The 70,352-nt window shown below is 46.6% G+C and overlaps 5 protein-coding genes and 2 pseudogenes across 12 annotated transcripts in view; 2 read left to right on the forward strand and 5 right to left on the reverse strand.

The window, feature by feature from the left end:
• The first annotated feature begins 4,606 nt into the window (after positions 1–4,606).
• LOC133895626 (pentatricopeptide repeat-containing protein At2g44880-like) lies at positions 4,607–7,816 on the forward strand. 3 transcript variants are annotated; one of them, XM_062336080.1, is made up of 4 exons: positions 4,607–6,752; positions 6,862–7,013; positions 7,181–7,227; positions 7,719–7,816. In XM_062336080.1, exon 1 carries the CDS (start codon positions 4,651–4,653, stop codon positions 6,358–6,360), a length of 1,710 nt encoding a protein of 569 aa, XP_062192064.1. In that variant the 5' UTR covers positions 4,607–4,650; the 3' UTR covers positions 6,361–6,752; positions 6,862–7,013; positions 7,181–7,227; positions 7,719–7,816. The 3 variants fall into 3 exon arrangements, with proteins under 3 accessions (XP_062192064.1, XP_062192063.1, XP_062192065.1); XM_062336079.1 differs by having other exon boundaries at positions 7,181–7,816; XM_062336081.1 differs by having other exon boundaries at positions 6,901–7,013; positions 7,181–7,816.
• Positions 7,817–8,253: 437 nt separating this feature from the next.
• LOC133895625 (heat shock protein 81-1-like) lies at positions 8,254–12,267 on the reverse strand. Its single transcript, XM_062336078.1, is given in 4 exon segments — positions 8,254–10,105; positions 10,728–10,913; positions 10,915–11,151; positions 11,980–12,267. Coding segments are annotated over 4 exon segments (2,100 nt in total). The 5' UTR covers positions 12,106–12,267; the 3' UTR covers positions 8,254–8,554.
• Positions 12,268–16,460: 4,193 nt separating this feature from the next.
• LOC133895550 (sodium/hydrogen exchanger 6-like) lies at positions 16,461–22,700 on the reverse strand. Of its 3 annotated transcripts, XM_062335959.1 has the most exons (22): positions 22,442–22,699; positions 22,196–22,247; positions 22,019–22,078; positions 21,910–21,934; positions 21,743–21,828; positions 21,544–21,655; positions 21,390–21,452; positions 20,598–20,617; positions 20,430–20,524; positions 20,230–20,258; positions 19,487–19,518; positions 19,349–19,396; positions 19,214–19,274; positions 19,027–19,124; positions 18,840–18,915; positions 18,680–18,699; positions 18,210–18,307; positions 18,015–18,124; positions 17,812–17,901; positions 17,258–17,367; positions 16,986–17,077; positions 16,461–16,887 (listed from the first exon to the last, which is right to left on the reverse strand). In XM_062335959.1, the coding sequence occupies exons 1-22, from the start codon at positions 22,578–22,580 to the stop codon at positions 16,832–16,834; spliced, it is 1,572 nt and encodes a 523-aa protein (XP_062191943.1). In that variant the 5' UTR covers positions 22,581–22,699; the 3' UTR covers positions 16,461–16,831. The 3 variants fall into 3 exon arrangements, with proteins under 3 accessions (XP_062191943.1, XP_062191942.1, XP_062191944.1); XM_062335958.1 differs by having other exon boundaries at positions 20,230–20,524; positions 22,442–22,700; XM_062335960.1 differs by lacking the exon at positions 20,230–20,258 and having other exon boundaries at positions 19,487–19,502.
• Positions 22,701–40,972: 18,272 nt separating this feature from the next.
• On the forward strand, positions 40,973–45,428 carry LOC133896182 (uncharacterized). 3 transcript variants are annotated; one of them, XM_062336730.1, is made up of 10 exons: positions 40,974–41,159; positions 41,758–42,004; positions 42,124–42,336; positions 43,016–43,096; positions 43,171–43,257; positions 43,354–43,449; positions 43,550–43,603; positions 43,695–44,720; positions 44,834–44,873; positions 44,961–45,428. In XM_062336730.1, exons 2-10 carry the CDS (start codon positions 41,765–41,767, stop codon positions 45,107–45,109), a joined length of 1,986 nt encoding a protein of 661 aa, XP_062192714.1. In that variant the 5' UTR covers positions 40,974–41,159; positions 41,758–41,764; the 3' UTR covers positions 45,110–45,428. The 3 variants fall into 3 exon arrangements, with proteins under 3 accessions (XP_062192715.1, XP_062192714.1, XP_062192716.1); XM_062336731.1 differs by lacking the exon at positions 43,016–43,096 and having other exon boundaries at positions 40,973–41,159; positions 43,153–43,257; XM_062336732.1 differs by lacking the exon at positions 44,834–44,873.
• A 1,246-nt stretch (positions 45,429–46,674) lies between these two features.
• On the reverse strand, positions 46,675–47,815 carry LOC133895178 (wall-associated receptor kinase 3-like; annotated as a pseudogene).
• Positions 47,816–51,727: 3,912 nt separating this feature from the next.
• On the reverse strand, positions 51,728–56,818 carry LOC133895749 (wall-associated receptor kinase 2-like; annotated as a pseudogene).
• Positions 56,819–69,740: 12,922 nt separating this feature from the next.
• Positions 69,741–70,352, reverse strand: part of LOC133895748 (wall-associated receptor kinase 5-like) — a 3,765-nt gene continuing 3,153 nt past the window's right edge. For both annotated transcript variants that reach the window (XM_062336250.1, XM_062336249.1), the window contains one exon: positions 69,741–70,352. This exon is cut by the window's right edge and continues 777 nt beyond it. In XM_062336250.1, coding sequence (XP_062192234.1) covers positions 69,931–70,352 — 422 coding nt within the window. In that variant the 3' untranslated portion in view covers positions 69,741–69,930.

The following is a 70,352-nucleotide window of genomic DNA, read 5'->3' on the forward strand; positions in this document are numbered from 1 at the left end:
CACATACCCGTCCACACACATACACTCATTTGACATCGTTAGAAGGGACAGAAGAAGGTATTTAAACCCAATAATTTTAAATTTTTCAGTCTAGTAATCATCACATTAGACGCTAATTATTAGAATTATTCCTTTAAATCACAGGTCCACGTTTATTAAATAAATTATTCTTACACATATAACTATAAAGAAACTTACTGTATTATAGTACAATACATGCTGATCTTTTTGACAGTTCATGCATGTTGGGTTGACTCTTCAGCTTACGAGTCATACCGAAACAAGAATCGTATGTTGTGAACAAATTTGTGTTTATCTGATCCATGGATCAGAGGCAGGAAACGCGTAAACTCTCCTCTCTCTGTTCAGAGGGCAACGTGTGAACTCTCCTGAATCTAAAAGAATAATCATATGCTGCACAATCCTGTTCTTTGAGGCATATCAAAGTTCCTCCATAGGCAGAAACAGAATATACAGTATCATTACAGTGAACATGGTTATGTTAGAGTATATATGTGATTTTAATGATTAATGATAATATAGTTAATGTGAATTAATATATTTATTAAGTATATATTTTAATAGATCTTGTGGATGCAATACATAAAGAAGTCATCGTAACCGGAATAAAGATTGGATTAAATTGGATAAAGTACTAGAAAAAATACACATCGGATGGTTTGACGATAGATGTGTTGTACAAGCTGGAGCTTTTCAGCTCATGTCACCTTTACACGTCGGAAGGTACGGTGCATGAAGATGGTGCACGCTAGAGCATTTTTAGAGGAAGGAGTCGAATATGTTACATACCAGATGGTTCGGCGCTCGGTGTTGTGTATGCTAGAGTATTTCTCCAGATGATTGTTGAAGACTGCGTCAGATGGTCCCGTGCTCAAAGTTGTATACGTCGGATGGTTGTGCCGGAGTGCTTTTCCAGAGAAGGTCTCAACAGCTAGTTTGGCGTGGTTGTACATACCAGATAGTTCGGTGATAGAGCTGATGAACACATCGGAACATTCGGTGTTCACAAATGAGTTGAGTGGGGATCCAACTGCTAGTTCGTGGATGATGTGCACGCTAGATAGTTTGGTGAGTACAATCTATTTATACTGGATCATCTGACGTTTAAAAAAAATTGAGTCATTGGAGCAACAACTAGTTTGAGTGTGCTGGAGTTCATAGAAGTTCATACATTTGAGAAGACATTCAAGTCACTAAAGTACTAAAAGTGATTATCTAAGGTAATTAAGTATAAGATTAGAGAGTGATTAATGCTAATAGGACTAGAGAGAGTTGTGTCTAGGTGTTGCTACCTAGAGAGGGGATTACAGAGTGATACTATATTATACCAAGTGGTACGCCAGCACCTTAGAGTCTTGACTCATCGCGTGAGCCTTTGTGGCTCATATTTGTTAACCCTCCGACTTGGTGTGGAACTGTGGCAAGACACTTGTACGAGGACACGGAGATACTTGTTTTGGTGGCTCAAGCTCTGAAGTGAAAACTGCGACAAGTGACCGAAAGAGAGACTTGTGGTGAGACCTTGACTTGATGGCTTGGTGACTCAACTTGAGGTCTAGATGGTTTAAGGGTCGTGACATGTTGTCGTATGGGAGCTATAACCTAGATGGCTATAGCGAAAATGACCTTATTAGGTCATGATTATGGTTTTGGTGATTAATGATAACATAGTCATTGAGACTAATATGTTTGTCAAAAATATATGTTAGTAGGTCTCATTGATGCAATACATCAAGAAGCCACCGCAGTCGGGACAAAGTTTGATTGAATTGAAGAAGTCTCAGGAGAATTGACCTCACCGAAAATTCAAATGCAAAGGAGTTTGCACTCACCAGAGCATTGTGCATAAAGACTGATAGCCTCGTCGGATAGTCTGATGCTCTGTGTATTGAACTCACCAGAGTATTCTGACAAGGGAGGAGAAGGTCCACGACCTCACCAGATAGTCTGGTGATCTGCACAGGGTAACACCGGAATATTTCTTGCAGAGAAGAATGCGAGTGCAGAAGATTAAAAATCAACCCACAGGAAGGTCTGATACTTGGTTTATGCACACCAGAGTATAGCACCGGAGAATTTCCTGCAGAGACGACTGCAAGTGCTGAAGAATGAAGATCAACTCAATGGATAGTCCGGTGATCACAGAGATAGTTACACCGGAGCATTTTCAGAAAAAAGAAGAGAAGGTTTAACTCACCGAATGGTTCGGTATGAATGTAAGGAATACCGAATGAATGCATCAGAATATTTTACATAGAGAGGTAATAAAGGCTCGGATGACTCAAGATAACTCATCGGAATGTCTGGTGATGGATTTAAAGGCACACCGGAGTGTCTGATGTTCATAGAGGCTATGAGTGGAAGTCTAACGACTATTTTCTGATATTGTATTCATCGGATGATCCAGTATTAGTACTATTGTTCTCACCGGATCATCCAGTGTTAACAACTTTTCTGAGCCATTGAAAAAATGACTAGTTGGCGAGTTTGAGACTATAAATACCCCTCCATACATTTGACAAGTGGCATACTGCTAAAGTCTAGAGGAAGCTCATATACACTTGAGAAGATATTCAATCCATCAAAGCACTTAAAGTGATCATCTAAGACAATTAAGTATAAGATTAGAGAGTGTTTAGTGCTTATAGGCCTAGAGTGAGTTGTAGATATGTGTTGCAGCTTGAAGAAGGGATTAAGGAGTGATCCTAGTTTGTGCCGAGTGGTACGTCGGCGCCGTGAAGTCTTGGTGACTCGCCGACATCTTGGGCCTTGATGGCTCAAGCTTGTTGATCCTTTGACTTGGTGTGGAGCGACGACAAGATACATCTATAGGGACACAGAGACCCTTGTCTTGGTGTTTCAAGCTCTAAAGTGATCATGATGGCAAATGATAGGAAAAGAGATTAGTGGTGAGACCTTACCTTGGTGGCTTGATGGCTCATCGTGTTTGAGACCTTGTCTTGGTGACTTGTTAGCTTAAGAGCCATGACAGAAAGAGATTTGGCGACTGGGAGCATATCTTTTATTAAGCTCTAACGTGGATTAAGGGTGATATTTATATCATCGATACCACGGAATAAAAATATCTTATACCGTATTTGTCTCTCTACTTTATTTATGTTTCCGCATTTACATACTTGCAATTTACCAGATTGTAATTCTTTTAAGCGGTAGAGTAGATACACTAGATAAACCTAAAGCATATTTAAATAAAAATTGATATAGGTTTATCTTACGAAGTTTTTGGAACCAATTTATTTTAGGTTTCTAAGTGCCTAATTTACCTCTCTCTCAGAATATCACTGTTCCTCACAGTGGTTGCTCCAATATAGACTAGGGTGACATTAACATCGAGACCACATGATAAAAATCTCTCGTAACAAGTTTACTTTCACTACCTTATTTACGTTTACACATTTACATACTTACCATCTATCTTTGATTGTTTATCTTTCTAAAGTAGTTTGCTAGAAATAGTTATAGGTTACAAATATTTTTAACGGTATCATAAACACACTAGATAAATCTATAGTTGTCTTGTTAAATTTTTTTGAGCTAAATAATTTTAAATATTATAATTCACACCTCCTAAAATATCACCGATCCTTTCACTCATCGACTATACAATCATGTTCTTCGGAACTGGCTGGACAGTGTGTGGCTGTCCTCTACGAACTGGTGCATGAACAGTGATATGATGAACAGTAATTTCGCAAATAATGCACACGTACACTACCATTCAAGCAGTGTTCTAACAAACAGTAACCAGTAAACAGTTATTTACTGCATATTACTGTTTACCTAGACACATAATTTTGTGTCACTGTTTATCAGTGTCTTTCATTCGTCAGAGGAGCCGATTCCTATAGAGAACCAGACCTCTGACTTATCATCCGCAAACAATTGAATAAATAGTGATCTACAATACAACACTGTAGTAATACTGTAATATAGTTACTGTTTATGAATAATTGTACTAATCTTACTTTACCAAGAGAACGTCGGCAGTTCCGTTCTCCTACTATAATAATACTGTAGTATGAGTAAACCATAGTTACTGTTCACATGTGATTTTGGCTCCTTTAGGTTATAAGATCTGTTCCGTCAAGTAGATATTGTGGATACCATTGTGGAGTCTTTTCATGTCATTTCTAAGCAATTCTTTTGAGTCTTTTGATGTCATTGTGGATGGGAAGAAAGTGAGAACTGCCGAATCAGGACGTGTTCATATTTTGTGAAAAGTGACGACAAGTGGCGATGAACTTTTCAGATCTTTTTGTTTGACTTGCTTGTGCAAGGACATCAGGATATGTTGTGGCAAGGATTCCACTAAGGTGTTGGCGTATGGCCTCTCTTTTATGTATTTATTTTGCCAACGTTGTATTGTGTATTCGTGTGGTACAAAAAAACAACAGTTTATATCGCAACTCAAAAAAACAACGTTGTATTGCCAACGTTGCATGCTTAACATCGGCCAAGAACCTTTCAACCACCAGTCAAAGAAGGTAAATAAGAGAACCAAGTCTTGTTTTGGGTGATCTCATCCATCCGATGCCGATCGAACGGTGCAAGCTTTCGAGAAGCTTCAAAATATTCGAACTACACTCCCCGTCCGCCGCCAAAAGGGTAATGGCACCGCCTCGCCTCCTCCCGCTCCTGCTCGGCCGCCTCCTCGTCGCCGGCGAGATCCGCCGGAGCCCCGCCCACCTCCGCCGCATCGTCCCCCTCCTCCCCTCCCACCCCCACCTCGCCGCCGCCCTCTCCAGCCTCTACTTCCCGCTCTTCCCCTCCTCTTCCACCTTCCTCCACAACCTGCTCATCCGCACCTCCGCCGCGTCCCACTCCCCGCGCCTCTCCTTCGCCGCATTCTCCTCCCTCCTCCGGGCCGGATGCCTCCCCGACCGATTCACCTTTCCTCCCCTCGTCAAGTCCGCCTCCAGGCTCCCTTCCTTCCCGCGCACGGGCGCGCAGGTGCACGCCCAGGCCGTCCGGCGCGGGTTCTTGGCCGATGTCTTTGTTGTCAATGCGCTCCTCGCGATGTACGCCGCGTTTCGCGACACGGCGTCGATGTGGGACGTGTTCGACTCGTGCGCCGGGGTCACCGACGTGGTCTCTTGGAACACGGTGATTGGTGGATACGCGAAGTGCGGGGAGATTGGGAATGCCAGGCGGGTGTTCGACGAAATGCCGCAGAGGAATGGAGTGTCCTGGAGCGCGATGGTAGGGGCGTATGCGGGGGTTGGGGAGCTGGATGTAGCGAGGGATATGTTTGATCAGATGCCATCCATTGGGAGGAACGTCGTCACATGGAACTCGATGGTGACAGGATTTGCACGCCATGGGCTACTGCCGTTGGCCAGGAAGATGTTTGATGAGATGCCGGTCAGAAATCTGGTGTCATGGAACGCAATGATCCGGGGATATGCAGTGAACGGCGAGATGGATGGTGCAAGGGAATTGTTTGATGTGATGCCGGAGAAGGATGTGGTTTCTTGGACATGCATGATCTCCGGGTACGCACAGGCTGGACGTTATGCAGAAACCCTTGACCTATTCAGGGCAATGCAGAGTGAGAGCGATATTCGGCCTAATGAGGTGACCATGGTGAGTGTGCTCTCAGCATGTGCACATTTAACAGCTCTGGAGGAAGGGAGGTGGGCTCACACCTTCATTGACAAGCACAAGATGGTGCTTGACAATGAGTTCAATCTTGGTGCTGCTCTCATAGACATGTATGCCAAGTGTGGGAGAACAGACATGGCTGTCAAAATTTTCCAGTCCTTGGACCAGAAGAATGTCTCTGCCTGGAATGCACTCATCACCGGGCTGGCAGTGAATGGTGATGCTTGGAAATGCGTTGACGTGTTTGAGCAGATGAAGAGGTCAGGAGAAAATCCGAATGACATCACATTCGTGAGCGTGCTGACAGCTTGTGCCCATGCTGGGCTGGTTGACGAGGGTCGGCAGTGCTTTCAGAGCATGGCATCTGCTTGTGGGGTGCAGCCGGAGATAAAGCACTACGGCTGCATGGTTGATTTGTTAGGTCGAGCAGGGCTTCTTGATGAGGCAGAGGAGCTGATTCGGAGCATGCCGATGGCCCCGGATGTCAAGGTTTTGGGTGCGCTACTAGGTGCTAGTCGAATGCACAAGAGATTTGATGTAGTTGAAAGAGTTCAGAGTGAAATCCTGAGTCTTAATACACAGCAGTCTGGCTGCCATGTTTTGATATCTGACATTTACGCTGTTGCTGGCAAATGGATTGATGCTCTAGAGGCAAGGCATTTTCTGCAGAAGCATAGCATCAGGAAATTGCCAGGATCATCCAGCTCAATGCAGTAGTTTCTGAGTCTTCCAGAGGTTTTAACATTTCAGATTGGGACATCGGGTTACATTCTTTCCCAGTAAGTATGGAGCTTACGGATATAAGCAATAAGCTGTTGGGATCAGAAATTCTCGTCAGCAAAACAGTCCCTGTTTAAGTACTGGCTGGAAACATCTTGTCCCAAAAAAAACAGAAGATTTGTCTTTTTCCATGTGCAGCCAGTTTTCACTTGGACATAAACATATTGATTCGAACAGATAGACCTAACTTTTATGGGTTTTTTTTTTCTCCCAATGATTGTATTATCCTGGACAATCTGTGGTCGTCATAGAAAATATTCATGACAAATTGATATTGTGCAAGCCCGCATCAGATTACACATATTGGTGCCCGCCTCATGGTCGTTTAGGTAATCTCATCTCAAGATAGCCATTCAAATTAATTCATAAGGCATTCTTTCTAGATTTCAGCCGATTTGATTTACGGACTACATATTACCATTTTTGCTTTCTTATCAGGAGCCTGGTGAATTTTGAGCAAATAAATATCTTTCTCAGGTTGCTGCTCTAAAAGATGATGCTATCGTTGGTTGGGAAAATCTTCAAACATTCAAAAGCTGCCAAAATGTTGAAGAAAATGTATAATGACATGCTTGCCTTCCTAATCTTAAGTATGGTCCCAACCAGATCTCCCTTTTTCCGAAGAAAAAAGAAACATTGAATTTCTTTTAAACATGGGACTTTGTTGACTTTGGATTGTGGGCCATGAATGAAGTATACATATTCTGAAAATAATTCGAAGCTCACTTATTCATAAATACTTTTGTTATCTCTGCAGGAAATTGCTGCTACCTTCCCGATGATCCACGGTGCAAGTTCCTAACCGTAAGTTGCCCAGCTATTTTTGACCTGTTGGAACTGGACAAGTCCTAAATTAATCCTGTGACTTTAGTACCAAGCTTTTCGAGCTGCATGCCACAGTATCAATTAGGCCCCGTTTGGAATTTAAGGATTTTTCCCGATTCTTGTGAGAATTGAGTTCTGTGAAATCCCTGCAAAAATTCACATTAACTTCTTGTGTTTGAAGCATGCCCTTACCCTTGGGCAGCATTATTCAACCTTATATAATCAGGAACCCTACAAGTAATCCCACTAACATAGTCAACTAGCTATTATCTGCTTCCTAAGTAGATCTGTGACCAATCTCCGAAACACACACACACACACAAAAAGTGCTAGCCGAATCCACTAACATGAAGGCAATACAATAGAAGAGCAATTCATATGGCACAGTACTCTGGTTACTGGTTTTCCTTGTGATGGTTATATGTATCATGTTACCTCAACAACTTTTATGCTTAGCTCTTGATTTTCAGGGTATCTGGATGTATTACGAAGACCAAAATATATTGTACTCAACCCGAGAGATGTTTCCAACGATTTGCTACATGATCAGATAAAAAAAAATTATACGGGTGAAATTTTCCAATTTACCCATTTATTTATTTTTCTTGCTAGGACCATTACTGTACATAGGCGATGCATACTGTAGAACCCATGTGTGCATCTCTACCCGAGTGGCAGCAACGTAAGAACTTCCGAGTAACCTCGTATATACATACATACATCTCTACCAGAGGAAGGAGCCAGAGAGCTAAACTGCTGTGACGCCCCGTAACAAAACGAGAGGTTGAGCGCCGCGGCGGCGCCGGTTCGTGACGCGGGGCTGTGTTTCATCCCCGGACGATCTGGGTCTGTAGTTCAAATTCTAAGGAAAAATGATTCTGGGTAAACTTTTTTAAGAGAGTGATTTTATAAAAAGAGTGGACCAGAAAAAAATTCAACTTTCAATATATAGTTTATTTTAAAAAATCACTATAGAAACTAAAAACTGTTGTTTGACACTCCTACTGAATGTAGATATAAAAGCTCTGATCATAGTGGAACAAAAGAAAGTTTCACAAAACATAAATCGACAGATGTAATCGGAGGGGAAAAAAGAAAAGGTAAATCGACAGAGCAACTGGAAGACAGCAAGATAAAGATTCATATCACCGACGATTAACGCACGCAGTTCAAGAATCCAAACATTGCTGGCTAGGCAACCACACAAAATAAACCGACCACGCAAGGCTCAAACGTGACGGTAACCAGATAAGCTAGCTCTAAGGTTGTTCTTCTCCAAGGACTCGGGGGTCACCACACGCGGCGCTTAGTCGACCTCCTCCATCTTGCTCTCGCCGGCGTCGTCCTCCAGCGGTGGCATGTCAGTGTCGGCCTCCACCGTCTCGTCCTCGTCGATGCTCAAGCCAAGCTTCAGCATGCGGTGGATCCGGGTGCCGAAGGTGTTGGGGTCGTCGAGGCTGAAGCCGGAGGTGAGGAGCGCGGTCTCGAACAGCAGCATGACGAGGTCCTTGACGGACTTGTCGTTCTTGTCGGCCTCGGCGCGCTTGCGCAGCTCATCCATGATGGCGTTCTCGGGGTTGATCTCCATGGTCTTCTTGCTGGACATGTACCCGGCCATGCTCGAGTCCCTGAGCGCCTGGGCCTTCATGATTCTCTCCATGTTGGCGGTCCACCCGTACTCGCCGGTGACGAGGCAGCACGGGGAGTCTACAACACGGTCGGAGACGACGACCTTCTCGACCTTGTCGCCCAGCACCTCCTTGATGATCTTGCAGAGGCCCTCGAACTTCTCCTTGAGCTCCTCCTTCCTCTTCTTCTCATCTTCACTCTCGTCAAGCTTCAGACCCTCCTTGGTGGCAGAGACGAGCTTCTTGCCCTCAAACTCCTTGAGCTGGCCAACAGCATACTCATCGATGGCATCCACCATGTAAAGGACTTCGTAGCCCTTCTTCTTCAGCTTCTCAAGGAACGGGGAGTTCTCCACAGCCTTCTTGCTCTCGCCAGTGATGTAGTAGATGTCGCTCTGGCCCTCCTTCATCCTGGTCACGTAGTCCTTGAGGCTGGTCAGCTCGTCACCGCTCTTGGTGGAGTGGTACCTCAGGAGCTCAGCAATCTTGTTCCTGTTCTGGGAGTCCTCGTGGATGCCAAGCTTGAGGTTCTTGGAGAAGGCCTCATAGAACTTATTGTAATCCTCCTTGTTCTCAGCGATCTCAAAGAAAAGCTCAACACACTTCTTCACAAGGTTCTTGCGGATGACCTTCAGGATCTTGTTCTGCTGGAGCATCTCACGGGAGATGTTTAGGGGAAGGTCCTCAGAGTCAACAATGCCCTTGACAAAGCTCAGCCACTCAGGGATCAGCTCCTCGCAGTTATCCATGATGAAGACACGGCGCACATAGAGCTTGATGTTGTTGAGCTTCTTCCTGGTGTCAAAGAGGTCGAAGGGGGCCCTCTTGGGGACAAAGAGGACAGCCTTGAATTCAAGCTGGCCCTCCACAGAGAAGTGCTTGACAGCAAGATGCTCCTCCCAGTCGTTTGTCAAGCTCTTGTAGAAAGCAGCATACTCCTCCTTGGTAATCTCCTCAGGCTTCCTCATCCAGATAGGCTTCTGCTTGTTGACCAATTGCCACTCGTGAGAAACCTCCTTGATCTTCTTCTTTTTCTTCTCTTTCTCTTCTTTTTCCTCATCAACATCCTCAACCTTGCCCTCCTCGGCATCCTTCTTCTCCTCCTCATCTTCATCATCTGAAATTTCCTTCTCAGTGGTCTTCTCAGTCCAGAGGGAGATGGGATAGCTGATAAACTCAGAGTGTTTCTTGATCAGATCCTTGAGGCGCCGCTCCTCCAGGTACTCCAGCTGCAGAAAAGAGCAACAAATTGGAAGGAAGTACAAAATTAACAGTTGCAATGCTATAAACGCCATAACATACATTAGAACACACTAGGGATGCTTTAAAACAACTTAAAAACAGCTGAAGGGGCGTGTTTTCTCAGTCCAACAATGGCTCAGTCTGATACTTGACAAATGCAGTATTTTCAGGCGCACACATATTTCTTAACATTAAAGTATGCACAATGCACTCATTTTTTAATTCAGTTGCATAATCTGGGCAACAACAAAAGATATCACCATTCCACAAAATAACGAATTCATCTCCCTCTGGACTGAGATGATCAACTCCAGATTCATCAGTAATAGGTTGACTTCCAAACTAAACATTTACAAGCAACAACTAAGGATAGATCCACAAATCTTCTCAGCATCTTCCCATTACCAGCGTATTCAACTACACACAGCCGACATACTGTAGCATGTCTTCAACAAAACCATTCAAACAAAGCAACAGCAGCACTAATCTAAAGAGCATTGCAAAAAGTTGGATCAACAAATGAAAGACCATGACAATAATTATACAATGTGCCTACATAAAACATAGAAGGCATGAAATAAACAGTAACTCAATGAATGACTGCAATACCTGATCCTCCTTGAGGTAGAGGGTCATCTTGGTACCCCTGCCAAGAGGCTCCCCAGACGTATCACGTGTGACAGTGAAGGATCCACCAGCCTGAGACTCCCACACGTACTGCTCATCATCGTTGTGCTTGGTGGTCACAACGACTCTCTCTGCAACAAGATAGGCAGAGTAGAACCCAACACCGAACTTGACCAATCATGGACACATCGGCACCAGCGGCCAGCGCCTCCATGAACTCCTTTGTCCCTGACCGTGCAATGGTACCAAGGTTGTTCACAAGATCTGACTTGGTCATACCAATGCCGCTGTCAATAATGGTCAGCGTGTTGCTGGCCTTGTCGGGGACAATATGGATGAACAGCTCTGGCTGAGCATCCAGCTTGCTCTTGTCCGTCAGGCTCTCGAATCTGATCTTGTCCAGGGCCTGTTAAAACCGACAAAAACATAAGTTCAGTAGGAGGATTCATACATCATTCAGTACGATATGAAGAACTAAAAAAGTATTTCAGTGAAACACGCACAACTACAACTATTTTCAGGTTATAATGTTGTAGAGTTGAGATCACCTACCGTTGATTCTAGATTAGCACAGCATTAAACACGGTTCTGTACATCAGAGCATAAACAATTTAAGACTATGGATGTTTTAGCTCATACTATCAAAGCCTTCTCTACCTACTTGGCACAAAACCAACGATAACTCTGTAACTATTTTGTAGAGTTGAGATCACCTACTGTTGATTCTAGATTAGCACAGCATTAAACACGGTTCTGTACATCAGAGCATAAACAATTTAATCCTATGGATGTTTTAGCTCATACTATCAAAGCCTTCTCTACCTACTTGGCACAAAACCAACGATAATTCTGTAACAAATGCTAATCATGCTTTCTAAGTTCTCGCCAATACATCAGAACTCTGTAACAAAAACTAATCATGCTTTCTAAGTTTTCGCTATAACATCAGATCCTTCAAATGAGTCGCAAAACATGCGGGTTTTTCAGATACCACACGCAACAGAGACCCAACAAAATTTGTGCCCCACGTTTGCTACTACAAATGATACACAAGTCGCGGATTTATGTTGGGAGATTGAAAGGCGCCGACACTAACTAGCGCAGAACCCTGCATAACCCATCGCCGGATTCAAAGTAACACGCAGACCACACCGATCTATGGGACGACGCGAGGTCTCAGCAGGCAGATCTAGAACGGCGAACAGAAGAACACGAACACGTCGGGAAAACTCACATCCGAAGAGTTGGAGATGAGCTCCCGGAGGAAGATCTCCTTGTTGGAGTAGAAGGTGTTGATGATGAGGGAGAGGAGCTGGTTGATCTCCGCCTGGAAGGCGAACGTCTCGGTCTCCGCGGCCATGGCTGGCGCCGGTCGGAAGCTTCCCGAAGGCCGGGGCGCGAGGAGGGCGGCGCGCAGGAGAGGAAGGGTGCGGGGGAAATGCCTTGCGAGCGTCGGACGACGGAGCGATGGGGCGTGGTGGGGATTTATCGGGAGGGGGACGGGGTTCTGGAATGTTCTACCAGGGACGGGAAGACGTCCAGGACGCTGGGGGAGACGGTTGAGTCGACTGACTCGCCGCTGGGGCCGAAGTCTTGTGGGGCAGGCCGTGCTGGGGTTGGAGATGGTATGGCCCACGAGTCAGTCGGTGTTGTGCTTTTGTTTTTTCAGATTTGGAAGGTTCTAGAGCCGAGGAGAGTTAGGACCGTGATTACGGGCTCCTTTCAGTGTTGGGGTTGGAGATGGGATGGAGAGTTAGGAGCATGATTTCATGCCTTTTATATATGAGACATACTATCTGTGTGGCGGCAGATTTAGTGTGACACTAAATTAAATTTATCGAATCTGAATCTATTAGATTTTAAGCTAATAAGTATTTGCCACATATATAAGCAAAAGTATTATCAACCAGCCAAATAAATTGGCTGCCAGATCAATTCACTAACGGGTCTGCTAAAAAACTTCAAAATCAATAATAAATCTGTTAAACACATTTTGGTTTTGAGTCTAAAAAAGCAGCTCTAACGTACAAAAACCAACAACAAATATTTAGTAATCTGCTGCATCTTGTAATTAGAACAACTATATGGCAAACTCCTTTTATTTTCATATGCTTAAATCTGAAAGTTTGTCTGCATCTAGTAGCAGATATTGTCCCAGTTATTAACTGCTTTTAGCTCCTTTCCAATCTCTAAATATTGTACCGGGTGAGAGTGGTATTGGATACTAATCTCGCATATCATGACATCTGTTACCTGCATAAAAATGGTCAGGATTAGGTGCTCTGATCAGGGGGACATCACCACATGCTGCAACCTTAAGAACAAAACAAATATCTCATAGATCCTAAATCAAAATCAGTACAACAGACAAAAAAGATGAAGCAAACAACATAAGAGAAAGAGAGATACTGAGAGAAAAACATATAGAGAAATAGAGAAACATATATATATATATATATATATATATATATATATGTATGCATACAAACATATATTCACATATATATACATACAAATATACATGTAGATAATGATTTTGAGAGTGAGAGAAAGAGAGAGATACACAGAGTAAGATTTTAAACATCAGAAAAATATAAAAAGAGAATGAGAGAAAGAGGGAGATACAGAGATAAATAAAGAAGAAGATAAAGAGAGACATCAAAGAGAAATACCTACATACATAGAGAAAGAGAGAGAGGGAGAGAGATATAGAGAGAAATATTTTAAACATCAGAAAATTAGACAGAGAGATACATAAATATACATATAAAAAAATAGTTACATATAGAACACCTACATACATAAATATATAGAGAGAGAAATAGATAGAAGCATAAAAAATAAAGAAAGACAATGATTCAAAACAGAGATATCTCAAAAAAAACATAAAGAAGGGGGAAAACGAGGAAGAGAGAAACAAATGCAGAAATCAACAATGAAATATTGAAAGATATATACATAGATACATACATACATATATATATATATATATATATATATATATATATATATAGACACACACACACACATTTCAGAAATAAAGATAAATACATTTTAGAAATCTATCAAAATAAATACATATACATAGACACACATAGATAGAGAAAGAGAACAAATAAACAAAGATTAAGAAAAGCAACTGACATATACAAATACAGAGAGATAGAGAGAAACAAAGAGAGACAGAGATAGAGAGAGGGATAAAGAGAAATACAAATTAAGAGAGATAGAAGAACAAAGAGAGAGAAAATAGTTACAGAGAGAGATAGCATGACAATGAGATAAAGAAAATAGATACATAGAGAGAGACAAACATGCATATGTACAACAACTATACATGTATAGAAAGATAAAAACTTATCCCATTATTCAGCTTAATTTACTAATACATGTATAGAAAGAGAAAAACTTATCCCATGCATATGTACAACAACTATATGCTTCAGGCAAAAGCATTCTACACCAAGGCGCACCCAGAGATCACTGATTAAATGTAGCATAATACTCCTTCACGTATTCGAAAATGAGAGGAAAATCTTAGTAACAGTAACATGAATTCTAGAAAGAAAAATCACAAATCAAGCACTGATGTCACTAATTAGCCAGTACTAAAAAATTGAGCTCACATATATATATTTTATTTTTTACCTTCTATGGGGACGAGAGAGATCTAAGACTGAAATCAATGGATCAAGAAAGCAAGAACCAACCCGCCTAACACCTATGAATGAAAGTATACTGCATGAAGCAAGACAAAAGCATTCAGATACATTCTAATATTTGAATATGCTACTCCTATATGCTTCAGACAAAAGCATTCTGCAGCAAAGACAAATTAACCAGAGATCCACTGATTACATGTAGCATAATACTCCTTCACGTATTCAAAAATAAGATAAAAATCCCAGTGACAGCAACATAAATTCTAGAAAGAAAAATCACAAATCAAGTACTGATGTCACTAATCAGCCACTAAAATCACAAATAAACAACTCTATGAACCCTAGAACCACCACCACAATAAAAGTCAATAACTATATCGCTAATATAACTCAATTGATCACTATATTACTCGTTCATGATAGAGGCATCCATCATTTATCGAGCAGTGCAAATTTGACACAAAAATCATGGGGATTAGAGGGGGAGCTCAGGTAGAGAGAGAGAGAGAGAGAGAGAGAGAGAGAGACTAGTGGAGGTCGAACCTCAGGCAGCCGAAGATGTGGTGGTGCTGAACACAGTTGGTCGGAGTAGGATAGCAGGGTGGCCAATATCCAAAATCCCAGCTACTAGAGCAGTCGCGAAAGGAGCGGGGGAGGGGGAGGGGAGGGCGACAGAGCGTGTCAGAGCCGAGGCGAGAACGTACGACGGCCACGGCTTCGAGGGTGGGGTGTTGAGGATGGCGGTGACGGCATGGGTTGCGGTATCAATGAGGGCGGCGGCGTGGAGCTCGCGAAGAACGGCGATGGTGGCATGGGATCTGATGTGGAGCTCACGAAGAATGGCGACGATGGCATGGGATGGGCGTGGCCGCGACGACAGTGTGGGATGGAAGGGGTGGTGCTCCTTCCACCGTTCCCCTGCCCGTTAAACTTGGAGAAGCACCACAGTGACCCCCTCCCTCGATTCCCCAGCCAAGCCCACCGTGGTGGGGGAGATGGTGGGGGAGATAGTGGGGGAGAGAGAGGCATGCGGTCTTCGGAAAAATCAAAGCGGATTGAGGGTGAACATCTGAATTCGATAACAACAGTACCCATTAGCATATCAATCAAAACCAATCAAAATCAGCACAGCTTTCAAAACATATCAAAAGGCCACAAATTAGACAGATTTAGCATCAAGAAATCTGTCATCAAATAAATAGCAAACTTCTTTATATATATGGTCATGTGAAGCTCTAAGCGAGAACTAGGTAGTTAGTGCCCTGTCCACCAAGGATTAAACATTAGGTTTACTTCTTATGTGTGTTACTAAGTTAAAATTTTCTTTCAGTTATATATGACATACCTGTCAATAGCAAGATATCTATTATAACTTTGTCAATTTTCAATCTCCATATCTTCGATCTTCAATAAACATTATATGAATACGTACATATAGTGGTATGAATGTTTACGTGTGTCTACAAGTTATACTAATATTTTAAAAAAATATGGAGCTCTAATCATATGGCTATCGTATGATGTCCAAATCTGCTGATTATTCTCCTCCTTACTTTCGTAGGAGTAGAGTAGTTCGCGTTAGTGACTCTGCAATTTGCAAAGAAGTTTCTAGAAGCACGAACTAGTACCAGTTTCCATAAACCTTTTCTTTTCTGAGAAGATGCCGTAGCAATTTTCGGTGACAAAGCTGTAACCAGGTTCCACTCAGATGTAGACACTCTGTCAGCGAAGAACGTGTTCAAACACGGCCTGTCACTCTGTCAGTTAGTAGTAGTAAAAACAAAACGCAGCCATCGGCAGTTTCAGAATACAGACAGGGTAAACTCATTCTACATCAAACTTCAATTCCATGTATTGCCCTACATGCAGCGAATGTGGATAGAGGGAAGAAAAGGAAAGAATGATGCTTTGCTTCACAGGGCGATGGACAGGAAAGAGGAATTAAAAAAACTCGACCGATCTAAGAGAAACTAGAGCATTACATTAAGAATAACACCTAAATTCGAGTTAAAGAGGACAACTAGGCTCAGCACCAGGAAAGAGGAAACAGGAATGCACAAGACGTCAAGCTTAAAAAACCTGAGAGCAGTAGCTCAAAACAACTGCTATTGGTAACAACTTATCATGCATGGTGATGCACACAAGATGTCAAGCTCAAAACTCTTGAGAGAAGCAGCTAAAAACAAGTGCTATTGGCAACAACTTATTCATGCGTCGTATATGTCTATTGTGTTTGTTTACGTATGGATCTATCCTAGTCTATTGCATATAAGGTCTTCCAATTTCCTCGCTATTTTGTTCGTCGGAGTATTGGTGGTGCTGCCTAAATGCCATTGGAGATTGGTCATCCATATCTTCGACCTAACAGGGTAACTGCTGGTAATTTCTTACGAACTGAAATGTTCAGTTCATCTATCCAGCCAGTCATACATGATTCTGCATGTCTTGCAGCTCCCTAGATATGTATGGTGCTTCATCCGCTTCGCATTGAGAGGCACAGATGGCAAAAGTCAATCCACAAGGAGCAATGACGTTATAGATAAGTTGAGAGATACCAAGAATAAAAAGATGAACTTACTGGGATCCTGATCCTCATCATCACTATCGCCATTTTGGGATGTAAAAAATGGAGTAATGTAGTTTCTGTCCAATGCGGTGAAGGAGGGAGTGCTGCAAGAAACATTAGAAAAAATAAGCGATCCAAAGCATAGAGGAAATTTTGGCTGATTGATGTAGTGAAAAATGTACTGTTGAAATGTTAACAATCAACTAGCATGTATCAGCAACTTTGGTAATCTTGCATCCAGGAACAAAAAAGAGAGATTATTCTGATAACAAATCTAACTATACTTTCTCTGGATCTCTCTGAGTTTCAGTTTGAATCTGCTTGCAGCAGTACTGCTTTCCTCGCCATGCTGTCCAATATTACCAACATTGTTTCCATCAAAATTGTCTTGCTCCTGCAGTCAACAATTATAGCCGTCACAACTCAAGAGATATTACCAGTCGTTCATGAGCTAAACTATGAGCCTCGAACATAGAGCAAAGCATGCACCCCAAAATGTTGAGGAGCACTTCTCATCAGCTTATATCACTTTTTAAGAATAAAATAATAAATAAATCTTTAAGTCAGAAAAGTGAGCCACTCATGAATACCCTATCGTACCATAAACATATAATTTAGCCACAAATAGGCTACATTGTCCAGTCCCAGACAGCAGTTTACAGACGACATTTTTTGGAAAATTATAGGGAAACCTAATTATGTTATCATCATTTAGAATTTATTGGAGCAAAGATGGTGCTGATAAAAGCTACATTTGAGCAGTAACACAACCGTGCACTCTGATAGGCAGAAATACAGTAGCATATATCCTACTTGTTACTAAGAGTAGATTACTTACCTCAAACTGATGATTCTGATCATTATTACTATCCCCCACAACGTGTAGAGCTTCAAGCATTGTGCTTGTTGAGCCTCCAATCAGAAGTACCTGGATTATTACCATGAGATTATTTGGAATGGTTTACAGTAGCAGCAGCAGTGCCAGCATATTTTCCTAGTTCCTAGTTCCTACACTGATTTTTTTGCAGTTTGATATCTTACTGATAGAACAACTATAGATATGGTAGCAGTCAAAATTGTCTGGCCATGGCCCTCAGGAAGATCATGAACTGACTGAAGAGCGAGTGCAAAAGCCATTGCCCCTCTAAGCCCTGAACATCCAAAAGCACCAACACTTACTAACAGAACAACAGAAATATTGACACATTTAGCGAGCATGATTGTCAGCCCGCGTACCACTATACCAAAGTGCCAGTTGGTATTGCTTGGATATTTTCTGGTGGGGTGGCCGTACCAAATTTAGCAAGTAAGCACATGAGAAAACATTTGCAGCCCTTCAAAACAAAAGGACATGAGAAAACTAGCAGAGTAACCCGAGTATAAACTATACATAACATAAGTAAAAAATGATCTCCTGATAGAGCCTACCTAGAAGCACTTAAGTTTGAGCATAAATCTATCTTATACTAAGCTCTGCAGACCAAGCTGCTTTTATACAAAGTCCACAGGGTGCTGTTAGATTTGTTTTTAAGAAAGTGGTGCTGTTGGAGGGGATCGTGGGATATCCTTAGGCCTGGTTTGAACTGCTAGGTAGATATTGCGTGTCCTCGCTTATGAGCCAAAAGTTAAAATCCATCCAGAGTCCAGACAGACTATAAGAGAGTCGCAGTCCATAGAAATTGAACGAAGGCTCATTGAAAACATACCTTGCAACTAATATGAAGATCTTCATTAATCAACCAAAAGAAAAGCTAAGGAAAAAACAATACCATATCTCAAAGCAAGGATTTATGTACATTACAAAGTATCTTTGTTTTTGAAACATGATGCACAGTGCAAAGCAGCGCCAGACAGAGTGAAGGATACAATTGAGAAAAATATGAACCCAATGTGTGACCAGCTTTGACGCTCCATTGCAATATCAAATCCCATGTAAATGAACCTATGGAACGCTTAAACAGGTTAGTATCAACGCTAATCAAAACAAAAATGCGCTTAAACAGGTTAGTATCAACGCTAATCAAAACAAAAATTCCTTTAAGTGTTAACTTACACAAAAGTTTCTGCTAATGATGAAAGCAGATGGAAAAAGGCAGTAGTGAATTGCTGTGAATCTTCTGACAAGTTTGAGAATGTGTATCTCTTCATCACCTGAAATGAAAGTTCCATTATCTTGCAAAAAACTTCAGATAAAATGGTGAAAAATGAATCCATTAATGCCTCATTTAAGTTGCACTCACAATTCCAGTAAAAAGTATTGAGACTATGCCAGATAGACCAAAGCCTTCCGCTAGCATGTACCTGCAAACAAATAGGCAACTGATCCTACAAGCCCCAAAGCAAAACAAGCAATGATTCAAGTAAGAAATTCTTACGAGAAGTATGGGAATAGAACAAACAAGCAGCTTTCCAGATTATGAAGGCTGAAAAATATAAAATCAGAAATTCAGTTGCTTATTATCTCCAGATAAACTTTTGTTTTTGGAGAAGTAAATGATTAGGATGTCACTTACTTCTCAATACCCAGTCCTGCATACTTGAAGAGGTTTAAAAGAATTAAGGACAAGCAAATTGTTCTCACTTGTCAGTATGGCACAAACAAAGCACGAACAAGGTTCAACAGAATGACAACTATATGCAAAAGGACCACTTTTATTCTATTCAGATATGACAGAGCAAATCTGGATTTGATGTCCCACTGATACATAAATAATTTTCTCAGATTCAAGACAAGGAGTCTATTAAGTTGTTTTCATGTTTATCAAGGATATATGGATATACAAAAGAAAAGCATACGCAAGAAGAAACCAACTACTGAATTACGACATAAAATTATGAGCAAAATTTAAAAACCTACAACTATTTTGACACGTTGCAAAAAACTACAACTTTTTCACCGTGAGCCTACTTGTCATCCTCTGGCAACAGGTGGGCCCACGGTTAATCCTCCTATTACACGCCTTAGAGGATGACAGGTGGACCCACGGTGAGAAAATTGTAGTTTTTGCAACATGTGTCAAAAAAGTTGGCACCAGAAGTTGTAGTTTTCTGCAACGTATGTCAAAATAGTTATAGGTTTTTGAAATTTACTTGATTGATTCTGTGACAATAATAACTTGGACCATGTGGGTTAATTATTTTTACAGGAATACAGGAGATATGCATCCTATTTAACTATGTAGCTGCATCAACAGCTTTCGGTGGGAGAAAGATATTTTAGCTCTACCAAAAGTGTGGAAGGTAAAGTAAAGGATATGAAAGCAGAAGTAAATCCGACAACAAGACCTGCAACAGTTAAAAAGTCAGGTACCGAGTGACATTTTGATAATTGCGCATAAAGTATTAAATACACATGCAAAAAATGAAGACCAGGAGAAACAGACCGCATTGAGACACCAAAACCGTGGGCAGGAAATCTGTTCAGCATACGAGTGCATATAAACTTTGTCATAATACCTGTTGATGTTGATCCAAAAAAGGTCTCAAGAAACCTCAAGATAACTACAAAGAAGTTCTGGGCAGAAGCATTGGCCCTCAAAGATGACATAGTCCTGAAAATGAAGGGAGTCAATACAAAGTCTGAAAAAAAAACAAAGCAAACAAGATCAGAAATTCCGTCCTGACCTGTACAAGGAGATTGCCATCTTTGTTACAACACAACAGATGGATATAAGCCAGGTATAAGTATCAGCAAAAGGAATATAAATAGGCAAAATATCAAGTGCAATCGTCTCTTGAGGTGCACGTAATCAACTTTTGGTTTGGCACCAAAATCAACATGAAAAGTCTGAAAAGAATTACTCCCTCCGATCCCAAATATAAGTCCATTTAGGTTTGTCCTAAATCAAACATTTTTAGCTTTGACCATCAATAGCTAAAAAATCATATAAAATTGGCAACATAAGGTTGATGTCATCATAAAAAATACTTTCATAATTTATAACTTTTCTATTTAAAATAATATATTTTTATAGATACTATCAGCTAAAGTACCATATTGGAGAGTGTTTCAATGTCCTAATGGACTTATATTTGGGATTAGAGGGAGTAATGATGTTGCCTATGGAGTGTTGCATCACACTTTATAATTTCACATTCAAACATAATAAGGTAGAAGAAACAATAAAGATATTTTTTGTGAATAGTGGCATTTCTCTTTCTCTACCTTTTCATTTTAACTTATCACTGGTCGGAGTTTTCACCTTTTTTGTTACACTCTTAATGTTGAATGAACTTGAGCTTTAAATTAAATGCGTAGGTAGAGTAAATTGGACATATATCTAGAATTTTTTCTGAAACTTTTCACGATGATTAAGTGACTATATAAAACATTATTGCATGATTGCACCCTAAAGAGTGAATGCACGTGGTACTTGCCCATATAAATAAAGAGCTAAGTTAAAGAAAAAAACATACAGCATCATTTAGCACTGATTCACCGAAAACCAATGCGTAGAGGTTCACATCTGTGCCAAGTTCCTGCAATTAAATGGAACATTAAGTAACTGCCGCATGTCAGTTTCAGAATACAAATAAACCTAATATGCTACTGTTCAAAATGATGAGAGACCTGAAATATGGCCAATACAGTTACAGGATCAGTTGCTGACACAAGGGCACCAAACATCATACACTCGACCAGCGGCAGTTTATACACAAGATATATTAACCCAGCAAGGTAGCTATAAAGACAAAGACGTCAATTAAAATTTACAAGTTGAAAGGGTTTTATACAATATACTTGTAGGAAAAGGAATTTTCATTCTTACACTAGAAGACCAGTGATAATGGAGGCAATGAAGGTTCCCATGATTGCAAAAGTAACAATAGCGCCAAAATTTGAAAAGAATGGCTTCTGCAAGTACAGACATGATACATTTAGCTACCACCAGACAGAATCCATCTAACATAGGGGCCTTGGAAATTCAACACTTACTGGTGCTAAGCTGAAACCAGACTGGGTACGATGCAGTCAAGCAAAACATTCAGCACAAGCTTTACAAGATAAATAGTGAGAAGTAAAATGAAGCCCAGGCTAAGGATATAATATAATCGGAGGCAGCAAGAAGAGAAAGAAGAGCTCCTCCCGAAAATTGAACCATCTCCTGAAATTACAAAGGAAAGGATAATATATTAGGATAATATATTATCATGATTGAAAAAGAAAGGGAACTTTCCAATGCTTAATGGAGCAATTTTCTGGGGTGAAGAGATAAAAAGACCTGGTACTTTTCTGAGTCTTGGATATGTTAGCAAGCCCTCCAACCATCAAACCTGCCATAAGTGGACGGTAGATGATCACAATAGAAGAGGTCTAATTCCTTCACCAAGTATAACTAAAGTCCAGCTCGTCTGAGATCCTGGACTTATTCTTGCTAAAAACATAAATCCTTGACCACCATTTCGAACGCGAAACGAACACGAGAGTAATCCAAAATCGTGGAGGAAAATGGGCCGGGGAACCGTACCGATTAGGAGGGAAGCGCTGGCCTCGGGAAGGTAGTAGAGCCTACGGCGGCGGAGGAGGTGACCGAGCACGAACGCCAGCACCAGCATCGATATCTGCAGCAGAATCCCCACCCCCGCCGCCTGCTGCTCGTCCTCCATCGCCGACCCGGCCGTCGCCACTCCCCTCTCCCCGCTGTCCGCTCGAGCTCCACGCGTCCCTTCGATTCGATGCTTCGTTTGATTCGTTCGCGCTTTCAATTTCCTCCCTGACTTTTCGGGGTTTTATGTGGGCGAGGAATCTGAACGATTCGTCCGTTCCGCAGGGGGGGAGCCTTCTACCGGGAACCTGAACTGACGACTAGGATGGGATCTCATGCTGATCTGACGGATTACATGGTGAATGAAAGGAGCATATTCTCCTGTGAACAGTAGTGATGTCCATATAGCAGATATAGGCAGTGCTCATCTATATTCGTATATGTCAGTTTTTTATCCATCCACGGTATACCGCAAACGTCCGCAGGCGAATGGCCGACATCACACCCATCACCCATGGGTATACTCATTTACCCGCAAAGCGGCGATACGAGACGGCTCCACAACGGAGGTTTGAGCCGGTAAGGCTTCGTAATTAGGCTCACATAGAGCTTACTTTGGTTGCCAAGCACGAGCGGTGTTGGTCTAAGTAAGTTTACAAACATCATTGATACCCTTTTAGTTGCCTCGGCCGGCTTAAGTGCTCGACCATGGCAGTCTCCACCTCCACGATGCCTCGATGGTGCTACTGATCGTTCTCATAGTTGTTAGATTCCAAACTCAAGTGAGATATACTTCATGTTCTACGAATTGAAATCCAGACACGAATCGATAGATAGTAGGATTTGGAATTAGGGAGGAAAAGTAGAGGATTAGAGCAGCAAAATATCGAAGTAAGGTACCCACCGCCTACGCTGATGAGCGTGGCTGAGAAGGGCCCCAACAGAGAGGAGGAGGTGAACCCGCGCATGGAGGTGTTCCTAAAGATCCTGGGCCACATCCCAGCGGGGGAGGTGGAGGCGAAGCTATCCTCCTGCAGCATCGGCCCCACGACGGAGGTCGCGGAGTAGGTGCTCAAGTCTCACGTCTACTACTCCCACCCTAAGTTCGTCGTCCGCTTCTTTCGTTGGGCGGCATGTTCCATGACCCACACTGCTTACACGTTGAACCTCCTCATCGACATCTGTCGGTGTATTCAGAACCAGGGGTCCCTAAGTCCCGAGACCCGGCCGGCCATCCGCCACATGTCACCACCCTGCAAGGTAGGAAGAAGCTAAGTCCCGGGAGAAGGTGTTCGGGGCCGCCGCCTCTGGTTCCCGAGCACCCTAGTTCCCCGATGATCCGCAAGTGCTCGGGAGAGAGTGCTCGGGGCTGCACGTGGCAGCCCCCGAGGACTCGGTTCCCCGAAGGTCCCACCGAAGTGCTCGGGAGATAGTGCTCGGGGCTGCACGTGGCAGCCCCCGAGGACTCGGTTCCCCGAAGGTCCCACCGAAGTGCTCGGGAGAGAGTGCTCGGGGCTGCACGTGGCAGCCCCCGAGGACTCGGTTCCCCGAAGGTCCCACCGAAGTGCTCGGGAGAGAGTGCTCGGGGCTGCACGTGGCTGCCCCCGAGGACTCGGTGCCCCGAAGGTTCGCGCAAGATCATTCGACGACCCGAAGGGTCCCGTCGTCAGGGTGTCATCCAGTCAAAGGCCCAATGCCGCATTTAATAGGCACGCGCGGCCTGACATCCTGACATCCTGACATTCTCAGCTGCCCACGCCCCAGTGTCAGACCCTGCCATGCACTGGCAGGGGGGGGCGTGGGTCCATTAAATGCACGGGTCCCGTCCCGTTTCATCCGGGTGCCTCGGGATAACGTTGCCAGGATCAAAGCGCTCCGTCGGCCACCCTGCCCTGTCAGAAGGACAAGACGGGGTGGGCGCACCGGGCACCTCTGAGGCTGCCCGGTGGGCCCCTTTTATGGCGCCCAGAGGTTTCCGCAGCGGCTGGTGGTCGAATGCGCGCCGCATTTCTCCACCGCCCCTGTCACTTCGCCAAGATGAAATGATTACGCCTTTCTCCGTGGCACCTTGGCATTCGCGTCCCCTCTTTCCCATTCAGGATATGTTGAGGTCGGCGCGCCTATAAAAGGAAAGGATGGAGAACACTAAAAGGAGGAGAACGACAGCCCCCGACCACAAGACGACCAAGAGACCAGACAACCAACAATCCCAGACGAACCGGACCAAAGATAGATCGACAGACACTCGAACCAGCTCAAGTTAAGCTAGAACATAAGAGCCTCAAGCTCTTTGTAAACAGTTCTCCCCTTAGAACCAGATACCTCCTTGAAGAATTCCCTTCAAGGATAAATATAGCGCTCATACAGGAGTAGGGTGTTACGCTTCCGTGCGGCCCGAACCTGTCTAAAACCCGGCGTACCCACTTTTTCTTGTATTAGGGTGATCGTCTCCCACCAGCCATCGTATTTATTTCCGTTCCCGCTTTTTTCCCCAACAAGCTTTTCCAGGATCATCCCCCCGGCCGAATCTCTAAAAAGGGGTCTTTCGGGATCCCTGCGACAGGAGTTCACTCTTCGACAGCTGGCGCGCCAGGTAGGGGGGAATATCCCTGGATTGTTTGTTTCACTTTTTTTTACAGGGAAAAGATGGCCGGTGGGCACCGTCTCCAGCGTTTCGGCTCCACTTCCAATGACGGAGCGCTGCCCGACGACCGAGAAAGCCCCGTCGCTGCTGCGTGCCCGCGGCAGCCGCCATCCACGCGCGCGGTCTTTCCCGCCCAAGGGGATCAAGGCGCTGGGCCCATCAGCGCCGCCGCCGCTGCCGACGTACTTTCCGACCCCCAGCAGGTGGTCGGGACCCCGGCCGCCAGGTCCGCCTCTGGATCACGCCGGGTGCCGCCTCGGCGCAGGCTCACTTTCAGCGAGGCCAGCCCAGGGAGCGTGCTGCTTGCAGCACATGCTCTCCTCAGGCACCCGCCCGTTCAGGCCACGCCAAATACTCCGGAAGGCCGGTGGATACAAGATGTCGTCGCTTTGGTTGGCACTGCTCGTCGCCAGGTGCAGGCCGGGAGTCCTCGCACCACTTCTCAGCATGGTGCCGCCAGAGCCGGCTCCTCAGCGGGCAACACCCGCACGGGCCGAGGGGTCTCCAGGCGGAGCGCCGTCCCCCTGGCCGTGTCAGAAGCCCGGGACCTTCGTTTGCACCTTGACGAGCGGAGGGGCCACGAAGATGCCCGAGTCACTCTCGAACGTCAGCGGGAGACCCAGCAGGGGGTTGGGGCAGAGGACCAGGCTTCCTCTCTCCCGGCCCACGACCACCGGGGATCCCCGGCTCGCCGCTTCTCGCCACCGAGAACCCCCGCTCGTGCTGCGGGGTACGGCACCGGTTGCCGTGCCTTCACCACCGAGCTCCGCCGGGTGAGGTGGCCTTCCAAGTTCCGCCCCGAGCTGCCGGAGAAGTACGACGGGTCCATCGACCCCGTCGAGTTCCTCCAGATCTACACGACGGCCGTCCAAGCGGCCGGAGGCAGCGAAAAGGTGATGGTAAACTATTTTCATGTTGCCTTGAGGGGTTCCGCCCGCTCTTGGCTTATGAACTTACCCCCAGGGTCTATCGGCTCCTGGGATGACCTGTGCCACCAATTCGTGGCCAACTTTCAGGGCACGTTCGCGCGTCCCGGTTTGGAGTGCGACCTCCACGCCGTCCAACAGCAGGAAGGGGAGACGCTACGGCGATTTATACAGCGTTTCAGCCAGGTTCGCAACACTATTCCGCGAGTGGCCCCCCATGCTGTTATTGTTGCTTTCCGGCAGGGCGTCCGTGATGAGCGGATGCTCGAGAAGCTAGGTACGCACGAGATCGAGACCCCTGCGGAACTTTTCGCACTGGCCGATAAGTGCGCCAAGGCTGCGGAGGCCAGGGCGTGGCATGCTCCTCGCCCCGCTTCCGACCAGCCAAGTTCTTCCCGCTCGGATAAGCGGAAAAGAAAAAGAGAAGGAAGCGCGAGGCCGCTCCCGTTGAGCCAGCCCAAGTCCCCGCTCACAGGGTGCCGCAAGAGCCCGATCACCGGCAAGAGCGTCGGCCGGGTGTCGATCGGCGCCCCGTCAGGGCCCCTGCTCGAGCTCCTCCTCGGGCCTCTGTGCCAGCGAGGGCCCCGGCGCCAGCTCCAGCAAGAGCCCTGGCCCCTGGCCGAGCTCCTGCTCCAGCGAGGGCCCCCGCTCCCGCGGGGCCCGAGCCAGGTAAATGGTGTCCCATACACCTGACCAGATGGCACGACCTCACGGAGTGTCGTACGGTCAAAGGACTCGTGGAGCAGCGCCAGAGGGAGTGCGACGAGTCCCGCGGAGGAGGCGATACCGAGGTCGTCCCCAACAACACCGAGCTCGGCTTCCAGGAGCCCGAGCATGCCGTCGCCTTCATCAACGGGGGCGCTTACACACCCTGCTCGCGCCGTGGCATCAAGGTGATGCGACGCGAAGTATGCTCGGCAACCCCGAGCGAGGAGGCCACAAGACCCCTAAGGTGGTCGGATGCTCTGATCACGTTCAGCATGGCTGATCACCCCTCCAGTACTGCAGCAGTGGGACGGCTACCTCTGGTAGTATCCCCCACTGTCTGCAATGTCAAGGTCGGCAGAGTGCTGATCGACGGTGGCGCCGGCCTCAACCTCCTTTCCAAAGAGGTTTTTGAGAAGCTGCAAGTATCCTCCCGACGCCTAAAGCCGTCACTCCCCTTCTGTGGAGTAACCCCCGGGCACTCCCTGCCCCTCGGGCAGGTTGAGTTGCCTGTCACGTTCGGGAGCCGGGACAACTTCCGCACGGAGTGCGTCCTCTTCGATGTCGCGGAGCTCCCTCTCCCCTACAACGCCATCCTCGGGCGTCCGACGCTTGCCAAGTTTATGATGGCCGTGCATTATGCATACCTTACGGTTAAGATGCCCGGCCCCGCAGGCTCTATCTCCGTGATCGCCGACTCCGGCGACGCCGTCTCCTGCGCCGAACAATCATACATGGCTCTGGTCTCAGCGCAGGCCGAGGTTGATGGCTCTTCAGGGGGCCCGGGACCCTCTTCATCCAGACCCCGACTCGCCGCTGACACCTCTGTTCCAACGAAGGAGGTCGAGGTGGGCGAAGACGCTACCCAGGTTGTCCGTATCGGCAGCGACCTGGGCAGCAAATAGGAAAGCGCGCTCGTCGCCTTCCTCCGGGCTAACGTGGACGTGTTTGCCTGGCAACCGTCCGACATGCCCGGGATCCCTAGGGAGGTGATCGAGCATCACTTGGCTGTGCGTCCGGACGCCCGCCCGGTGAAGCAGAAGGTCCGGCGGCAGGCGCCAGAGCGCCAGGAGTTTATCCGCGAGCAGGTCCGCAAGCTCCTCGACGCCGGATTCATCCGAGAAGTCCTCCATCCCGACTGGCTAGCAAACCCAGTCATCGTCCCGAAGGCCAACGGCAAGCTTCGCATGTGGGTGGACTACACCGACCTTAACAAGGCTTGTCCTAAAGATCCCTTCCCCTTACCTCGCATTGATCAAATTATAGATTCAACTGCGGGATGTGATCTTTTATGCTTCCTAGATGCAAACTCTGGGTATCACCAGATTCGCATGGCCGTAGGGGACGAGGAAAAAACTGGTTTTACTACCCCGGTGGGGACTTATTGCTACATGTCGATGCCTTTCGGCCTGCGCAACGCTGGATCCTCTTTCCAGCGCGCTATTCGTATCACTCTTAACTCGCAGGTTGGCCGCAACGTCGAGGCTTACATCGACGATCTCGTGGTCAAAACCCGAGACCGCGCCACCCTGCTCGAAGACCTTGCCGAGACTTTCAACAGTCTCCGCTCTACCCGCCTCAAGCTCAACCCGGAGAAATGTGTCTTCAGGGTGCCGGCGGGCAAGCTCCTTGGTTTCTTGGTCTCTGGCCGAGGGATCGAGGTCAATCCAGAGAAGATCCAGGCCATCGAGCAGATGCGACCCCCGGTTCGACTCAAGGAAGTCCAGCGCCTCGCTGGCTGCATGGCCGCCCTCGGGCGCTTCATCTCCAAGCTCGGGGAGCGAGGGCTCCCCCTCTTCAAGCTTCTGAAGAAATCCGGTCATTTTGACTGGACGCCGGAGGCCGAGCAGGCCTTCCGCGACTTAAAGAAGTACCTTACTTCACCGCCCGTGTTGGTGGCTCCTTCTCAAGGTGAGCCCCTGCTGCTCTACGTTTCAGCCACTCCTCAGGTTGTGAGCGTAGTACTGGTGGTGGAGCGCGACGAGTGTTCAGGGCCGGGTGCTGGGTCCCAGCTCCCAGAGGCCCCCGACCACTCACCTATCCTAGCGGCTCCCCCTGGGCAAGGGGTCGAGCCCGAGCACACTGCTCTTCCCAGCCAAGGAATCGAGCTCGAGTGCCCGGCCAGCCCCGACCATACCGCCGACCCCGAGGGCTGTGGCAGTCCCCCGGGTGGGGCCACCATCCGGGCCCGCCGGGTACAGCGACCGGTGTACTTCGTCAGCGAGGTCCTCCGGGAGGCCAAGACAAGGTATCCCCAAGCCCAGAAGCTACTCTATGCCGTGCTCATCGCCTCCCGGAAGCTGTGCCACTACTTCCAGGCGCACAAGATCTCGGTGGTTACCACTTATCCACTGGGACCCATTCTCCGGAACCGGGAAGGCACCGGGCGCGTTGTCAAATGGGCGGTTGAGCTGGCAGAGTTCGACCTACACTTCGCCTGTCGCCAGGCAATCAAAAGCCAGGCGCTCTCCGACTTCTTGGCAGAATGGACGCCCGTCCCCTGCGTCGTCCCAGAAGAGGTCTCTGCCTATCCTGGGCACAACACGCCCGGGTACTGGGTCATGCACTTCGATGGCTCCCTCTCGCTGAAAGGCGCAGGGGCCGGAGTGGTTCTCACCTCCCCAACGGGTGAAGAGCTCCGGTACATCGTACAGTTGCAGTTCCGCGCATCCAACAACATGGCGGAGTATAAAGGTCTCATCGCCGGCCTCCGGGTTGCGGTGGGGCTCGGGATTCGTCGCCTCCTGGTCAAAGGGGACTCCCAACTGGTCGTCAACCAGGTTTCCAAGGAATACCAGTGCACGGATCCTCAAATGGCGGCGTACGTGGATGCAGTCAGAAAGCTCGAGAGACGCTTCGACGGCCTCGAATTACGGCATATCCCTCGCCGCGACAATGCTCCGGCCGACGAGCTCTCTCGCCTGGCCTCCTCACGTGCGCGCGCCCCTGCCGGAGTCTTTGAAGAAAGACTCGCACGGCCTTCCGTCCTGCCTGCCGAACAGGATGAAGGGGAAACCTCGAACTCAATTCAGGGGACCCCGGCGGTGCCCTCAGTGGGAAGCCCCGTCAGGGCGCCGCCGTCCGGCGAGTGCGCTGTGCTCGCCGAATGTTCTCAAGATGCCTCGTGGATGTCTGACATCCGAGGGTACTTGAAAGAAAAGTTCCTACCCGAGGATGAGGCGTCTGCCGAAAGGGTTGCTCGGCAGTCCAAACGCTATGCCATAGTAGATAGGGATCTCTACCGGCGTAGCGCAGGAGGTGTCCTCCTGAAATGCATCTCTCGGGCAGAAGGCGGCGATCTTCTCGCTGAGGTCCACGAGGGCGAGTGCGGTGGCCATTCATCGTTCCGCACGCTGGTCGGGAAAGCCTTCCGGCAAGGTTTCTACTGGCCTACAGCTCTCCAGGATGCTTCCGAGCTGGTTCGGCGCTGCAGGGCGTGCCAGTTCCATGCAAAGCAGATTCACCAGCCAGCTCAGGCTCTCCATACCATTCCCCTGTCATGGCCTTTCGCGGTCTGGGGTTTGGACATTCTGGGTCCATTCCCCCGAGCAGTCGGGGGCTATGCATACCTATATATCGCTATCGACAAATTCACCAAGTGGCCGGAGGCGGTCCCAGTCATCAAGGTGACCAAAAACACGGCGCTCCAGTTTATCCGCGGCATCACCAGCCGCTTCGGCGTCCCGAATCGGATCATCACCGACAACGGCACCCAGTTCACAAGTGCCTTGTTCGGGGACTATTGTGAAGATCTCGGCATCAAGCTTTGCTTCGCTTCCGTCGCCTATCCTCGGAGTAACGGGCAGGTCGAGCGCGCCAATGCGGAGATTCTGAAGGGCCTCAAAACCCGGACCTATAACGTGCTCGCTAAGCACGGGAAGGGATGGGTGGACGAGCTGCCAGCCGTGCTGTGGGCCAATCGGACTACGCCAAGCCGCGCCACCGGGGAGACTCCTTTCTTCCTCGTCTACGGCGCCGAAGCAGTCCTCCCCTCCGAGCTCACTTTGGGCTCCCCTCGAGTGCATGCATACTCTGAGGGTGAGCAGGAGCGGCAAAGACGCGACGACGTGGACTACCTGGAAGAGCGCCGGCGGCGTGCCGCCATCCGTGCGGCTCGGTACCAGCAGAGTCTGCGGCGTTATCATCTGCGCCATGTCCGGGCTCGGTCTCTTGAGGTGGGGGACCTAGTTCTCCGACGCGTCCAGTCGCGCGAAGGAATGAATAAGCTGTCTCCTGTGTGGGAAGGTCCCTTCACCGTGATCGCGGTCCCCCGGGCAGGTTCTTTCAGGTTGGCGACGGAGGAAGGACAGCCACTCCCGAATCCGTGGAACATCGAGCATCTCCGACGCTTCTACCCGTAGATGGTCGTGCTCGCGGCTCAGGTCAGCAAGGCCGGGGGCTTCTCCCCGCCCGAGCAGTCTGAAGGCTTCGCCCCGTGGGGTAAGTCGCTGTCGCCCAACCTTGTAAATATTGCACATTAAGTATCCCAATAAGCAATCGCTATGTCAAAATACTTTTTCTGGATTCCGTATGTTTAATCTGTCTGGTGAGGAGCTCGGTTGTGCGAGAAAAAGTTCGCTCTCTCTTTTTCCCCGCTGACAAAAGAATCCCGATCGGTATGCATGCGAGCAGTCGCCGCTGACTTACGTCCGCCATGGTAGGCTGTGGTATTCGGTGTCGTGACAGGCTCCCGGGCACTACCGAGTTTCGGGGTGCTCCGGGTAATCCCATCGCTCGAGCTGCTCGAGTAGTCCGGAGCTCGGGCCCCCGGAGCGGGCTGTCGGTGCTCGGTCTGGTCTGTCATACCCGGGCGCCACCAAACCATAGGACCTCTGGGTTATGCCTCTACCCGCTCTTGTCCGCCGGTTCGGGTATTCGAGAGGTCTCGGGTCGAAAACGAGAGCAGTTTATAGCAAGTACCGCACTGGCAGAGCGCGCCAGACAAAGAAATCCTATTTTTTCTCTTAAGTCACAGGGTGGCGATCACGAGCAGCTCGGCCGCGAGGGCTTCAATGCCCCGGTCTCTGGTCGGCCCCAAGGGTCCTCGGGTGGTCCTACCACTTAGGCTTGGGTGGTCGAGATCACCCGACCCTAGGAGCCTCGTACGTCTCCGGGCGCTCGGGCGCCCCGTTGAAAGAATTAAGTTCCCGGGCACCCGAGCTCGGAAGCGCATCCCTCTTGGATCGATGAGCCGGAAGGCCGACAGCTGTCCGGTGAGTGGTTATATTCAGACAAGTCTGCTTTAAGTAAATTTATGTCCTCGAGTCACTCTCGGGGGCTCTTGCGGTTTAATCTGTTCGGCGAGGTGGCCTCCTCGCACGCAAAACCCTGCCGCGTGTCTATTTTTTCCCAGAACGACAGAGCGGTTTGCAGAAAAGAGTAGCGTGCTTGCGATAATGTCTGACCGAAGCCCTTCGTGGTGGTCGTGGTGTTCGGTCCGCTTTTAAGGACCCCGAGCACTACCGAGTCCTCGGGTGCCCTGGGTAATCCTATCGCTCGAGCTACTCGGGTAGTCCGGAGCTCAGGTCTCGGGGGCGGGCTGTCAGTACTCGGTCCGGCCCGTTTTAAGCCCGGGCACCACCGGACCGCGAGGACTCTTGGTCACATTCTCGCCCGCATGCGTATCCTTTCTACTAACTGAGTGGTCGCAAGATGAAAAAGTGTTCATAAGGCACGGTGTGTTCTGAGAGGGATCAATCTATCTCCCGGGCAGGGGAGTCTGTGTCTTCGTTTCTTAACCTAGGCAGTGCGGACTCGCGAGAGCTTGAGGGCTGGCTGCGCCAACGTCAGCGATCGGAACAACTTCATTTCTCGGGGATGGGAAGGTCGGGAACGGCCCGACTGAGTACTCCCTGGGACTTCCAGGCAGAACACCAGAAGAAACATCAAACACACAGAGAAATTGGAGTTGCGAGCCCAAGGAAAAGCTGCCATTATATTCACAAGACATATACAAGGCATTTTCTAAGGGTTCACTCCTAATATTTACATCCATTGAGACGGCAAAAGAAAGACAAAGGCTATAAAAGGTCTAATCGGCGGCGGAGGCGTCGGCTGAATCCTCTGAGTAGTCCCCGGGGGCTGGCGGCGGCGGCACCTCTCGCCTGAAGCCGGCCGCCACCACGGAGGCGGTACTCCGGACCGCTGCCCGGGCGGCCTCCTCCTCAGCCTCGACTACTCCCTCCCGCGCCGGCTCCAATGGGAAGTTCGGGTCCCTGCTTCGGTAGCAGGCCAGGACGTGCTCGGCCACGGCACGTGCCAAGCCACGTCCCTCCTGGGCGGTAAGTTCCTGGACTGCCCAGGGCAGGGTCTCGAGGCGCTCGCAGACCTGCTGCAGCCCCAACACTTGTCGTGCGGGGCCGTCGCCCTTCTTGTCGTCGACAAGCCGTCCGAGACCACCCTTCTCCACGGCCCGTCGCATCCGCCGGAGTATGTCCTCCAGCATATGCTCAAGGTTGACCCGCGAGACAAAGGCGGTCTCGAGCTTCTCCTTGGCAGCCCGCAGCTGTGCCTCGAGTCCCTGGTCCCCGGCCGGACCGGAAGAACCGCCAGCTGCGGCGGGGGCGGCAGCCTGCTTCGCCTTGGCCACCATCTCGGACAAGGCGCGTTCACGGGCGGCCAGTTCCGCCTCGTGCCTCGCATTCTCCTCCGCCCTGGTAGCCGCGGCGGCCGCCGCGGCAGCGGCTTCGCCCTCTCGGCGACTCAATTCGCCTTCTCGGCGACTCAGCTCATTCTCCCGCCGGGCCAGCACATCCTCCTGCTGGGCCACCGAATCCTCCCGGGCACCGAGACCCGACGCCGATAGCTCGTTGTCCACTTCCCGGATGGAGACGTCCTCCTCCCAGCGCTTGAATTCTTCTCTGATCTTCTGGAGATCGTCTTCCCAGCGCTGGAGGTCGGCGCGCGTCTTCTCGGCCGCGCCCTCCCGGCGGGCCAGCTCGGCTTGCCGCTCCTCCGCGGCCTGCTCCCGGGCTGCGACTGCCACCTCCCTCTCCTGCGCCTGCCCCATCCTAGCAAGGGCCTCGGCAGCTTGCTGCCTCGACGCCTCAGCCAAGCGGGCGGCGTCTTCTCGTTCCCGCGCGGCTTTTGCCTGCGCGGTCTTCAGAGTTTCTCGTTCCCGCGCGGCTTCCGCGCGGATGTCTTCTAGGAGCTTCTGCTCCCGCGCGGCTGCCGCTCGGGCCTCCTCCTGGGCGCCCGCCAGCTGCGCCTTCTCCAGTACCAGGCGGGCGCGCTCGGCCTCGAGCTCCCCCTCCTTGGCGTTCACCACTGCGCCCAGCCGCCCGACCGCTATTTGGACGCCTTCAATGGCGGCCAGGAAGGGATCGGCGGGCTGGCCGGGCACTGGTGGGGCCCAGGCTTCTCCGCGGGATGCCTCCAGGGGGGCCGAGCTCTCCGCCGGGCCTTGCGCCGCCATCCACCCCGGGCTCTGCCTCCCCGGGGTAGTCTCCGCCGAAGCCAAGGTCTCGGACGGCGGCCGCATTCCCGCATCGGCCGCCCTGTCCGCCGGCCCCGGCAGAACATCCACCTCCACCATTATCCGCCCCGGGCTCTCCGCGCCCGGGGTAGGTTCCGCCGGCGCCCTTCTCTCGGCCGCCGCCTCCGCCTCTCTCCCAGGGGCCGCCACATCAATTGGCGCCTCCGCCGTTCCTATGCCGGCCTCCGTCGTCGCAGCGGGCGGGCTCGGCTCTAGCCCCGGTGCCTGCTCTCTCTCCGTCACAGCAGCGCCTGCAGCCGGCCTACGGGAGACAAGTGAAAGTTGTCAAAACTCAGTTCGGGCCGGAAATGCCCATGGAAAAGCAAGAAAGAAGACTCACCGATACCGCCATTTGGCCGCTGGGAGCCTGATGTCCGGATCCGGCGCTGTCGGTCCGGACTCCTCCCGCCGCCTCTTCCGCTGGGGGCTCGGCTGAGCCGCTGCGCGGGGTACGGGCGCCGTCGTGCGAGCCTCGGGTGCCGCCGCACGGGTCTCGGTCTCCGCCGTGCGGGTCGCGGGCGCCGATGCAGGCCCCATCCGCACCAGGCGCGGCTCCAGCACCGGAAATGCCGCCGCTGCCGTCGGCGACGACGGAGAGTCCGGCACTAGGATCAAGGCCCGGGGGCGCTTTCCCCGGTCTCCCGGCGCCAACTCCTCAACGACTTCAGTGGCGCCCTCCTCTCTGGCACGGCGGCTGCTGCTTGTGGCGGCCCCGTCGCCAGCCCGCGCCGAGCTGCCAGCGACCTCCTCGCCAAGTAGTTCCTCCAGCCCGGGGAGTTCGGAGGCCTCGGGACTCCGGCTTCGTGGCCGGTCCACGGGCCCCTGGGCATCGAACTCCGGCAGCCCCGCCATGATGGCCACCCAGTTGGGATTGGCGCAGAGCGCCATCTCCGGCCACGAGAGCTCCGCCCGGATCATGTCCTCCGTCCCGGTGATCACTCGGGTCATCCCTCGCAGCTCCGCCTGCCCCAGATCCCAGCTCGCGCCAATCTGGGTCCTGGTGATGTCCTCCGGCCCGGTGTAGAACCAGCTTGGTCGGGCCCGCTCTCACAAGGGCGCCAACCGACGGCGCAGAAAATCCACGACCACCATGACTGAGGTCAGCCCGCCCTCGCGCAGTTCCAGGATGCGCTCCAGCACGGGCTTCAGTCTCGCATCTTCTGGTGGTGGCGCCTCCCACGTCGATCGCCGAGGCTCCGCCGCCTTCTCTGGCAATTCGAGGCGCTCGTGGGGGTCGATGTCGACGAAGAACCAGTCACGTCGCCATTCCTCCCACTTGCTGCGTAGCACCTGGGGAATGTAGTGGTCCCCTAGGCCTTCCCGGAGCCGAAGGTTGCAGCACTCCGCGACGTCCGCCGTGGAGTGCCCCCTCTTCTTCCCCACCGGCCGAAGGACGAAGAAATGGCGAAGCAGCGTCGCCGACGGCATCACCCCCACGAACATTTCGCAGAGATGCGCGAAGACCGCCAACGCCACGACAGAATTGGGGCTTAGGTGCACCAGTTGAATGCCGTACGTCTCCAGCACTTGCAGGAAGAAGGCGGAGAACGGCGGCACCAACCCCGCCGCCACGAAAGAAGTGAACAGGACGGTCCGCCCAGGGACGGTCGTTGCCGGCGTCAGAGTCGCCGGCCTCACCACCGCAGCTCCTTCCTGACCCTCCGGTACCAGCAGCTTCCTAATCTTATCCGCCGCCTCCTCGTTCCTCAGACGAGACTCCGGCAAGATGCTGTCCGAAGTCTTGTCCCGGCGTCCTCCTCCAACCCTCGTCATCTCGGCAAGATGGGGGATGTTTTTTGGTGGTGGAGAGAGAGAGAAGGGAGAATGCTCCGGTCGCCTGGGAGTTTTCTGAGGGCTTCGGAGCACAAAGAAGGCAGGAGCGCAAGTGCGAGAGAGCGTAAAAAAGGGGAACGGTCCGATCCATTCCCCCTTTTTATAGCTCAAAATTCAAAAACTGCCGCCCAAGACGGTTCGCTCGGCGAAGCGTCGCCTCGATCGACGCAACTGCCAGACGAATCTCCCGCCGATCGCGCGATGTCAGCGGCTGCCAGGCGTATTTTCCTCGATCTGCGCGGCAACCGCGCGTGCCGCCCGTATGGTCATCATACCCTTCGGAAGTTGTGAGGACACGCGTCTACTCATTTTTTCCGCAAGGGCCATCTCTCAAGAGCTTGCCACATGGCGTCCGCACCAGCCTCGGCCTCGGTCGCGACGAAGGGCCCATTCGTAGTCTCCATCCCGTCGGCTACCAACGGGCCCGGGGGCTACTGTCGGTGTATTCAGAACCAGGGGTCCCTAAGTCCCGAGACCCGACCGGCCATCCGCCACATGTCACCACCCTGCAAGGTAGGAAGAAGCTAAGTCCCGGGAGAAGGTGTTCGGGGCCGCCGCCTCTGGTTCCCGAGCACCCTAGTTCCCCGATGATCCGCAAGTGCTCGGGAGAGAGTGCTCGGGGCTGCACGTGGCAGCCCCCGAGGACTCGGTTCCCCGAAGGTCCCACCAAAGTGCTCGGGAGAGAGTGCTCGGGGCTGCACGTGGCAACCCCCGAGGACTCGGTTCCCCGAAGGTCCCACCGAAGTGCTCGGGAGAGAGTGCTCGGGGCTGCACGTGGCAGCCCCCGAGGACTCGGTTCCCCGAAGGTCCCACCGAAGTGCTCGGGAGAGAGTACTCGGGGCTGCACGTGGCAACCCCCGAGGACTCGGTTCCCCGAAGGTCCCACCGAAGTGCTCGGGAGAGAGTGCTCGGGGCTGCACGTGGCAGCCCCCGAGGACTCGGTTCCCCGAAGGTCCCACCGAAGTGCTCGGGAGAGAGTGCTCGGGGCTGCACGTGGCAGCCCCCGAGGACTCGGTTCCCCGAAGGTCCCACCGAAGTGCTCGGGAGAGAGTGCTCGGGGCTGCACGTGGCGGCCCCCGAGGACTCGGTGCCCCGAAGGTTCGCGCAAGATCATTCGACGACCCGAAGGGTCCCGTCGTCAGGGTGTCATCCAGTCAAAGGCCCAATGCCGCATTTAATAGGAACGCGCGGCCTGACATCTTGACATCCTGACATTCTCAGCTGCCCACGCCCCAGTGTCAGACCCTGCCATGCACTGGCAGGGGGGGGGGCGTGGGTCCATTAAATGCACGGGTCCCGTCCCGTTTCATCCGGGTGCCTCGGGATAACGTTGCCAGGATCAAAGCGCTCCGTCGGCCACCCTGCCCTGTCAGAAGGACAAGACGGGGTGGGCGCACCGGGCACCTCTGAGGCTGCCCGGTGGGCCCCTTTTATGGCGCCCAGAGGTTTCCGCAGCGGCTGGTGGTCGAATGCGCGCCGTATTTCTCCACCGCCCCTGTCACTTCACCAAGATGAAATGATTACGCCTTTCTCCGTGGCACCTTGGCATTCGCGTCCCCTCTTTCCCATTCAGGATATGTTGAGGTCAGCGCGCCTATAAAAGGAAAAGATGGAGAACACTAAAAGGAGGAGAACGACAGCCCCCGACCACAAGACGACCAAGAGACCAGACAACCAACAATCCCCGACGAACCGGACCAAAGATAGATCGACAGACACTCGAACCAGCTCAAGTTAAGCTAGAACATAAGAGCCTCAAGCTCTTTGTAAACAGTTCTCCCCTTAGAACCAGATACCTCCTTGAAGAATTCCCTTAAAGGATAAATATAGCGCTCATACAGGAGTAGGGTGTTACGCTTCCGTGCGGCCCGAACCTGTCTAAAACCCGGCGTACCCACTTTTTCTTGCATTAGGGTGATCGTCTCCCACCAGCCATCGCATTTATTTCCGTTCCCGCTTTTTTCCCCAACAAGCTTTTCCAGGATCATCCCCCCGGCCGAATCTCTAAAAAGGGGTCTTTCGGGATCCCTGCGACAGGAGTTCACTCTCCGACAACATCTAGGTGGGAGGGGGGCAGAGCTTGGGGCAGGCAGCGGGGGAACTAGGTACTCATATGGATATGACTATATGAGAGATTAGAATTTAGAGAAATAGACCCACCTGTCATATATCTATTCGGGTAAATGGGTGTCACGGGTATAGGTATGCCTTACCTATATCTATACATGTATACCCGTCGGGTAACATTTTTCGTCTATAAATATACCCGCTCGTACCAAATGCTACACATACCTGATCATATTAGAGTAATTTTTTTTCACGAATAAATAGGCAAACCGGTTTAATTTGCTATCCCTGATCCCTAGTCCACTCTGCATGTATAGTCGTACTGATGAGTAAATATATGTATTCTAATAGTTTAGCACACTCTAATTTCCATATGCCTGGATTTTAAGAGGTACGATTAGACGACTATGTGAAAATTAGTGAACGTGTGAGGGCCACCGTGATTAGGGCTTTGGGGTTATCAGTGGCGGCTCTCCGGTGATGATTTGTCTGTTGTTGGGCTTAGAGGGAGATCGACGGGTGGCATGCTAGCCCGACGGAGGAGGTGGATGCGAGGGCGGAGTAGCGAGGTGTCAGGGGTGCCACAAGCGGCAGAGGATGACAGGATGGGTGATGTCGGAGCAAGGGTGAGTGGAGACGGCCCGACGGAGGGCGGGAGGCTAAAGTTGTGTGAGAGAGATAGCAGAAGGTTGAAGTAAAGCACGACGTTGTCGGATGCCGATCACAAGGCTAGGATGTCGCATGAAGAAAAAAAAAAACAAAAAAAAACAGATGTATGAAGTATTGCATCAGCCATAGTTTAATTAGTTAGTATTTTGATCTTAGTACGATGGTATATTAATGGCCAGAAAAAAATATTTTTACATAGCCCATCTTCCTCAACAAGTTCTGTTCACCGCACAAAACAGCATTCTACATATTCTACCATCATGGCCTCACCTAGTACTGCGGTTTAAGTACTCACCTGACTCGTCAGGTCACTATCTACCCCGCTCTAGTCGGGGTAAGACAGAGCGGGGCACTGGTCGGATGGGAGGTCAAATTCTACTCCGTTCCGTTCTATTCTAGAGTATATGTTATATGTGCATTTAGTGGGTCTATTAAGAAGTTTATTATCCTTTTGTAATGAAATTGTTAGTAAACAAATGCATATATATAACTATTGTCATATTATATTAGATATCGTGAATCTTAGATACAATTTTTTATTAATTTGTATGTTGTGGTAGCTATTATCTCATAATTAAAATTGATCTAGAGTTTTTAATAATTTTAATCAAAACAGGGTACGATGAGTCAAGTCAAAGTCAGAGCTCTATAGAGCCAAGCGTGACAAAAAAAAAAGATCATCCAATCTCAAAGCAAGATGAGATGGGAGACATAAGGGTAGAGGCCGATGGAAGCAAAAACTGTCCTCGCCTGGCTCCATCTAAATCCCTACCTAATCTTCTCGAGTCCATTAGCTCATTATTGACTTGGCTTCAACCAACGATTTGTGGAATATGACAAGAACACTTATTCGAGACAACTATTGCTCATTTGTTAACAGATTTGTATTTATAAATCGACGCACGCATTCTTTGTGGCTCACCACATCTGTCATTGAGTATACGTCTCCTTTCTCAGTAAAAAGCTAAATATAAGTCGGTTTTTACTTTTCCATATTTTTTCCAATCTACAATGCAAGATTCTTATATTCTAGTAAAGATATCAACCAATTTTTTTCCAAGATAAATAAATATTTTAACAACGTTTTTTATGTGATCAATCCGCACACTCTTTTATATATATGTGGTGAAAGTTTCAAAAGTTTGCGTTTTTTGCCAGGAATAAATTTTGAGTTCATTGAGAGAGAAAAGTTTTGAAAGTTTGATGGCACATTCCATGACAACTTGACAAGATGAAATCAATGACAATCCTATGGACCTCTCTTTCCGTAAAGTTTTATTGGAGCCAAAATGTAACGCTCATATTTCATTGGAACTGTCGAACTAATATACTAAATCACATGAACAACAATAACTTATGGTTTGCAAATGTCCCAACTATCAACAAACTGCCATAGTAAATTCTGTTTCACTGGAATTTCAACCCAGAGAAACATGCTAACATTTCCTTCAAGAGAAGCCACGTGACACAAAAAAATTATTTCTTTTCTTACGAGGACAAGGTATAAAATATCACGCCCGTGGATCAAATTCAAACACGCTGGCCCACAAGTAGTTAGATGTTGATGGAAGTGTTTAAACTGTGATAAAAAATAAATTAGTTTTAAGCATTTGAAAAATAGCAAAACTTAATATCTAGTTGAATATTACCGAAGACTTTCTCTCACCGAATGAATATTAGCGCTCCTTAGAATTATGTGGAAATAAGATCCTATTTGACAGAGGTTTATCTTCCAGTTTTATCTCAGAACTATTGTTTATATGTTAATACAAAGTAGTTTATATATTTTTTAATCAATAATGTAAATAAGATGACTTACTAAAAATATTAGTGTATCCTCAGCTTTAGCTCTTGAGTAGGGTATTCTTGTTTTAAAATTTATAAGCTAAAGCTATAAATATATTGAGGATGTTTATCTAAATAAGATTATTTCATTTTAATCTAAAAATAAAGACTTATACTTTTTTTTTTTAGCCGATAAACTTAAGATATGGCGTGGAGGTGGAGCTTGACCCTGAAACTCTCGCGAATCTCATGCAAAGTACGCCAGGAATGCACAACCAGTCAGAGAAGGCGCTCTGTTAGTCGTAGGCGTAAATTCGTGGCATCTGGGCTCGTCAGCCATGACGCACTCGACGGAACACGAACGGCGTGCTCACAAAACCAACACCGCCCCGTCACGCTTCGTCTTGTCCCAACTCCCACCGCGCGGGTAGCTGCCGCGGCCGTCGTTGTCGCCGCGTTCTCGTACGTTCCGGTAGCCTAAAAATATCCGCCCCCAAGGCCGGCGACGCGGCCCATCGAAGTCAACCGGAAACGACGCGGCCTTCGCTTCCTCCACCGGACGGTTCGCGTGCTCGACGAAGGGAAGCGTCTGTCTAGGTGCGTACGGTTGCTCGATCGCCTCCACCCGCGAGCTCGTTGGTAGCTCGATTCGGCCGGATCTGCGGCTTTTCCGTAGTGAAATTTTGCCTGGGTTGTTTCTCTTGGGAGGCGGATTTCGCCATTTCGGTCGAATTGGGGGGTTGCCTTAGGCGATAATTTGGCTCGAGAGTTGTAGTTACATGTGTTTCGATGGGGCTGCGCTACTACGATGAAGGCGGGTTGAGTTGTCGTATAGTTGTGGCGATGCAAGTGTACTTGTTATAGATTAGATAAAAAGAGGTTTCGAGGAAGCGATTCTATTACTAGCGGGAAATCTTCCCCTTTTGGTTAGGTGAAGGCCTGATGAAGCCTCGAACACCTGTTGTTTTGGTAGTGACCAAACCTGGGAATTTGGAACTAATTTAGATTTAAAATCGGATTAGTCATTTGGGTTCAGGATTGACCCCCTGGTATCTATTAGATGCTCTGAGGCTTGGAGCTTTCTTTCATGCCTAATTTTCTAGCTTCCTTGCCTAACTGACAACTCGATAAGTTAGCGTTACCACATTCGATTGGGTAATCCATGAACTGATAGCGTATGTTGGTCTTGTATCAGGAAAAAGATGGAAGACAACAGAATAACTCGAATTTCAGTCACTTGGAGAGGCAAACAGCTTGATGTGGATGCAGATCCAAGCTGTACGGTGAAAGAATTTGGGCAACTTCTGCAGGATTTGACTAGTGTTAAACCAGATACATTGAAGCTCATTGTTCCACAATCTGCAAACAAAGGTTCCAAGCTAATCACGCCTTTTTTGGATTTGCATTCAAGCTTGACGCTGAATGAAGCGGGTATTAGTGAGGTACGGTGTGGCTAATGTGCACACCATTCACATACTCATTACCATGTTGTTAGGCTCGTGGATGTTGTAATGGCAACTGGCAAATGAAATCATTGCAACTGAATTGTTTCTTGTTTCAGGGAAAACCTATCAGAATGATGGGTGTTTTTGATGATGAAATTGAGGAAGTATCTGACAATGGCAAAAAGCCAGATCTACGTATAATTGGATTTGATGAGGAAGAACAACGGCTTAGGCAACGATCATCAGTCATGCCGCAAATTTCACTCAAACTTCCTCAGGGGCAATACATCTTCTGTGATTTTCGGACACTTCACTTACCTGGTATTGAGGTTAGTCAACCTCCGCTCCCACCTGCTTTGTAGGCTACAGAAAGCAGACCCCTTTAGTAACAATCACATAAGAAACATGCTCTTTCTTACCCTACACCGTATCACATGTTTTGTCAGTTAGTCATAAATCCTATTCCTGCACATGTTCCATTGTACCGTTACAATTCTTGAACCGGCAGGAGAGCTGCCTGTCATTATATTAAGGAGGAATAAACCCAGTACAACACGCACCTGAAAAAAGAAAGAGAACACATACGCACTCACACCAAACAACAAAACAAAGCCAGATCCTCAACCGTACAGGCGCGCCACGCAATAAAGAAATTGTACCTTTACAATGCCCTACTTGAATTTAAGTATGCACTCTTTTCCTCTATTAGTTCATTGAGCAGCATATAGTTTGGCTTATGGTTTGAAGGAACTAGATCAGTGTATATTTTGCACAAATTTATGTATAAGACTTGCTAAAGACTTAAAGTTGAATAAAATGGTGTTCTAATTTCTTTCTTTAGTCCAATATAAATGGGGTTGGTTGTAAAACCTTTTCCATTTCATACCACTACTTTGACACAACATGCTAGTTCAAGTACACATATGTCTGATTTGTATAATTTTGAATGTGTTAATCAGGCCATCTTGAATTAAACTATTGTTCTTGTTTACCTTTTTTGTGTGCTAGCTGAATCCCCCACCTTCAGAAGCACTGAAAAGAATGCACATGCTTGCATGTGACCCTGGTATAATTGCGATCATGAACAAGGTAACAGTCTTCAAGAAGTAAGCCCTCTTAATTGAGTTTCATTATTCTTTTGACAGCTTTGTTGTTGGTGTCAGCATAAATGGCGAGTGGGAATCATGACCGAAATGGCTCCTGTTGGATATGTAGGCATCAGTCCAAAATGCATTTTAGGCTTCAATAAGGTGAACATAAGCCATCACACTAAGTACATTATAGAAAAAATAGCCGTGCATGAATTTCTGAAAATATACCTTGTGTCTACCTTATTATTCATGCAGAACATGGGAGAGGAAATATCACTTCGTTTACGAACTGATGACTTGAAGGGATTCAGGAAGTATGAAAGTATCAAGAAAACTCTACTTCATGAACTTGTATGTAATTTTTGGCTTCACTAAAGGTTCCCGTATCGTTTTTGTTCACTGTGATTCTGGTCTTTTATATTTTACGCTGATACATATATTTCTATTCCAGGCACATATGGTGCACTCTGAGCATGATGCAAATTTTTTTGCTCTTAATAAACAGGTTTTTTTGCTAGATACTCCTGTCATGTTCGGATGTTGTCTCTTTACATTTGAGTTTATCAAATCTTAAGTGTGTTTTTAATTTCTGGCAGTTGAATGAGGAAGCTGCTTCCTTGAACTGGACCAAGTCAAGAGGTCATATGTTGAGTGGTCGCAAAATCTTTGATTCCTATGAAGATGCATTTGTTCTGGAACCAAGCACAACTGTTACTGGTCACAGGCTTGGGGGAGAGTCAAGTTTGCTGGCAAGTGCTCGTGCATTGTCAGGGGCTGCTGCTTATGAGCGTTTCTTGAATGCATCTGCAAAGGGAGATCACATATCAGGCACAGAAATTGAACATAATCCAGATGATGTTTCTCAAGATTTTGTTCAGGGAAATGTGAAGGTGGAGCCAGATCCAGATGATAATGATGCCATGCATGTAGATACAGCAATTGAGACATCAGGGTCCCTGGGTTCTAGATCATTGGCAGGACAACATACCATTGGTTACTCTGAGCCTAAACCTGATGGTGTTGGCAAGCAAAGCTCTGTTGGATGCCTAGAACCTGATCCTGACGACTCCTCAAATGTTAATGTTCTTAACCAGGAGCTGAGTATTGATGGATGGCACCATAGTGAACCTGACCCTGATGATGGTACTGGTGAATTTGTTCTGGAATCTGGAAACAAGATGGAAGTGGAGAGTGAACTGAGAAACAACATCACAGTTTTGAAGTCTGAACCTGACCCTGATGATTCCTCGAATGCTACTGTGAACCAGGAGCTGAGCATCAATGGGAAGCATGGTGGAGAACCTGATCCTGATGATACTACTTGTCGAGCTGTTTTGGAATCTGGAAATGAGATGGAAGTGGTAACAGAGCAGAGTAGAAACTCCACGATTTTGATAGCTGAACCTGATCCTGATGACCATGCTGGTGATTCAAACAGCAATGAGCTGCAAAGGATTGAAGAACCAGTAGCAGCCCTCTTTGCACGACTTCAGAAGGCCATTGAAATGCTCCGGTTGCAAGCAACACCTGCAGAGGCAGATGCGGCTATCCAAACACTCTTTAAGATTATCAAGAATGTGATAGAGCACCCAAATGATACTAAATACAGGAGATTGCGTAAGGTGTGGTTAGTTCTAATTTGTTAATATTCTTGCATGTTATGTTGTATGTACCTTTCATTTGCTAAAATGAAGTCTTGCAAACTGTTCTTATTTGCTATGTGCCACATTTGCAGTCCAATCCACATTTCCAAAGGAGTGTGACAAACTATAAAGGTACAATTATCAACACTACAAGCTGTCACTAGATTCCTGAAATACACCATGTATTAATTGCCTCTTTTCTTTTCTCCCCCAAACCAGCCGCAATGGAGGTCCTTGAATTGATCGGCTTCTGCGAGGATGTCGTCTCAGACGAGATTGGGCGTGCGGAGACTTACTTGGTATTGAAAAGGAACGATCTTGGATTGCTATGGCTTGCAAAGTCCTCTCTTGAAGTCTCCCTGGCTTGATAAAAGTTCATACATCATGGTTCTTATTTTCTTTTGTGGATATATTGAGCAAGAGAACTGGCTGTTGGCATGTACCGTTCTTCTGAATCAAAACTGTTGTATACTTGTATATGAAAACACAACAACGAAATGATGTGTGCAGCTTTCAACCTGCTGCTCCCCCCCCCCCCCCCCCCCTTATCTGTGTCTTAACTTGAATGGCTTGCACTCCCATGTGATGTACCGAGGAACCCTGGTAGTCTTGGATTTCATTATATCTGCAGTCTTGGATTACCAGACCTTGCTGCAGCCAAATCAGTCAAAAGGAGCATTTTTTTCACTGTGAGTTTCCTCCATCTCTTCCGTTATTGATATGCTAACACTTGCTATTTACAATGCATTTATTTTTCAATGTCAAGTTGTTTCTTGCAACACTTTATATGCATGCGAGAGGGATAGAAGAAGGAATGGTGTAAATGGCAGCCATTCTTAGAGAGCCCTCTCGAACAGCAAAGTCCTGCCGGTCTTCCTCCATTTTGATTTCTAGTTTTCTCCATTTTAGTACTGGGTTTGGGTCACCGGATGATCCTGAAGCAACTAAGGTTGCTTCTCGTGGTTGTCACCCTTCTCAGTTTGTCTTCAAATCCTGAGGAAGATAGGCTGGTGGTTCATCGTCCGGGCAGTCTGTGTGTTTCTTTCCCATCCGTAGATTGCAGTCGACGATGCCTACATTTTGGACCGTCCAACCTTATGTTACAAATTTCTTGTCATCTATTCTGGATCGACCATAATTACACTTTAGGCTTGGCAGGGGAAATGGGTAGACAGCGAAATTTTGTAGTAAAATCAGTGCTGTATTCATAACATTCACAGATAGAACCCTTGAATTCCTACGTCTGGTACGTAAGCTTACCTTTTTGTGCCGATAAAATGTTGAAGACTCTTGATGTTTAGAATGTGGCAAACTGTACCATACGCCGGCAAAAATCAGTAGCATTCAGGATTCAGAAATATAGATCCAAGTGTGGTGCTTGGCGCTTCAGTCCATTTCTTTTCAAAGGGGGTGAGGAAAGTTGGCTAGTGGTCTGACAAAAAAAAAAAGAAGATTGCTACTGTAGTCATAAAGGCTCATAATTCACATGTCAGTTGGCGGAATTGAACTCCGGTCACCAGCCCGAGATGCAAATTGCGATACCAATTGAATTTGCAACGGTTAGGAGAAACCTAAGTTCTTGCAGCAAACTAAAGAATGAATTGCATTCGACCAACAAACATCAAGTTAAAGCATAAGTACTTACAGCTCACAATTCTCTTGTGAATGGAAATCTATGGAATATAAGAGCAAAATATTTCCAGGATATCTAGAAGAGAACAAGAGCGACAATTGTTCGTTGCTAATGTGCTACGCATTAGAGATTAATACAAAAGCATTGTTGTTTGATAGCGTGCTATGCATTAGAAATTAATACAAAAGCATTGTTGTTCATGTCAGGACATGATCTTATAGTGGATACCTTGCCGACAACAATATTTCCTCTTATAGTGTATGGTCTACTTGTTTCCACATTAAGTCCTTCAAATGACATTTAATGAGCAGTAGTTGGATCCCTATCATATTTCCACCTTGAAGTAGTATTATGATGAACATGCTTCTTTGTAACTCTCAATTTTTCGAGTGTTATTTCAACTTCCCTTGTTGTAGGCCTGTCTTCTCCATTCAACTTGTACGCATTGCAGCTAGTGTAGCTACTTGATGGACTTGGCCATCCTCTTCTTCCGTGATTTGAGGATCTATTATGTTAACCACTCTGCCTTTAGCGAGCAGCGCCACGAAATGTGAAACAAGACTGTCACCGTCATCAGACAATTCTATAAGAACACCAAAGCTAAAAACATTGTTCTTGTCTGTCAGTCGGCCTGTATAATAGTACATGTGATCTAAGTATCCCATGGTTCCTTGGACGGCTGTAGTCACTCCTGTTTGATCCATCTGTTTGAAGCTCCAAAGTCTGATACCTTTGCTATTAAGTGATCATCAAGAAGTATGTTAGTTGACTTGATATCTCTATGGAGTATCGGTGTTGAAGCAGCTGAAATGTAGATAGGCTAGAGCTTTAGAAATTTCAAGGGCAATCCTCAATCGATCATCCCATGATAGTGATATCGGTCCTTTGACATGAAGATGATGAGCAAGAGTGCCATTTGATATAAACTCGTAAACCAGCAGTGGAACTAAAGTCTCAAGACGACATCCAAGGAGCCTGACAACATTTCTATGATTGATGCGGGAAAGAATTGCAACCTCGTTTATGAAATCATCAATTTCTTTTTGTACCACGATCTTTGATTTTTTTGATGGCCACAACTAGTAGGTCTAAAAGTCCTTCATGCACAACACCGTGCCCACCACCACCAACTTCATGAGATGCATCAAAGTTGTTTGTAGCCTTCTCTAGCTCCTGTAATGTAATGATCATCCTTCCATCAATATCTGACTTTCGTGATGTCAATTGTTGGACAAGCAGTCCTTGATTTTGCTTGAAAAATCTCTTTCATCTTTTTAACCTTCTGTAGCTTGATTTTACGCATTATGAAAAGAGCGGCAAGGGCCAGAAGCAAAATACTTGTGCCGCCGACAACTCTTAGCCTGTTTCTTAGAACTAAAGGAAACAAATTAAGAATCAATATCAAGATTTGGACTTGGAGAACACATTCCTCATGACCCATTCTCACACTTAAATAACTTAATGTTTAATACTACATCAACATCTTTTAGATCTTTTATATCAAAATTTTAAGACAAGAAAGACTTAACCTCATTAATTACATCAAGAGTTGTCCCAAAGATCAGTATGCCATCAACATATATGCAAAAAAAAACTCTCTCACCCCCACCATGATGATACTACACATATCTAGAACTTCTCATGCTATTTCTTAGGAACTTGTTTAAGACCATACATGAATTTCAATAGCTTACATACATTATCCTTATGACCTTCTACTATAAACCCATTAGTTTGTTCTATATAAATTTCCTCATACAACTCTCCATTACGAAAAATTATCTTAACATCTATCTAATGAATGAGAAGACTATGTGAGACAGCCTGAAAAAAAAAGTAGGACTCATATGGTAGTCAGTCTAGCGACAAGTGGATAAGTATATAAGAAATCTTCGTATTCTTTTTTATATAACCCTTAGTCACAAGTCGAGCTTTGTACTTTTTAATAGAACCATTATGCCTAAGTTTCTTTTTAAACACCCACTTGCATCCCACAGGTTTGCAACTATAAGGTCGTTCTGTGACTTCCCAAGTTTCGTTGGCAAGAATAGAATCCGTTTCACCACGTATTGCTTCCTTCCAGTAGTCGGTATCCAGAGATACATTTGCTTTTGAAATAGAATTAGGAGTATCATTCACAAGGTACACAATCAAATCATCGTCAAATGATTTCATTATCCTTTGTCTCTTACTTCTCCTAGGAGTCTCATTGTCATCTTCCTCAAGAACTTGCTCATATGTTTGTTTAGAATATTCAAGTAGTGTGATATGTTTGAAAATTATCTCAAAATTTGGACTAGAAGTGTTATGTAAATCTTTCATAGGAAACACACTCTCAAAGAAAGTTGCATCTCAAGACTCTATAATTGTATCGATAAACATGACATGTACCTCAGATTTAATTATTAAAAACCTATAAGCAATGTTTCGATGAGCATATCCTAGAGAGACATAATCCACTATTTTAAATCCTAAGTTGCGCTTTTTAGTTATTGGTACATTGACTTTTGCCAAGCACTAAGTGCGCAAATAAGAAAGTGATGCTTTAGATAATCCCACAATGTCTAATATGATATTAACCAAGTTAGTTAGTGTACGGTTCTTACTTTCGGCAACCCTGTTTGACTAGGGCAAATAGGGAGCCGTTCTCTTATAAATAATCCATTGTTCCTCATAAATAAAGAAATACTCTCCACTATGATCTGACATAAGTCTTTTATTTTTTTATTTTCAATTGATTTTCAACTTCTGTCTTATATATTTTAAAATAGTCTAGAACGTCATCTTTTGTTTTCAATAGATTTACATAACATAATCTAAAAGCATCATCAAACAAAGTCATAAAATATTTTTTCACCATTCGTCAACACACCATTCATTTCGTAAATATACGAATATATGAGTTTTAATGGTGCTAAATTTCTCTCCTTAACTGCCTTGTGAGTCTTACAAGGTTGTTTGGATTGCATACAACTTTGACAATTAAAACCTTTGACAATGAAAAGATTTGGAATTAAACTCGGACTAGAAAGCCGAGACATGCAACCAAAATTTATATGACATAATCATGAGTGTCAAACACTAGCCTCATCTATGTTAATATTGCCAAAAATATGGTTCACAACTTTATTGCAGAAAACAGCAAGGAAAAAACAGAACAAGCCTCCACACTCATAGCATTTATGAATAAAAAATATATGATTTAATATGACTAATTTATTAGACTCAAACACCATCTTGAACCTATCTCTATAGAGAAAGGAACCACTTACTAAATTCTTATTTATTGAAGGGACATGGTACACGTTTTTCAATTTCATGATCTTTTTTAAGTAAACTTCATATCTACCATGCTAACACCATGAACAAAAGTAGTTGATCTATTCCCTATTAGGATAGAAGAATCTCGAGAGACTTGATAAAAAAGAATATTGAAATATTAGTACACCCATTTACATTAGCTCTAATATCAATCCACCAACTGGTAGACTAACTCACTGAAAAAGCAATAGGCAAAAAAACATACACGGTAGCTCCATTCCAGTGTTTTCAATGGCCACGTTGACAGATTTTGAGTTCTATGCCTGATTAATCTTTCTCCCTTCGCGTTGTGGATATTTTTTTACCCAATATCCAACCTTGCCGCATATGAAGCAATGTTTATCATCTGTGTTCATCTTCCTCTTCTTAATATTGGTGGTTTGTTTGATCTTGTCATTTTTCTCTTTGAACTTGCCATTAGAGAATTGTTACACCATATTGGTGCTAGACTGTCTCTCGTCTCCTTTAACATGCACATCCTTAGCCCAAATTTTCTCCTCGGCATTAAGAGACACAATTAGACTTTCAACAGAGATTTCTTGACTCTTAAGGAACTTTAGAGCAGTGGGTCGGGTAGTGGACATGTAAAAAGTTCAAGTTCCTTTACAATACACTGTATCTCATGAGTCTGCTTGACTATAGAACAATTATCAGGCATCTATGATATATAGTTCACTGTCTGCATTTGACAGACCAAATTTAACATTCAGTGCATCCCACGACTTCTTTGTGTCTTTTATATGCATGTACACATTACAAAGACGGTCATAAAGAACACTAAGAATGCATCTTACAAAGAGTATGTTGGCTTCCTCGAGCGTATTTTCCTGTTTACAAGTAAGGGTTCCTTCAGGTTTGCTAGACACAACCTAGTAGACATTCATAGCTGTACTACATCGCTTAAAGTGCACATCGATAAACTTATCCGACCTTAGTGCATAGGCAAAATCAGTCATCGTTAAATCAAAATACTTACAATAAAGTTTTTAGATTATTGGATAAAATTGTACTTTTTATATTTAGTTTAATCTATAGATAAATCATGAATACGAACTGCTAAAACTGGCTAACCAAATAGCAGAAGTATATTCTAGACATGTCTATCTAATAGCAGGGGTACTTTATGTCTCTCTAATATACTTGATGACATAATACAATTATGGTGTGAAGTAGACATTCTGATATGTAGCGAAAGATGCAAAGACTCTCGTGATGACGATGCATATGGCAACGAGGAAGATGAAGCATATCATGAGTAGTCAATGGCGAAGAGGAAGCATATCATGAGCAGTCGCGTGGATGGGTTTCGGATCCCTACTCTCCTGATCACCGATGCAACGGGATCGAGTAGTCTACCTGTGGTGGCGCAGCAAAGAGAAAGAGATAAAACCTTAATTCATGTGTCTTTTATGGTGGTGACTGATAGGTATATATACAGAAAATCACATGATTTAGACGTGCCACGATTGGACTCAACATGTGGTTTAGACATGCCATGACCAGACTTTTAACCGACATAATTTTTGCAGATAACCGTGTTGATCATTTTTCTACGAGTTGGTGTTGGTCTCTCTTCATCTCTATTGGCAATGTGGGACTAAAATCCATCCTCCATTTGCTTGTTGGACCTTTGAAAATTACCAAAAATTATTCTCAAAATATAATGTGCCAAGCTCATAATTCTAACACTATCCACCAACAAAACTTTTAAAATATTTAGTCCATCGAATCTCTTGCACTGACATATAACACTAAATATCATACAAATACGCTTTAGTAGTAGACTGTGTAATTCGACATTCCGTTCTCAACCATTTAAAGATTCACATTCCACGGCCTCTCCGCGCCATGGCGTGCGGGTTCCCTTCTAGTTTGTTTTAAATCCGGGGAAAGATGGGCGGGTGGCCCGTCGTCCAGGCAAGCAGCATTTCTTTTCCCCGAATGCAGATTGTGTTTGCCGAGGCCTACATTTCAGTGTGCAAACTATAGTATTACTCCGTAATCTACATGATTAGATGCACAAACAGGCCTGGAGAAAACAATTAAGTTGCATTATGTCAAGAATACAGAGACACATCCATTACTCTGCTTTTTAACTCCATTAACAGCCACTAATCACACCACAACTGTATTTATAGTATTCATGCAAGGAACTATGCGAAATCAACAGTGTAACAAATGCATTTGCCGAAAGGTTTCCAGAATAATTTAGAACAAAATGATGGAAGTTTATTGTTGTTCATGACTGCACAAGTTCATCGGGGGTAGTTTGCTGACAACAATATTTCCTCCTCCATTGTGTATTGTCTGCTTGCTTCCTTAGTAACCCGTTCAATTGACATGTAGTGAGCCACGGTTGTACGCTCATTATATCCCCTTGGTGTTGTAATACACGGTATCTGCTGCTTCTTAACTAGTAAGTTTTCAAGTGTCATCTCCACTCCCCTCATAGCAGGTCGGTCTTCTCCCCTCAATTTAGTACACATTGCCGCTAGTGTGGCTACTTCTTGGACTTCTCCATCTTCCTCCTCAACGACTTGAGGATCTATTATGTCAATCAGTTTGCCTTCTGTGAGTAGTGAGACGAAATGTGAAATGAGACCGTCCCCATCATCGGTCCGATAGACAAATGGTTTCTTTCTAGTGAGCAATTCTACAAGAAGAACACCAAAACTGAAGACATCACTTTTGTCGGTTAGTCGGCCTGTATAATAGTACGCCGGATCCAAGTAACCAATTGTTCCTTGAACCGCTGTTGTGATTCCTGTTTTGTCAATCGGGATATATCGAGAAGCTCCAAAGTCTGATACTTTTGCAGTCAAACTATCATCAAGTAGTATGTTGGAGGATTTAATATCTCTATGAAATATTGGCATTGAAGCAGCTGAATGTAAATATGATAGTGCTCTAGCAACTTCCATCGCAATCCTCAGTCGATCTTCCCATGGTAGTGATATGGGTCCTTCAACATGAAGATGATGACAAAGGGTTCCATTTGAAATGAACTCATAAACTAGCAATGGAACTTCTGTCTCAAGGCAGCATCCTAAGAGCTTCACCACGTTTCTATGGTTCACTTGAGAAAGAACTGCAACTTCATTTATGAATTCATCGATTTCTCTTTGTACCACAGTCTTCTATTTCTTAATTGCCACAACATGCAGGTCCAGAATTCCTTTAAATACGACGCCATGCCCTCCACCACCAATCACGCGAGCTCTATCAAAATTATTTGTGGCCTTCTCTAGCTCTCCTAAGGTAATTATCATCCTTTCACCAATATTAGCCTCCCGTGACACCAACTGCTGCAACAGTAACCCATGATTTTGTTTGAAAAAATTCTCTTTCTTCTTCTTCACCTTTTGCAACTTGATTTTACGAATTATGAATGGGCCAACAAGCGCTAGAATAAGAAGACATGCCACCGCCAACTCCTAGGCCAATGCTTATCTCTGAAAAGATAATATGTTAATGATTGGCCAACTTCATGAGTTTGGAGCAAGCATGCATATTGAAGTGAGAAAGATCAAAGATGTAGTTTGTCAATGTTTGCAATGAAGCTGTATACTGTATAGGAGCACATGTAAAGTAGTGACTATACAAATATGAGAAAACAAAAGATAAGGTAATTGGTTGAAACAGTAGCTTTGTCACCTGAAAAGGATTTCTTGATTATAATGCCTCCCTCTTCTGTGAAGGGATCCCCGTAGGTTCCTTTAGGACATTGGCAATAAAAACTTCCACTGAAATTTACGCAGGTTCCATAGCACGGGTACCCTCTCGGGTGCTCACAATCCTCATAGACTAGAAAAATACATGCACAAAAGATCAATTTTTTTTTGAACACACCATAGTTGGAAAAGGAACTCAAACGATTTAGTAAGCAATGGCACTGCAACACCGTGTTTATTGAGAAATAAATAAGCCTATAAATGAAACTAGATAGATCTAGTTCTAAGCATAAAGCTGTACCACACTCTCGCTAGTTAGTAGTAGTAGTAAATTGCTTGAAATCCTGTGTAGCCATTTGGGCGTTGGCAGCAAATATTCCCGGTGTGTATTTTCGTGGTCACCATTGCAAAGTTAAGTTTTTGGAGATCTGCGTTAAATCGATGTAAAATCCCTAGGGCATAGTTGGAGGTAAGTAAGGGGAGTTTGGCTACTTCCAATGCGCATTACTACAGAAAAGACATTTAGTGCTGGTTTATAACTGACATCAGTAACTGTTTTTAATCAGCACTTCGCAATCATCGACTATTACTGTTGGTTTGGAAATTCTTTATCATTATCGATTCATAATACCAACCAACATTGATAGTTGGTCATTGAATCGAATTTTTCGGGGTTGAAAAAATCTATTTTTTTACCACCCAGACCAGCCCCCTATGTTAGGTAGTCGTAAGTCACAAGTCATACGATTTTTCACACAAAATACGCACGCGTGCGGTTCCTAAGAGTCGAACACACGACATCTCACCTTGCGTGAAACCTCCTTACCATCTCACATGACATTGATTGCTAAGAGCAATAGGATATTCTTTTCTTTTAATACTTGTTCTCCGAAAGTTTTGACGATTATTTAAACTTTAAAATGACTTTAAATGAAAATGTAGTCAATTACAAATTACAAATTGTAGCTCTCATTGAGGGCTATATTTTTTATATAAATATTTTTCTCATCTGACTCCATACGAATATTTTATGAATTTTTGAATATCTCACTAAAAATATGCAAATTGACATTTAACTAATTTAAGCATCGTATATATTATCATTTCCACATTAACCAACTCAAACGTTGCATATATTATCATTTCAACATGTAATTACTACCATTAAAGATGATCATTTACCTCAGTTATATTTTTGTATCATTCTATATTTCGTCCAACTTGGAACTGAACCGGCCCATATGAAAGTCAGAAAAGATGATTCCATATACAATATGTTCATCACTCTTCAGAGGTCAAGCATTATATAAATAAATATATATATATATATATATATATTATTTCACCTTATTATTACTAATTTTATATTTTTTAATATAGTTTAAGAATGCTAGGCACTACCATGAGTACGAAAGGAGTCGAGCTTGATAAGCAAGCCTAAGAAATAGCTATAGATATCATGTATTGGGTGTAGGCCACTCCCAATGTATGTATCCTATGCATTAATTAGGCACCTACTTAGGACAAATGATGATGTGGTAGGTAGTTAAATGAAGAGAAAGTACTCTCTCTGATTGTAAATGTAAGTCGTTTTAGACTTATGCATAAGGATTAAGAAAATACATCAAATGACCTTGTTGCCCCTTATTTATTCTGTATTGGAAAAGATAACTCATTCATTTGTGAGAGTGATAGTATTTATTAAACAAGGGTAAGAAGGGAAAAAAGAAAAAAAATGCATAAAAATTTAAAAATAACTTATATTTAGAGAATAGTTGAGAAGGCTAAAACGAACTACATTTGCAATCAAAGGAAGTATAAGCTAGTGTCTACATGAAGAAACATGCTAGACTCAAAATCCAAGATACTAGAAACCAACAAATATGCATCGGGACGAAACTGTGTTCTCGAAGTGTGTTCTTCCATTTAAGTGTTAGCCATTTTAAGTCTCATAGACATCATATATAGACAATATGCATTGAAGTGCTTATTTCTATAGATCAATTTATTATACTCTCACCTCTAAGGAATTACCATAGACACCATGCATTGAGAGTGAGTAAGGGTCTAGGATTCTAAAGTGTTTAGGGTTAAGGTTATAATGGTTATTAACTTTGATGTTTGGTTGGAGAGTATGAATTTTAGGTGGGATGAGGATTAAGAGTTCGAGGTACGATCTTTCCCTTTTAAACCCCATGGGAGGGGATGGAACTTGACGGAAATAGTTGTTTGTGTCGACAAATGGAAAACCAGGGAGCCTATCAAGATATTTTATCATACACACAAACAAGTTCTTTATGACTTCCCATCACACTTGTGAAACAGGCGATTGGGATGAAAAAAATTCCGACGCCATATGCCACAAAAGCTCCTCATTTTAACAGTTTTAACTTCCAATCCCCTTCCAACTGGGACTAAGGGAGGTAGAAACTAATCGTTGCTGATTCATGTATCCTAAGGATTAAAGAGACCAAGTTGGTTGCAGATTCATGTACCCAAGGATTAGAAAAACCAAGTTGATTAACTGTTGTACCTTGGCATCCACCAACGACGTAAGGATTGCCTTGACTTTCGTCAACGCACTGGCATAGGTACCCACCATGGTCAGCAACAGTGGAACTTTGGCAAGAGCTGTGGGCACTTCGACATTCGGGGGCAGACCCATCTATTGGACACGTTGAATTGCTGACTACCCAGTCTAGGAGCGCTTCTGGAAGTTCATGTGGAAACTCATATATTCGATAATTGGAAGCCCCGTCAACCATGTAGATAGAACCTGAAGTAGAGGAAAATGATCCGTGAAGGTGTTGGATCTGAATGTCGTAGAAAGAGTAGCCAAGAACGATGTCTATTTGACAGCAACCAATGCCCGTGCAGGCGCTACCACTGGCAATTTTCAATCCCTTGTCGTCAGATGGGCAGATAGCAGTGCAAGAACCGATCAAGTTGTTGTGCCCTTTCCCCCGGAGGTCGACCTGGATGTCGCAACCTAGCACCACTACACTGTTTACTGACTCCGATAGGAAGTACGGCCCGTCCTGTGGAAGGCCACTCCCCCATGTCATGTTCACGGTGCTGCCTCCATCATCACCAGCGAATTCCAAGCGGCTGCTGTTGATGCGCACGGTGCCGTTGAGAATGGAGATGTCGAGCACCTGCACGGTGCCATCGCCGAGGAAAAGCTTGGGTGGCTGGTAGGAGTCGTCGCAGGTGAGGTTGAAGCCGTCGTGATAGCAGCCGGGCTCGACGCCGAACGGGTACGGGATGCTGATGTTGCTGCAAAACCTGGTGCAGCTACTCCCCGGGCCGGTGGATGCCGCAGCAGCAGCTTGGCAACTACAGCTGCGAATGCAACAACTCCCCTACTTTCTACCTTCTCCATGTGTGCGTGTATGCAAAGATAATGCACTACGCTTCCCTTTTCTTGCGTGTGCGTATACTGTTCGTCGATAGATGACTTTTTTTTTAAACCGGACCCTTTCTCCGAGACTTCATTGGAGTCTTTTTTAACAGGATGTGCCCGGCGGGTGCGACCGAACCGAGCAACTTTGCCATCGGACTACATGTACATTCGCGATCGATGACCCTTCACTGCGGTGACTTGACTTAGGACTGATTTATGGTGCTCTCGTGTTTTTGGCCTTCCAAGTTCCAACCACCAAGATAGAACCCTGATACACGCTGTGACTTTGACTAGTTGACTTACGTTGATGTGTGGTGTAGGATAACCATCTAGATATAGCCCCTGGTTTCCACTTATCTTCGCTACGGCTAAAATTAACGAGCTAGTGAATTTCCGTACATCACATTCGTTCGCTAGTCCTCTCTCCATCCCCAGAAAAACGTGTGCCACTGCCAGTATAATTTCAATTGCAACTTTTGTGATTTATATTGATTTAATAACAATTTTGTTTGTACTAATGAGAACATTTGCCTAGAACATGAGTATCGTTGAAGTGCAATGCTCATGTTTATCAAGAACAAATGGCTTGTGTTACTATCGAATGAATTGGAGTATCATGTCTGATTTTATTGAGTGATCTTTGCATATAATCGACGAAATTTTACCAATCAAGAAAAATATTAGCACATGATACTGCTCCAAGCAATTACAAAATAAAGAAAATGGGATTAATTGAAGCGGGTCCGATCCTTTGCAATAAAGTATAATCATCTGGCTGTACTTACATTCAAAACTTGAAGAAACAGGCATGCCATTCATAGTAGAAGCAATATTTGGTTAAGGTATCCCACTAATGAAACACATAATAATATTAAAAAAGGATTCACAAAAGAAAATAGCTTCAAAAAATAAATTCAAACAACGGTATCTATATTAATTAGTAAATAGAAAAACCATCATACTATTTAAAGCCATATTAGTCATCATACATGGATGCCACTATGTCCTTATTTGCCCATTGGAAGGTGGAATTTGCCCGTTGGAAGGTGGGGGCCACAACCTATGACCCAATGGAATGGCGGCACGTCCTTTCGCCTTTTTAACGGGCGACATGAGTCTAGATATATGATTTTTTTAAATATACACTTATTTTTGTAATTTATTGTTTTAGGAAATATAAAAACAAAAAAATATTGCTGAGCACCATGCATGAAGGTTGGTAGCCCTCACCGCACAAGAGCTCCACCATCACCCGCTCCCAAGCCCCAGGGGCCTCGACAGCCCTAAGGCCGTGTGAATTCGAGCAGTGACTGGAGACGTGGGTTGTATGGAATTGCCACCACGGCGCAACAAAGATCACACTCGCTAGGATCACTGCTGGATAATTTTTGTTTGCGTACTGTTGGATAATTTAGTTTTGTACGGATATCAATTCATTCCCACCTCTACTCAATCGTGAGGGTGGGTACATAACGCTCTGAATCCAATCTCATCGTTTCCGTCGTTTCGGTGCACCGGGGTATTCTTTGCTCTAGCTTCGCCAATGAGTGTGACCGTGCGGTTGAAATCGGCTTGGGAGATTGGCCCCGGCATGTAAGCTACCGCGCGCCGGTTGCTCATTGAGATCCGCTTGGACAAGGCCGTGTGCACGGTACGAGAGGCAACTGCACGGGCACGACGAGAGTGTGGCCTGGGGCGTCAGTTACGGCCTTATGGTGTGCCAACATGGACACATGTTCTCCCATGGTGCCCGCACCCTCGCGTGGGCACGTACAATTCTGTCATGAACCCAGGGGGATCGCAGCACCAATCACACACAAGCACACTCAAATGCACCCAACCGATATGGATTTCGCAATCTCACAGAGTCTACAGGTTCAGCAGAGTAGGAATGAAGAAAGGAAGGAGTTTAGAGCAGAGAAGTGTGGAGAGAGAGAGAGAGAGAGAGAGAGAGAGAGAGAGAGCAGTAGAGGGAGTCTAGAGCCGGGAGAGGAAAGAGAGAGCCAGAGGTAGAAGAAGAGGAGACGGGAGAGAGCCAGTTCGGTTCTGTTCATTTCTTCTGTTATGTTCGAGTCTCCTATGTGCCTCCCCCCCTTTTGTATGCGTCGACAACAAGGAAGGAGGGCGCCCACCCATGTCCTGGCGCCAGCCTGCACCGCAGAGTGTGCCAGCCAACTCTAGCCGGCACGGGGGTAGTCCCTGACATTCCTCCCCGCTTGAAAAGCGGCTTGCCCCCAAGCTGCCGCCGTCGTACCACCAGGATCTCATGGAGCTTGGATTCCCTGACGGGACACGCCGCAGCCCTCACGGATGATCTCCGCAGATCGAAGCTCTCTTCGATTCACCGCGATGCCATGGAGGGCGGCCTTGATCTGCTGCACGGTGGTACTGATGAGGCCGTTGACAGTGGCGACGGACTCAACGTTGAGCCTGGAGGACGGCATGCTGCTGACGAGGATCTGGAAGGCGATGGAGAGGATGTAGCCCGGCGGGTGCGTGAATGGGTCGGCGTTCCTGGACGTGCCTGTACCGGACCCCGATCGGCCGTCCAGCAGGATGGCGAAGCGCGACGAAAGTAGCGGGATGCTCGACTGATCACCACATTCGCCGCCCGGATATCGATCAGCGAGTGCACCACCAGCGACCTCGACGCGTCCGTGCAGCGCTCCTACAGGATCAGCATGCTGTTCTGATTGCCCTGCGACAGGACGTTCCACTGGGAGTGCGTTTTCATCGCGAATGACAGCGAAGACGTGGTCCCTGGGTACGGACAGCCAGATGAAGGTAGCGGCGCTGAGGACGAGGACGAAGCCATTGGACTGGTCCAGGTCAACGCTGCGGTGCGTGGAGGCCGATGCGACGACAGCTTTTCTCCCGCCGTGCCCGTACGCGACGCTAGTCACGGGTGCGGCGTGCGCTGCGATGCGGCAGACGGCGAGGTCAGTGAAGATGCTGTTCACGGCGTCGACATCTAGGATGCAGCAGCGGGAACACGGCCAGCCCACCGTCGTAGCAGTCGGATACGAGGCCCTCACAGGAGCACAGCACAACCTCGGCGCTTGGCAGCGTGCGCAGCCCGACCTGCGTGAGGGACTCCTCCACGCGACAAGCCAGGCCGCCGTCCGCGGGTTGCTGCGTATCGAGGAATGTGGCGGCGTGGCACCAGTGCAGACTTGCGCTGCTGTTCCACAAGCCGGTTGCGATGATGGACGCGAAGGAGAACAGGTGGAACACCGTGATCACCTTCTTGCCACTAGGGAATACCAGTGGGCGCACCCCTAGGCAGAGATAACGTTGACGCGTCGTGCCCCGTTCCATCTGCTCGTTGCGCACGGTCAGATCGCCGGTGTAGACGAAGCTCTTGCCGACGAAGGGGTGATCGGGGAAGTAGTCGAGCCTCCGCGGGCCCTGCACACCAAGCACGACGTCGTCACCGGGACTCCACGTCCGGGTCTGTACAGTGGGCGATAATGAAGCCACGGTGGCACGTCCACCCCTTACCGCCCTCTTAGAGGATGAGTGGGATCCAACCATGTAACCGCTGTTCTAACCGTTCTTTTAGAGGGCAGGTAATGACCTCCCCTGTGTCCGTCACCCTTACCGCCCTCTGAGAAGGTGGTTAACCTTTTTACTGCCCTCTCGGCCTCTCCCGCCCTCCACCACTGTATAATGGTCAAAATTCAGCAAAACTTCTCATTTTAATCTAGAAAAAAAGAAAGGAAGAGGAGAGGAGGGAGAGAAGAGGAGAGCAGAGGAGAGGAAAGGGAGGCAACGTGGCGAAGCTCTACTGTTTTTGATCTGCGGATTTTGGATCTCGCTTTCCGATAATTTTTTTAGACTTTTGTTTTTATTAGAAATCAAAGTACCACTAGATCTAGAGTTTAGCGACATAACAGTAGTTATATTATATACGACCTAGGATTTAAAAATGTACTATATGCTGCATTTTGTAGTATATTATAAAGATTAATTACGATAGGGTAGGATAGCCATCAGATGCATAGTAGTATTTAGAGTATGATAGTTTCGAATATCTAGATTGTATAGAATAATGATGTAATTAATAATTATAGCTAATTAGAAATTTTATAAAATAGACAAATGGTTAATTAGTTTAATTTGGTTAGTTTGCTTAGGGGTAATATTAAACAAACCTATTGTTAGGTGATCATCGGTGTCGATAATTTTGTTAGAGTTTTGATAATCAGAAATATAGTTTTTCGGTATTAACATTGGATATATTTTCGGATGTTTCTAGGGATGTCACGTAAATTATATTTTCAGATATATTATGGTGAAAATCAAATTACTTATGATCCTAGCGGTGTAGATCTCTCTGGATTTCAACATGTCATTAAGGGACTTAGTAGAGCCAATGAGAGGATCATAGTGGACGTGTGCAAGTGGATGATGCACATTTTCAACTAGATCCCTAGCAACATGAGCTTAAGCTGAGAGCTGTGCTAAGCCGTGCTACTCAAGGGTACTTTGGGGAGCTCATCTCGATTAATGCGATATCTACTTGGAGGCAGTATATAGATATATCATGTGAACGTGATCTCCCTCTTGTGCTGCTAGCTGAGGCGTACCAGAATGATCCAACAGAGATAAACTCTGCAGAAGTAGTAGCAGGAACAAGTCAGACAGTGGTGGATGAAACAGACCCGGTAAATGTCGGGGACGAGCAAGATGTTAGGGATATGCGTGAGATGCAACCGAGGGGTGTAGCCGATGAGGGAGAGCACATCCCTAGCATAATTGAAGAGATGGAGATGGAGAATCAAGAGCTGGAGGAAGCCATTGTCGATGAGGATTCATCCGACGAGGAGGAAAATGCTCCTGTTCCTGCAGAGTGGAGGAATCAGGAATTTTCAAAGCTAATGATCAGTGAGACTCATCGAACACCGTGGGAATATCATGAGAACGAGGTGTCTTAGGGTGCTATGTACTCTAGAAAGGAGGGTATTATTGATGTAGTTAAATTCTGGTTGATGTCTCTTCGGAGGCAGTTCAGGGTTGTGAAGTCGAGTAAAAGGGAGTACGACGTCAAGTGTTTGGTGCCTGATTGTCCTTGGTGGGTGCACGCATTCAGGGGGAAGTGGATTGACTACTGGGAGTGCTCAATAGTCAGAGAGTATAATTGTCACATTGAGGAAATAGAGTTCTCCCACCGGAACCTGTCATCTGCTTTTGTTGCCAATGTTATGTACAGGGAGATTGTGGATAATGTAAAGTATGAGCCACGATCAATAATCCATACTATTGAGGGAATGTTACAGTACATAATAAACTACGTCAAGGCATAGAGGGCGAAACAGAAGGCTATTGAGATGAGGTTTGGGACATACGAAGATTCATATGACAACCTACCGTGTCAATTAGTCATAATATGTGCAAGAAACCCTGAAAGTTACTATGACATCAAGCATTACCCCTCGACTGATGTGAAGTATAGCGGAAAACGAGTATTGTAGAGTGCTTTCTTTGCATTTGCGGCAACCATCAAAGCATTTAGACATTGTCGACCCATCATTTGCTTGGACGGGATGTTCCTCACTAGAAAATATAAAAGACAGATATTGCCTATAATTGGGGTAGATGGGAACAACCAAATCCTACCACTGGGGTTTGCCTTCATGGAGAGTGAGAATGGGGACAACTGGTATTGGTTCCTTGAGCGGGTGAAGCGTGCTATTATTCTGGACCGGCCTGATGTTTGTTTGATTCATGACAGACATGCAGGGTTGTTACAGGCTTTGCTGGATATACAATATAGCAGTGTTAGACGGTGTGTTACAGCAAAGTGGCCTGACTTGAAGAGCAGGTGGTGCATAAGGCATATGGGTGCAAATTTTTACAGACAATTCAAAAACAAGGATTTGATGAATCTTTTCAAGAAATTATGCAGCCAAAACCAGCAGAGAAAGTTCAATGCCTTATGGGCAAGACTAGAAGGCACATATGCACCGCGCCAATCAGGAGGGAACTGCGGAGCACAAATTCAGTGTCTTGTGCCGTGATAAGGGCCGTAGGGGTGGCAGACGTGAGCGCCATGTGCAACAGTGCGTGCTTAGGATTGGAACATACATCTGTACGTGCCAGAAGCCACAATTGCTACACAGGCTGTGTACACACGTCATAGCTGCATGTGGGGAGCACAATATATTACCCAGGCAATATGTTTCTAAGTATTTTATGAAGGATCAAATACTGAATATATGAAACTATGAGTTGTATGGCTATGACATTATTGATACGTTTACAAGTGATCCAGTTCCCTCACGAATCTATGTGCAAGACTTTGAGAGGACGAAGAACACACCAGGACGTCGACAAACTCGGTGGATTCGAAACGATATGGATGAATCCGAGGCGGGTCCAACGGTGAAGCGATGCAGTAAATGCGATGAAATAGGTCACACATACAAATACTGTCCAAAAAATATACCTGTTGTGTAGGTAGGGTCATGACGACGGTTAAGTGTGAATGTATTTAGCATATCTCGATGTTATATTTGTAAGGTATTCGCCTTAGTTATCTCCGTTGCATTTGGACCTTACATTTGTATTTGATTGTGTACCTGCATGTTGTAATATATTCATGTAACTTTGTGTACGTGTATGTTATATGCTGTTCACGAAACTGTGTGTATATTTTCATGTAACAGACTGTTTATATTATTCATGTATATTTGGTTTCAATGTATTTTATTCTTGTCTACATGTTGTAATATATTAATGTATATTTGGTTTCAATGCAGATATGACGCACCCACCGACCCCCAAGCTTCTTAACCCTGCAGTGAACAAAAAGCACCGTAGCTTCTTGTCTACCATTCACCAGACGGAGTTAGGGGTTTTTCGACCACGTGGCCCTAGGGAGCTACTTACGATCGACGATCGTTGGAAGCACCGGTATGTCGCTAATTAGCTACGTATGTGTTAGTTTATTTATTTATTGCATGCCCTACATTCACTTTATAATCCAAATGGTGCAGGTTGGCAGCATCTGAACTCCTACCACTATGTCGTTTGGTGGAGGCCCGAGCGACAGAGAACCCTCAGGCAGCGACGAGGCGGTTCTATTTCTACCGCTCGCTGATCGTTGTATTGGTTGACCGGTGGAGGCCTAAGACCCACACTTTCCACCTCCCCTGCAGCGAGATGGCTCTGTTGCAGGACGTAGCCTACCTGTCAGGCTTACCTTATGCCGGAGCTGCCGTTGGAGTCGTCGATGTGGATGCAGACTGGATGAATGTCATGCATCAGCGGTTTGCCCCTGTTCAGCGGACGGACGACGCACCCGCCTACATGCCCAAGTTCCTGTCGGATCCACGAGGGCCCACAAAGAAGTGGATCCTCCAGTTCTAGGTACCTTGCAATTTACCCTTTCATTTACTTTACGATTTCAACGATATTTTACTCATCGTCATTTGCATTACCTGTAGCCTACATGTTGTAATATATTCATGTATAAGTGGTTTCAATGTATATTTGGTTTCATTTGCATTACTTGTAGCCTGCATACATCCACCCGGAGGCCGTCTTGTACTCGGTCTCGATGCACTTGGAGGCCTACCTGCTTTGGTTGTTCGGCTGGGTTATGTTCACCAGCGGCCAAGGTCACCTGGTGTTGAGGACCCTTGTTCCGTACGCGAGGTGGATCGCAGATACGGAGCTCGATGATGTCCCCCAGTTGAGTTGGACCTCTGTTGTCCTTGCTGCGATGTATCGGACCTTGTGCGACGCATGCACGAAGAATGGGCCACTAGCCACATTTGTTGGGTGCCCACTACTACTACAGCTATGGTCTTACGAGTGGTTCGCAATTAGCCGGTCTGTTGTGGACCAGTCCCCGTACCCTAAGGAATGGTACGGTGAACCCGAGGAGGACGGGCCCACCATGGGCTTGCTGTGGTGTCGACGATGGGTACATATGAAATATAGTTATGCTTCACTTGCCACATGTTTTAGTTCTGGTTTGTTACTATTTTTCTCCATAGCCGCACTGGGTGCACGAGTAGGCCCACAATGCGTACGAGTTTTTTGGGTCACACTTCGACCGTCTGCGTCCAGACGATGTGGTCAAGACCCCCTACAGCCACTTGTTGATCCAAGCCCATGCGCCTATCGGTCTATCTCCGTTGTGTAGCCGCGACGAGGAGTACTGGCTTACGAAGAAGCCGCTCATCTTCGACATCTACGTCGAGGAGTACTCACCCCACCGCGTGATGAGGCAGTTAGAACGCTTCCAGGCTTTCCCCCTCATCAACGTTCGCACGGTTCCGGGCCACGTTCATAGGTAACTAAAATTAAATAAATAATCCATATCATTCATCTCATTGACCGGCCCGTTTCTAACATGGTTGACTTGCAGGTATACACGAAAGGGACAGTCGGGTGCCAACCTCCGGGAAAACCGCTTGGTGCCATACGTCTCGGCGTGGTCCCATGCCCTTGATGATGTCGTCGAGGAGCCTCATCCTTTCGCCGTGCCGAGCTTCGAGAAGTACCTGCGGTGGTACATCCCGCGTACACGTATACGGGTCACCTACACCCCAGATACTGTCCGGCAGCACATCGCGTCGACTACGGAGGCCTACCCGGGCTATTGGGACGAGGACGCTGCATTAACGATATGTGTAATTAACGTCTCGTTTATTTATCATATAATCCCATAAGAACCACTATAAATTGAAATTCTCATTTCATGTTTCTTTCAACAGGCCGATATCATTTACGATATCCATAGGGACGCGGCTGGAACCATGGACCGCCTCAGACAAGGGGTGCAGCTTAGTGCGGTGGATGTAGCGGGGTTTGTCAAGCGGGTTTTGGACAAGATCGTGCGGGCCCTAAAGCTTACCTCTTGCCGATCCACCATAGACGTCGCCAATGCTCCTGCTAGGTCGAGTGGGGTCCACGCAGAGTCGTCCAGGAGGTCTGATGTGCAACGCCGTCCACTGGGACCAACATCCACACCGCCACCTGGACTACGCCCTCCATGCCTGGACACAACGGTACTCATTTTTCATACGCACGACGGTTAGCGATATTCTTTTGTTACTGATGTATTAATTTCAAACAAATATTAGGTGCACCTACATACGCCTCGACATTGCCACCTAGATCATGCCTAGTGCCGACACCCTCACCGCTTGCAGGCCTCTCAGGTAATGGGTGACAATACATTACCGTATTCAATATATTCAACAGTATATCTAATATATTCCGTAGGTTACTACGGTGATGAAGCCAGGCCATCTTCATTTGCACCTCAACCGTTCGCACATCCACCATTCAAAGCTCCACCGTTCGCACCCTACTACGGCACTCACGCCTGGCCATCTACTGCTGCACCTGCATACCATACAGGTACAATATTGCATTTTATACAAATACTTTCATTTACACATTTACTATATATAATAAATTTATCTGTTCGTAGGCCCCTCGAGTGAGTACACATGGACGACGGTGAAACCTACGCAGTCGTCATGCCCGAGTCAGGAGGATGAGCCTAGGCCAGACCCTCCGTTCGACCTCGTGAGGGACTTCTTCGGGGTCACACCAGACTATAACGTCGTCGCGCAGTCCCAGCTGCCCAGTGGTCCACTTCGGACGCAGCACACCCAGGATGAGGCCTCGACACCTTTGATCCCTACTAGGCCTACCAGGCAGGTTGGTCCACCAGACGCTCTGACCTACTCTAGGGGCCACGTGAGGGCGAACCAGCGGTAGCGGCTTCGGGACCATGATGGTGGGAACGGCCGACAGCAGTAGGATTGTACCTTTGCTTTTGTAACTTATATGTCTGTTTCATGATGCATGTTTGATTCGTGAACTAGTCTTACATATTCGGACGTGTCTATTTTCTATGGTCTACTTACCATGTCATAACTGCATTTCTTAATCCAACATGACCGCATGCTAGTTGCATTTCTTAATCCAACGTGACTGCACGCTACTTTCTATCGTCTTGAACTTTGTATGAACCGTTCACGATAGAGCTAGAAAAGTATTTCTTACAAAGCTACTTATACACGAAGTGACCACACGATACCTCTGTCCTGACGTAAGCTGTAGATATAAAGTGATCACACGACTCAGCTTTAACCATAAAATGACAACACCTCTGTCCTGACGTAGGCTGTAGACACGAAGTGACCACACGACTCAGTAAAATGACAACACCTCTGTCCTGACACAGATTGTAGACATGAAGTGACCACACGGGAGAGCTTTAACCATAAATTAAATGACAACACATCTATCTTGACACAAGGAATCTCTACTCAGCATCAATGTCACAATTTTTCCACTCTTTAACAGGGAATCCAATGCTCCAGCCCCCTGCCAACCCCATGCACTCAGTCCATGCACCAGCCCCCAGCTACCATAAATAACCCCACCTTCATCCATGGATAGACCACTTATTCCTCAGCTCTCTCAATTGCAATGTCTTCCTCAGCTCCACCAAGCTCACCCAAGAAACATTGGGGGATTTTCATCCCCTAGGAGGTCGAACCACCGATGTGCTTCTGTGGCGACCTTTGTAGGCTTCACAGTTCCAGAACATTTCCTACACATATGGCCTACGCTTCTTCATGTGTGCCAACTACCAATTTGACAAGTCTCAATATGGACCGTATGAGTACCCACCGATACAACGATATAGATCAGTCATGTGGCACTTTTCACATCTAGTTCCCGATTTCACCCACTGTTTTATTAATCTCACATCTTGTTTTATTTATCTAGTCTCCTTCACCTATCTGTGACTTCATTGAATGGCTCGATATGGAGCAAAATGAAGACCAGAAGCGATGGGTCGATATGAGCATGCGGTGGAGGAGGGAAGCGTACGCACGCCGGAAGTACGAGCAACATTAGGAGGAACTATGGCTGAAACGGCAGAAAGAAGAGCGCATGAGGAAGACAACGCAAGACCATATCGTGGCTCAAGCCCGCGAAGCTGAGAGGGCAAGGAAGCGGGAGATGACCTGTCGCGCTAAGGTGGCTAGCCCCGATGCCTTGAGAAAGGGTAAATATCCTAGGTGTACTCAATAGAGAGCATCTAATGTAACCCGAGATATTTTCACTCTCTAAGGTATGTTAGGATTAGCAGCGACACGCTATTAGGTTGGTCTTTAGACATACCGTACATGCCACCATTTGTTATCGTCGTGTCTTTATGGTTAGGGTCTCATGTAATGTTTGTCACGTATGTCCCATGTAATATTTGTCACCATATGTAACCTCCGTGCCGGATAATATGCTAAGAGTGCTTCACATCTACAATTGTTCAAAAAATTAGATTTTGTATCCTCCCAACAATACGTCACTAAAAAAATTATTCATACAATTTTACATCAAATACATAAACCAATATAGACAAATTTACATCGATCCAAAATTTTCAAAAAGTAACTACTCTGTGATGCCGTTTTGGCTACTTTTTGACCGTTTCAATCCAAAATTTCTAAAATATCGACAACTAATATTTTTCACCGAATGAATGTGTACTATTTTTTAAATTGATGTATACAAAAGTTAAAATAAATAAAATAAATTTCCTAGAGGCTACCCACTCTCTCATTGGGCTGGCAGGGGGTACCCGCTCTCTCATAGGACGGTAAGCGGTAAGGGATGGATGTGTCACCGTGGTCTCTTACCGCTCTTTGAAAGAACCGTCTATTTCTGTAAATCTTGTCATTAAAAATCTATTTATTTAAATATTTAATATTAAAAAAAACTCCAAGACTGGGAACCGGGAAGAAGATCATGGCCGGGTGCAGCAGTGCATTGCGCATGGGTCATGGCCCATGCAGCGAGTAGTCCGAGAGCGACACATGCTGCTGCCATGACTCGGTGCTCAACTTCGAACCTGAACCCCTCCGGCCGTGCTCGCAGGCAGATGGGCAGAGAGCCTGTTCAGGCCGTCGGCTGGCAAGCGCCTCGCTCTCCGTTAGATAGCAAAGCTCGCCTTCAACGTTGGGGGAGGAAGACTTTCCTATTGATACCAATCGCAATCTGTGCTATACTGTACGAAGGTTCAGTTGCATTTTCATGGTGGCACCACACGTAATCATGTTATGATTTGGAGGAAGCCTCTGCTGATCGTCCAGGTAAGATGGCCAGGTGGGCTCGTCATCCAGCCAATCTGCATTTATTTTATCGCTTGCAGATTGAGTTAGGGCTACATTTCAGGCCCGCACTTTACTTCTCTTTTTTTAATGAAAACCCACACTGTACTTGTGCACCGCTGAATGCATAAACAGGTCTGGGAAAAAAACAATTCAGCTGCATTGTCTCAACTCTCAAGAGTACAGGGACACATCCAATACTCAGCTTTGGACTCCTTTGACATTACTAAGGATGGCAGTTTGCCCCCATCGGGTCAGGTCTCTGCGAGTTTCAAACCCAGCGGCGACGGGTTCGGGTGAAAAAACAACCCCACGAGGTTATCGGGTCGGGGTCCGACCTGAACCGGATTCGGGTCCTTTTTTTCACCCGTAGATGCCACCCGAAACCCGAAGCCAGCCAACCACCGCCCACCCGTGACCCGCCCGCCCAGCCACCCATGAGGAGAGAGAAGGGGGCGGAGTGAAAATATTGGTGCCGGTGGGGTCCACGCCTCCCCGATTTTGTCGTCTCCTCCGTGGCTCCGTCCGTCAACGACCTTCCCTGTTCGCCCAAGTCGCGACCCGCATGCCCAGCAAGCCTTCTCAACGCCCGCGCCACCTTCCCCGAGCCCCTGCCGCCCTCCCAGGCGCTCGTGCCACCCTCCCCGGCAAACCCCGCCGCCCTTCTCGCCGCCCACGCTACCCTCTCCAATGAGCCTGCGCCGCGTGTCGACATTGCCCTTCTCGGTGCCGCCCTCCCACGTGGTTGGGTTTCGGGTCCCCGTCGGGGCCAGGGCGGAGGTGGTTTTGCGCTCAGTATTGATTTCAAGACCGGATTGGGTTTGAAGAATCGGGTTTCAGATCAGGTGCATTCTTACTCCACTCGGCCCCGACCGTTGCCACCTTTAGACATTACAACAATCTGGACTACAAATAGGGAGAACATTTCACGTTCAAACAACAAATTATAAGCACAACCACTACCGGCTCTATATTATTTACTCATGAAGCATCGTTGTTCAGGACTGCAAAAAGTTCACCGGGGATAGCTTGCTGATAACAATATTTCCTCTTCCATAGTGTATTGCCTGCTTGCTTCTTTAGTAGCCCGTTCAATTGACATGTAATGAGCCACAATTTCACCATCACCGTTTCTCCTTGGTGTTGTATTACATGGAACATGTCTCTTCTTAATTAGCAAGTTTTCAAGTGTCATCTCAGCTCCCCTCATAGTAGGCCGGTCTTCTCCCCTCAATTTAGTACACATTGCCGCTAGTGTGGCTACTTCTTGGACTTCTCCATCTTCCTCCTCAACGACTTGAGGATCTATTATGTCAATCAGTTTGCCTTCTGTAAGCAGTGAGGCGAAATGTGAAATAAGGCTTTCACCATCCTCGGACCGGTAGAAAAATGGTTTCTTCCTAGTAAGCAATTCTACAAGAAGAACACCAAAACTGA

This window comes from Phragmites australis, chromosome 16 (assembly GCF_958298935.1).
Source record: "Phragmites australis chromosome 16, lpPhrAust1.1, whole genome shotgun sequence".
Taxonomy (NCBI): domain Eukaryota; kingdom Viridiplantae; phylum Streptophyta; class Magnoliopsida; order Poales; family Poaceae; genus Phragmites; species Phragmites australis.

Bases quoted from the DNA above. Each gene is read 5' to 3' on its own strand.
- LOC133895626 (XM_062336079.1), top strand. From the start codon at position 4,651: ATGGCACCGCCTCGCCTCCTCCCGCTCCTGCTCGGCCGCCTCCTCGTC.
- LOC133895550 (XM_062335958.1), bottom strand. From the start codon at position 22,580: ATGGAGGACGAGCAGCAGGCGGCGGGGGTGGGGATTCTGCTGCAGATA. The intron at 19,397-19,486 runs GTAAGTGACATC...TATATTTTTCAG, and splicing joins GCAGGACTGGGTATTGAGAA to CCTTCATAATCTGGAAAGCT. The intron at 17,078-17,257 runs GTATAGTTAGAT...TGTTTCTTGCAG, and splicing joins CTCAGAGAGATCCAGAGAAA to CACTCCCTCCTTCACCGCAT.
- LOC133896182 (XM_062336730.1), top strand. From the start codon at position 41,765: ATGGAAGACAACAGAATAACTCGAATTTCAGTCACTTGGAGAGGCAAA. The intron at 42,337-43,015 runs GTTAGTCAACCT...TTTGTGTGCTAG, and splicing joins TTCACTTACCTGGTATTGAG to CTGAATCCCCCACCTTCAGA. The intron at 44,874-44,960 runs GTACAATTATCA...CCCCCAAACCAG, and splicing joins GAGTGTGACAAACTATAAAG to CCGCAATGGAGGTCCTTGAA.